Source organism: Lycium barbarum, chromosome 2 (genome assembly GCF_019175385.1).
Source record: "Lycium barbarum isolate Lr01 chromosome 2, ASM1917538v2, whole genome shotgun sequence".
Lineage (NCBI taxonomy): Eukaryota > Viridiplantae > Streptophyta > Magnoliopsida > Solanales > Solanaceae > Lycium > Lycium barbarum.
In genome coordinates this window covers 131,007,955-131,068,902 of record NC_083338.1, presented here as the reverse complement: position 1 = coordinate 131,068,902, position 60,948 = coordinate 131,007,955, and the positions used below count along the sequence as shown (strand labels likewise).

At 36.3% G+C, this 60,948-nt stretch overlaps 1 long non-coding RNA gene and 1 other non-coding gene across 2 annotated transcripts; one reads left to right on the top strand and one right to left on the bottom strand.

Moving 5' to 3' along the window:
• The first annotated feature begins 18,425 nt into the window (after positions 1 to 18,425).
• Positions 18,426 to 20,871, top strand: LOC132622344 (uncharacterized). The gene is made up of 2 exons (XR_009575866.1): positions 18,426 to 18,653; positions 20,562 to 20,871. It is a non-coding gene; the product is annotated as an uncharacterized LOC132622344 (long non-coding RNA).
• Positions 20,872 to 53,752: 32,881 nt separating this feature from the next.
• On the bottom strand, positions 53,753 to 53,858 carry LOC132629535 (small nucleolar RNA R71). The gene has a single exon (XR_009578306.1). It is a non-coding gene; the product is annotated as a small nucleolar RNA R71 (small nucleolar RNA).
• Between the last annotated feature and the right edge of the window lie 7,090 nt (positions 53,859 to 60,948).

Genomic DNA, 60,948 nt, shown 5'->3' with positions numbered 1-60,948 from the left:
ATAAGCTTGTTCTGTCTTAGTTCATATAGTGTCATTTGCTTATTTTCAGTTTAGTAGCATGAGTAGTATTTTCGTGTTAACTGCTGAACATTGGCATCTTTCTCTTTTCTACTAAGTTCAAAATGTATCAGCAGATTAAAGGAAACTGTGTGTAAGGTTAAAATAATGTTGTTTCCTTCTTCCTTTATGCTTTAAGTATTTACAAGCATGTTCATTTCAGTATATTGTTATCATTATCAGTATATTATGATGTGAATTAACATACTATAAGACGGTTCTTAAATATTTGAAATAGGTTCTGTTGGGTTTAGAAAAAAAAAAATAGGTTCAAAACTTATATGTTAATCACTTTAGTTTAAGACTGGATGAGGTCGATTATTCATCTTTTCTTGTGGTTTTAAATGTTCATTTTTGGTTTAAGAAAAATCTGAATGGTTCCCTAACTTGTGGCAATCTTTTCATAACTAAGTGTGAAGCCTCAGTTCATTTCTACCAATAAGTCTAAAGCTTGTTTATTTGGTACCATGTTAACTGGAAAAGATGTTCAATGAAGCAAAAGGTGTCCATAAGAACTCTTAGTAAGGGTCTGCTATCGTTCTATTTTGTGCTAGTTAAAAGGAGAAGTAGCATTAACTTGTTATGTCCTTTTGTTGGTTTTTTCAGCATCTTTACAAACTCTGTGTAGGACCATAATACTCCTCACCCTTTAATTTAGTTCATAATGATACTTTGAGAGAGTTTTTGGTTGCTGGTTGTGCTCATAAATCTTGTAACTGACTAAGTGTGGAAATGATCACTGTGAGTTATGTCCAAAGAGCTCAGTCCACTCTCCGTTAGTCTTTTGTTTTGACAAGTTAACTCATGAACTATGTGGTCATATGACAGAAGGTTTGATTAGTTATGCTTAAATCCAGGAATAAGGTTTGGGGGTTGTACCCTAAGAAATCAAAACTTCTTTGTGCAATTGAGTCTTTTGTGTGTTAAGTTTTACACCAAAATTAGTCTAATTCCTGCTTTTATTAAATATCTAAAACACTGGTCCTATAACTGTTTAATAAGCCAAATGATTGCTCTTATTCTAAAATATTGAGGGGAATAATCCGGTAAAAACTAGGTTTCAACTTGATCGAGTTTTAAGGGGATTGCCTGTGAATGTTTTTGCTACTGGCTAACTCAGTTTTCTTTGAGTTCAACAGTGTCTCTTTTCAGGCTCCTTTTCTTGACTTATCTTAAGAAAAACAAATGATGGTTGATTTGGTTGTTGAAGGTTTTCATTCTTTGTTTGAGGCTTGGTTTCTCCTAAAGTTCTGGGCTGATCAGTTTAGGGCAGAGTTGGTCCTCTCTTATTTATTTATAGATGACATATGACATGTTGAGAAACTCGTGCATGATTTGGTTTAGTTCACTTCTTTTCTTCCAGATTCCGCTGTGGTTATTTTGTTCCTTGCTAAAGGTTCGATTAGTGACTAAATAAGCCATGTGAAAATCTACATCCTATTTCTCTAAGTGTATTACGCATGTAAGGTGTCCAGGACTTGTTTTGCCTGTAGCTGGGGTATCTTCTGAACTGTAGCATTTTGGTTTTAAGACTCCTCTGTGGCTGTCACATTTTGGGATAAACTTGTTGCTTCCTTGTCTGCCATTTTGTTGATGTTGTTTGCAGTCAAACATGTTGATCACTCTTAAAGTATTCTTAATGGATTAGCTGTTGGTTTAAACCAACAGGCTCTATACTTAATGAGTCTGTCTCTGAGATAACTGCTGGTGTCTGAGGTTCGAAGCATTACTTATGGTTGTCTGCACTTTTGAAGCATATTGATGCTATGAGCTGAGTCTCACATTCTCGTGATTAAGCTGCAGCCCTGTTTGCTACCTTAATTGGTGTTTAAAATGAGTATATATGCTACATTTGATGTAATAGTTGCTAATATAACTTTGCTGCCTTCTTAGAAGAAACAGATTACTATACTTTGGTGAAATGCATAGTCTATATTGTCATTTGGTGTTGTTTAAATTTGTGCGTCGTTGCAAGTATATTTCAGTTGATTATGTATATTTGCGCATATTATTGGTATACCTCTATTTAAAACAGCTATGAATGTGTGCACATGAAGTATATTTAAATATACGTAGTATATACACAATCTGCTGATTTATTTTTGAGTTTATATTTCATACGTTTAACATTATTCATTGATCATATACTGATCCTTCTCCTTTCATTTTATGCATGACCATCACTTGCGAGTCCGAGGAACTCGTTCTTCTCCTGCATTCGCTGTTGGGCTAAAAGTCCAACGAAATCCTCTCGAGTCATTTCCCATCAGATATATAAAATGATTCTGGGCCGAGGCCCTGACAGCAGCAACAGCCACAACAGTCTAAAAATATAATTGGGCCAAAGTCCAACAGTAACGGGTTTGCAGCTGTCCAAAGAATGGGCTCAACCCATTCAATTTGATTTATTCCTCTATTTTATTGTTTACGCATTTAATTTGTATTGCATGACTAACATTTATTTTGTTAATTTAGATAAACCTTAGTGAAATTATTGGGTTTAGTTTTAATAGTGGGTAGTTAGGAAGATTAAAAATTAACTCCATAGGTTTTATTCTTTTTTTTTTATGTTGAAATTATTTATAATGTCTGGTATTTATTTTTATTGGGAATAATGGATTTGCAAAATGGCATGACTAGATATTTCAAGTAAAGGGGATAGCATTGTTAATACTCAAATATAAACTCTAGTATATTCATAAATAACTGTTCAAGTTTGAATCAATCATGCATTTAATTAAGCATAATCAATAAAAGATAATTAAAAGAGAAAGAAAACTCACTTCCTTTTGCTTCCCCTTTAAAAAATAGTCTAGATTTTTCTACATAGTCATATTCATATCATACTATCTTATTCAAAGTTCAAATTTGCGAAGTTTCCTATTAAAAACTATTACTCATATGCAATCTATCTTTTACAAGTTTTATTTTAAAAATAGTATTAGTATTTAAAATCATATCAACATATCTTTAAGTGTTATTTAGCATTTCAAATCTTCTTTTGCTAAACGGCATTCGAAATTTTCTTTCTATGTAAATTATCATATTTTCTATTAGTCTTATTCTAGCTAATATTTCTCATTTTAAGCCTTGGTAATATCTATAAGTATTATTTTAAATAGCATTAGTACATTTTTTCTTTTAAAACCTTAGCAATAATTTACAAATTATTTTCTTAATATTATATTTGCTCTGAATCAATTAATTATATTTGATCCCTAACCCCTTCCCTTTAGGATAATATAGAGCCCTTACCTAGAATCACATTGGTTAAGCAGACCATTAACGGAGGTTTAGTTTTAACTTTACCTTAGTTAATATTCAGGTGTCCTAATTCACCGTTAAATTAATTAGGTGGCGACTCCTTCAAACAAAATAAATAGGAATCACCAATACGTCATACTCCTAAATCGACCCGGTTAAAATGGGGTGTGACACAAACGAGTACGGAGATAATAGAAAAGGTGACCTGAAAATTGACAATGAAATCAAACGAGGGATGAACTGTTCGAGCTTGGCAATGATCTTGCAGTGGTACAAATTTGTCAGTGTGTTCTACCAAATAAAAAGCTCTGAATGGGCATCCTGAATCAATTACACCATAGATTATTTAATGAAACCTAAAATTCGCTCTTAATAAGAAAATGATGGACAAGTCGAAGCGCTATGGAGAGATAAAGAGAAGTAGGAGATGGGGAAGAGATAGAATGACCAGAAGATAGGGGGATAGGGTTGAAACAGATAGTAATAACCAAATGAAAAAGGGAAAAAAAAAAGAAATAGAGAGAGAAGTCAACCGTTGCAGTAGAAGTGTATTGCAACAGTTATGCAACCGTAACAACATAACCGTTGCAATTGACATCTAATTGAAACGGTTTCATAATCGTCGTGAAGTGCCTGTTGCAATAGACATCTATTGCAACGATTTCAAAATCGTTGCAGAATAACTGTTGCAATAAATAGTCTATTGCAACGGTTCAACAACCGTTGCGACAAAACCGTTGCTATAGTACCTATTTCTAGTAGTGACGATAAAAGATAAATCAAATTAAAAGAAAAGGCTAGCAAGGAGTTTTTACCTCTTGGGCAATTTTTTTTTTTTTTTTTTAATTTTGGAATTGGCAAAGAATAACTAACCTTGAAGGATTTATGGACTAGAAATAATTAACCTTGAAGAATTTATGGAGAAAAAGTAAATAGCAATAATGATGAGGTTACGGGGGAGAAGAAAGAGGTAACGTAAAAAAAAAAAAAAAAAAAAAAAAATTAGATACTTACTCTCTTAACCATTGCACAGATTGATTCAACAAAACCCAAAAAATTGGCTTTCACAGCTAAGTTAACTTCTTCCAATTACTGCAAAATAATCAAAAATAAACATTTAAAAGAAGCTACAATTGTGTTTCTATTACTGATACTGATGAATTCAAGAAATGACACTAAAAAACATTGGATTCCATATCAAAGCCTTCTCTATTTACAAATCCCTCCAAAATGGCCTCTTTCTAAATTTCATTGTCACAAAATGATCCCAAGATAAATAAGAGAATGTATGCCATATTTCTCCATTTCGACCATGGTGGATAAATTTTGTTTGAAGAGAACTTGTGGGTGCCATTTATATTTGCTATGAGTCTGTAACTTTAGAATGCCTATAAAAATAGGTAACCAAAGCTTAAAAACTGAAACTTTAATGTAACCATTTATGGATATCATGTTAAATTTGACACAGTAATGGGATTTAATATAGGAGTAGGGACGTGGGTATGGCATAACATTGTGGGTACGACTTACATTTGATGAAGTAAGCCTTTTCCTTTTAATTGAGCAATGAATGTGGATAATTATAGATTTATTGATAGAGTAATTTTAATTTTTTTTAATTTTCTGCAAATTTTTAAGATTAAAAAATAGGGTAAAAATGCCAAAAAAAAAAGAGATAAAAGATAAATAGCAATGAAAGCCATAGAAAGGTGTCACATCACCTTATTTATGCCTAGCTTTATATTATATATAAATTGTGATGTTTGCTGCTTATGAGAGAATATCATCTAGGTTTGCTGTTTTAATTGGAAAAAGGGTCAAAAATGCCCCTCAACTATTGAAAAATGGATCAATTTTACCCTTCGTTTGCAAATGGGGTCAAGTATACCCCCGGCGTCAATGAAATGGGTCATATATACCTTTTAGGCCATCTCCAACCTTGCATCATTTTTTGCACCAAATGCTATTTTGGTGTAAAAAATGGTGTTCTGGAGCTCCAACCTTACACCATTTCTTACACCATTTTGGTGTGTGAATAGTGTTGCACCAAACCATTAGCAGTCATTAATATTTTATTATTATTATTATTATTATTATTATTATTTTATTATATAACACTTTGAATTTAACATATTATAAATTTTAATTTTTCATTTAGGTCCCTAACATACCTAAATATTTTTTATGTAATATCTTCATAATATTAATTTTACATCTTAATTTTGGAGTGTAATTTTTATAAATTAATTTTCATATATATTGTTTTTATATAAAATTGTAAGTTAATGGTAGTAGATGAAAATTACCGATTTGAACAATTTTTAGCTCAACATAAAAAAATTAAGAACAAAGATGCTCATTTTGCACTCCGTAATGCATTAATAGAGCATTTATGGGAGCAACATACTAATCGTGAAAGTTGAATATTTATGTAGAAATTAAAATAAATTTTACCATAATGTAATATTTATTTAATTATATTTTATCAATGATTTCACTTTTATTTGAATTATCCATTAATATGTATAACGTATAATATTTGCTTACAATTTATATTATTTAAAAATTTATGGTATAAAATAATTTTATACTAAATGGTTATGTAACAAAGGAATCAATTACATGAGATAAATATGTAAACAAGAAAAAAAGAAAGGATTTGTTTTATGAAATAAAAAAATAAAATTTAAATGAAAGAAAATAATATAATATAGAAGAGAGAGAAGAATATAAAAGGAATATTCTTTTTTTGGTGTAAAAAATAGTGTAATGGGTTGGAGTTAATTTACATCATTTTGGTGTAAAAAATGGTGCACAAGGTTAGAGATGTTGGGATATATACTATTAACCATGTGTTTGGATATAGTATTTATTCAATTTTAATAAAGAGTTAAATAGATCATGTACTAGTATGTGTGTCCTTTACTTATATAGTAGTTGATTTAGTGTATAAAGTTTAGCTTATACACGTAAGATTAAATCATCGGTTCTTGTAAGTATAAAGTTTATGTTCATAGTCTAAGATAGAATTTGGACAAAGCCATCGGTATGATTGTAACACAAGATTAATACAATGTATCTTCATTATGGGAACGGTATAGTTCCATCTTCTTATGCTAGTACATTTTGTATGTATTGAACGGACCAAGCAGAGATAAGTGTTTTTGTGCTGAATATATAAAATAAAATCTCTAATTCATTAAATGTACTTATACTCTTAATCTTGATATAATTATTATGATCAATGTGATTTGTTCATTATTTTGATTTATTAAAAGGTACGATTCAATTGCGAGTCTATGTAATCCTGGTAAATTGGATAATGGCAAAATTCATTTGTGAAATAGTAATTAGTTGATAGAATCCATGTCTCGACTTTGAGATTGATGATACCCCTTTATGAATGCTTATAAGTCTCATGTGAAAACCCTGCAGGTAGATTTTGTATCCGTCACATGATATAAGTTAAGCGGAAATATAAAGGATTCAATTAGTCAATGAATTAAATTATCAGTAATTTAATTTAATTGATTGGTATCTGTAATCTTAAAATGGGGAGTTAAATAAGATTTAATGAAATATTTCGAAATTGAACTGAGGAGTGTAGTTACAAATTTTTAGTGGAATAATTCGTAATTTATTATGATAGGATTAATTCAGATATTTCGAATTAATTCCATAATAGGAAGCCTCGTTAATTAAAATCTGTTGTCCCTGCTGTGCCCGAAAATAATAAAGAATTAAATGGAATATTATTTCTTGATGGAAAATAAAGACCTAGTAGGTTTTGGAAGAGGGTGAAAACCTAAAACCTGTAGTTATAAAATAGGGGTCTTATTCCATAAGGAGGCTAAGAGTTTTACAAGTTTCTACACTTTTTTCATAGAAATTCGCAGATTCTGGTATTATTCGGGTTACACAGCAGAAGACTGTGGAACTGAAGGATGAACGTGTGGACAATTTTTGCTCGTGCTTGAAGGCTAGATCTATTTTATGTTTGATTAATATCTTGATTTTGTGTTGTCTATATTACATGCAAGTTCGATCCGAGCTATTTGATTCCGTTGTTTATGCCTGTATTCCATCAATTGGCATCAAGAGCCTGCTTGCATTTAAATAGATAACCTAGATGACATGTATACGTTTAATTATACACGTGTTCATAATTTATAGACTTGTCGAAAATCATGTGTAAAGCTTAATAACATGCTGTTAGACTATGGCGTTGTCGAAAACTTTGAACTCTACTGTTTTACTGATAACGTCCAAATACACTCCTCAAAGAGAAAGTGTACACGGTCGTATGCAATATATTTACCCAACTATGAGTCGGGGTCGATCCCACAGGGAATAATATGCTAGGCGATTAAGAAAGTAAGAAACTTTCACCAACTACGCTAAAGCCAAACGATGGATAATATTTTGGGTTTTTGAGAGAATTATAACTAATGCGGAAATGTAAACTAACCTAGAAAGCGAGTAAAATGATCAATGGCCACAAGCATGGATAATAGGAGATTACACTCAAGTAACGATCCAACGTATTTTACGATTTTACAACTAAGAGCGGGTTTGTGTTGATAGATAATGATATCTAAAATCTCATTGAAAGTCTTCCAACCAAATCAATGAATTTCACTCTAAGCTTTTCCAAGCCTTAGAGTGTAATATTAGGTACAATCAATTTAACCTCAAGTAACTATCATTTTCCGAGCTCAAGTTATTAGATGAGTTTAATGACCCAAATTCTTGTTAATTAATCTTTCCCAACCTAGATTTCCTCTTCCGAGCTCAATCTAAGTAAATGGGTGAGTCCTAGGGTTAGCTAATTGTCACGACTCATCCCCGTAGGCCGTGACTAGTGCCCGAGCTGGGCACCCCTACGCGCTCATTTACCAGATTTAGCATACAAACGGCTCGTACATAAATGAATATCAGACGTGGCTCCATACTGGTGCCTACAAACATATGTACCGCATAGAAGCGGGCAAGACTGTCATACTATACATAACGTACCAAAGCATACATACACGCGACCGATAGGGCTGCCACGGCGGATGGGCCGCCCAAACACAATTCACACAACGCGTTCAAACAAAACTGTACATTACCCACGTCTATGTCTACAGAACTCTAATACGGAACAACAGAATCAGATGGCGGGACAGGGCCCCGCCGTACCATGAATAAACATAAGCATATACATCGGAAGAATATGTACCCAAAATGTCGGCTCCGGAACAAAGGGAGAACACCGAACCGCAGAATGGAAATCCTACGCCAGTGGGTCACCAAAACGTGAGTCTGTACCTGCGGGCATGAAACGCAGCCCCCGAAGAAAGGGGGTCAGTACGAAAGATGTACTGAGTATGCAAAGCATGAAGTACAGAAAACGAAGTCATAACCGAAGTACAATGTACTGAAGGTGAGCACAATAACCAGAATACCAAAGTGTTGCATCTGACGTACAAATCATACATAAGAGGTTTCGGAAGACAAATACGGCAATCAGAATGCTAAAATGCTTTGCTTTCTTTTGAAAAACATTTCTTTCTCATACACATAGAAAATCAAACACACAATTGCCGCAGCCAAAAATCCAGTGGTCACTCTCACACATACCGCGGCCAAGTACCCAGCGGTTAACATCCCAAACCCGACATACCGCGGTCAGGAGTCCAGCGGTCAATGTCGCAAATACCGCGGTCAGGAGTCCAGCGGTCAGTGTCACAAATCCTGCATACCGCGGTCAGGAGTCCAGCGGTCAATGTCGCACATACCGCGGTTAGGGGTCCAGCGGTCAATATCACATAGTGCGCACAATAATATAACCGGCCCGGGACTTAGCGAAAGAGGTAATAACAGAATACACGAGCGAAATCATAAATAACCATATGTATACAAATCTCTTACCACAACCCAACAGGATAATCATATCAAATAAAGCAATATAGGGAGATATCAAAATTCGTGGGCCCACCTCGGTCAAGTGGAGGCGGCGTACCTAATTTGTGGTCATTAGGCTTTATGGGGTCATGTACGAAAGATTCAAGGCCATCCAATTCCGTTTGGGCAGGTATTAGATGTCTACACAATTGTTTCAGTAAAACATTAAGTATCTAATTCAATTCTATTGAATGAAAAAGGGCCAAATTCGAGCTCGGGTTTCTAGGAGTAGAGTCGTATCTAAGGCTCACGTCGAAGCCTATTGTGTTTAGAACATGCCAAAGAATGAAGGGAAAGACTTTACATACCTTATGTGCGTCTTACGCTCGCTTAAGCTCAAGTCCCGTTTACTCCAGAATCTACAAATGGTCACCATTACCAAATGTAAATCATAAGCTTTAGTGATTCAATCTTAAGTCATACTTGTCTACAAAAATTTGAGCAGCACCTCCCCTGTTTATATGCCTAGCCCAGAATTACAATTCAGCAACCAACACATCAACAACAATACCAAATATATTAACATCATTTCCAACACCAGCATATGCCGTAAAACAGCCCGCACATTATTTTTCAAATTTTCCCAACCAACCAATTCGCGATATAACTATTTAATAATTTTATTTCCGCAAAGAGGTGAAAATTAACACTAACAACATCCTACGCATTCTACAAGTTAAATACATTTGTTTTCCTCCAAAATTTTCTTCAAACCCCATTCTACAATTCAACCATACCAACAAACGAATTTATCACGCTATTTTCTTCGTTCTAATCCGTTAAAACTCTAAATAAACTTGCTAACAATGAAAAATAGCCTTATTCATACCTTAAGTGCACAGCCACCACGTCCACCCTCTTATTTTTAGTTGATTTTTAGCTCAAATCGAAGGCAACGCGACGTAGAACACTTTTCTCTTCATGGGCTTCGGGATTCGAGGCTCCGATTTTGGTCAAAAACTGGTTTTCTCTCTAGGCTCTCCCCTCTCTTTTTCTCTAGAGTTTTCCAGGTCCTCTTAGTCTGAAAATGAGGGAGAGAAACCGAATTTTTCTATTAAAAACGTGGGTAATGGGCCTGACCCGAATTGGATTCGGGTTGGGCCGGATTTACTGTTCAACTCGACCCTCCTGCCTTAAAACGTTCATATCACCTTATCCCGATGTCACCTATAGGCCCACGACCTACCGTTGGAAAGATATTTCAATTATCTAAAACTTTTATTTCTGGGCGTTTTGCCAAATTCCAAACTTATAATGCCGTTTTGGCCCCTCCAAGTCAGGTCATCAGAAAACGTTTTCTCAAATCGTCATTTTGGAGGGCTTACACTCATTTTTGGCTTATGGGTCCTTCTTATGACTTTCTCAACTTCAAATGTACTACCGATATATCTATTCATATGTCTTTTATAAGGTCCCGATGTGTGGGCCCCACCTTAACTTACTGTAACGAGGGTTTTTCGTTAAATAACTTATGAACCAATTCACACTATATTGTCTCCAAATGTCGTATGTGTATATATTCTTAGATTTAGATCACCCAATATTCATCCTTAATCCTTATTTGACCTAACTCCTTTTCGAGCTCGTACCACGCCGTCTATGATTTTGTAGCGCGAAATTTTTCGGGGGTGTAACATTGACATATCCGAATGTACAAAATACGGGATATAACACTAATCCCTTTAGAAACATTCAAGAACGAGATTAATTAAATCAACAAAGACCCACTTCAATAGCAATAAGAATCATTCAATACATAAGCATAATAAGAGTTTCAAACCAAACCTTAATCAAGAATACTTTCATAAACGAGATTCAAGTTATGGAAATAAATACTTCACACTTAGATATACAATACAAAGCAAGGGATTGAAGAAATGAATTAAAGGTTTAAGAAATACTCAACCAAATCTTCAAATCTTTAACCCCAAAGTGTGGTGTAAAAACTAGTCTCCAAACTTGATGAAAACCTGCCAAAGATAATCTATTACAAACCCTAAAAGAGTATTTATATTATTCCAAAAACGGGAACAAAATCTGGACCATAATACCTTCTTGCACAACATGCTGCACAACATGCTATTCGCATGTTCAACATGCTATTCGCATGTTCAACATGCTAATTCCATGTTGTGCCAAAACCATAGCATCTGGTGACAATTTCTCTGTCACCACATGCTGCACAACATGCTGCTCGCATGTTGCCCATGCTGCGCCATATGCTACTCGCATATGGTGCCACTTTCACTGGCAGCACATGCTAATAGCATGTGGTGCCAGAAACGTTGATTTGTTCTATTTTTGCTCTATTTTGGTCCGTTTTGCTCCGTTATGCTCTCCGGGCATCTTTTCCTACAAAACAACATAAAAACACAAAAAGTAACAACAAAAGTGCTTAAAGAGTCACAAAAACTTAAGGAATTAGCATCGAATATCGTGCAACTTCACGACTCATCAACACTCCCAACTTAAAGTCTTTGCTTGTCCTTAAGCAAATCAAAACAAAAATCTCAGTGAGGATCCACTTTAAGCACAAAATCATGACTTTGGTTGGTACCAATAATTAGGCTACAAGCATGTGAAGCTTCAACCAAATAACTTGTTACATCCCGTATTTTTGAACGTCGGATTAATTGTAAGTTGAGGTGGGGCCCACACGTCAAGATTTTTTTTTGGGACATGTGACAAATTATATGAATCACATATGTGAAGTTAAACACAACTCAAGAAGGACCCTTGGGCCAAATCAAAGTGGAAGTCCTCCAAACGAATATTTTTAAGAAAACGTTTTCGGGTGACCTGACTTTGGAGGGCAAAAACGGTATTATAAGTTTGGAATTTGGAAAAATACCAAGAAATAGAAGTTGTAGATAATTGAATTAGCTTTCCATCCATAGGTCGTGGGTTCCCAGGTGACGTCGGTACAAGGAGATATGGACGTTTTAAGGTCGAAAGGTCAGTGGGCTAGGCCCAACTCGGGACCAACCGGGTTGGCCCAAAAAAATGAAAAGAAACATTTAGGCCCAAGGTGAAAGGGTGGCCGGCCATACCTGGTCCAAGCCCACCAAATTAGATAATTTCCATGTGGTAATTAATATAAGGGGCCATATATGCATCATTTATCCATTAGAAACTTCAAGAACTAAAACAAAACAAGAAGAGCAAAAAAAATGAAGAGCAATTTCGGCCATAGCTAGGGGAATTTCACCTCTCAAAATCTTCCTCCAAAAATTATTTTCTTGTGGTATTCCTATTAATTTAAGGGTCCTTTACAACTTGGTGTAATTATTTTGGAAGATAAGGAGCTTGGTTCCTCAATTTGACAACTTGTTCAAGTGAAGAAGATAGGAGAAAAAGGTAAGAATTTATCCCTTTTTATTATGCTATGAAGGTTTGTTTGTGTTGTAGTATGTGGAAATGAGTAGAAATTATGGAAATATGAAAGTTTGCAAAGTGGGTGTGTGAGAGTGCATGTGGCCGTGTGTGTATATATGTTGTATACATATATGAGTTGAATTTTATGTTGTATTCTAGTTGTGGTTATGGTGAAAATTATATTGGGAATGAAAGTTGAATGAATTTTGGTTGAAGTTGGAATGTAGAAGATTATGTCACTTTAGAATGATTTTGTGATATTATGGAAATGAAGTTGTTAAGATGTGAATTATGATTATGGTTGATGAAATTGGAAGATGGAAATATGTTATGGATATGTAGGTTGAATATTAGAAGTTTTGGATGAATTATGACTTTGGTGGAAAGTTTGTATATTTTGTATATTTTGTGAATATTTTGTGGAAATGATATGAAATGCTTCCGAATTGTGTTGTAATGATCTTGATTAGTGATGAATACGAGAATGTTGATATTGATTTGGAAAATATGAAGTTGGAATGAAGGTTATGACATTATGTGGGAAAGATGACTAGTTATGTTATATTGTGTTATAGTGATTATTGTTGTTGTTGGTGTTGTTGTTGATTGTTTTAGCCGAGTTGAATTCTCGGGGATGCTATATGTATAGGGGAAATGCTGCCCAAATTTCTGTAGAAAAGTGTTGATTCAAGATTTAAGTCCTAAAGTCTTATGGCTAACATTTGGTAAATGTGACCATTTATAGATTTTGGGCGAAACGGGAATTGAATTTGGAAAGGCGTAAAGAGCATATAAGGTATGTAAGGTTATCCCGATTCTTCTTTTGGCATGTCCTAGGTGTACTAGGATCGGATTTGAGCCTCGGAAAGTATTCTGCTAATCGGAATCTGCATTTGAAAATACCCCTTTTTCATTCAATGGAATTGAACCTTATAAGTATGCTTTATTGAAAGAATTGTGCAAACTTCCAAAAATTGTCTAGAAAATTATGGAATGTCCCCAGAACCTCCGTAGGTGACTTTATAAGCTTAAAATACGTAATTTGAGCCCACCGCTTCGTTTGTCCCGAGGTGGGCCCACTATTTCCGATTTTACCCTTTTGTGTTTATGACTTGTCTTCGAGCATTTTTTTTAAGAAATATTCTAACTACTCTTTTAACTACTAAATAAAAAATTGTTTTAATATTTCATTAAGCCTTATGAATTATTTTGAAACCTGGGAACGATCTCAGAAAGATTATGCTTCCGTAACCCATTTTGACATTCGAATTTCACTTACTATGACTCCGTTCGATTTCATTGATTTGATCTGTCATTCGATATGCTTCATTGAGTCTCTGGAAATATATATGGTATTTTTATTGCATTTAGTTTCTCACTACTCCATTCGTGGATGCCTCAATGTTTTCCCACACTGAGCCCGGGCCAGGATATATTGTCAAGCGTATTCCTCTGCATTGTTCGTTGTGCCTCGATGTGAGGGGGCAGGTATGCATGTACATGGGTTGTGGAGTATGTTGTGCCATGTACACATATTCTGATATGATACGCTACGTTACGGGGTTATACCCCTATTCTGATCCTTCTGTATTGTGGTACCAGCGTCGGGAGGGTGGCCACGTTTTGTCTGCCGAGTCCCTTGGCAGTAGGCCTGTGCACGAATCGGTTCGGTTCAATTTTGGCCATCATCGAGTTGAAATTTTGAATTTCGACTTTCTAAAATTCTCAACCAAACTCGATCCATTCTAGGTTCAATTCGATTCGTTTTTTATTATTTCGGTTCGGTTACACAAATCGATTTGTTCGGTTTATTTGAAATTTAAAAAGTAACTATTTCATTTCAGTTTTAGAGTAAACATAACAAAAAATAATAAGATCCTAAACTTGCAGTCTTATAACCAAGAAAAAACCATAAACTTGCAAGCATAATAACAAAACAAGAGCTTGACAACTTGTGCAAGCATACAAATCCGCCAACACCACATTACATATACCAAATTAGTCATATTAGTCACCAGTGGCATATAAATTCGGTTTGTTCGGATCGGTTCGGTTGATAATTGAAGCCAACCGTATCCGAACCGTTAAATCGTAATATTTTATAATTGCATTTGTAAATCGAAATCGAATTGTATTATCCAAATTGAATTATCCGAATTGTTTCGAATCGGTTTGAAAATTCGGATTGAACCGATTTGTGCACAGGCCTACTTGGCAGGGGCCGGATATGATATGACATATGTTTCTGTATACACTCTGTATGTTTTGAAATTATGCATTTGATACTTTGGATTTTACACTCACTTTTCTGTACGTTCAGTACCGGTTACGATTTTGATTCTGTGATTCAGGCTTTACATATTCAGTACATATTTCGTACTGACCCCCTTTCTTCGGGGGCTGCGTTTTCATGCCGTGCAGGTACAGACGAAAGGTTTGCTGATCCGCCCGCTTAGGACTTTATTCTGCTATTTTGGAGCGCTCCTTTATCCGGAGCCTATATTTTGGTACAGTCTTCTGCTATCGTATATATGTACATTATTCAGGGGTACGACGGGGCCCTGTCCCGTCTTATGATTCTGTTATGTTCTGTAGAGGTCTGTAGACATACTTGTGTGGGTTCTGTATATGTTTTGGGTTGTTATGATCGGTGATGGCCTTATCGGCCTCTACGTGCAAAATCTGTTCATCTGTGATATTTAGTAGCACCAACTAACCTTTATATTAATATATTTTGATAATATGCTGGTTTGGGGTATCGGGTACGTTTGGGTGTCCAGTACGGACACTAGTCACGGCCTACGGGGTTGGGTCGTGACATAACTCCCCCATTTCAAAATACAATTTCAAGAATGCAATAGAGATTTAAAACCATCAAGCAACAACACTCAAGCCTCATTAAGTGACTCAAAACCACTAGCTTACTAGATATGCTCAGTTGACTCAACTTTGGATTTTTCAACATCACCAATCTATCGTAATCCATATGCCCTCACAAGAAAGAAAGTCCCAAAATCACTATATTCACAACAACAACACAAGGGACAAATACACAAAGTCACTCACACTCAACAAAAAAAATTCTAGTGCTAACAAATATCACACCATAAGCTTGCCCTTATTTTCAATCATCACTAACTCAAGAACATTCAGTTGGAGATCACATAGGGACTTTTTAAGCTTGTAATGTAGGCTTAGGGAAGGGTAGGATAAGTATTTGGGATACAAGTGACTACGCCCTCCTTGAACACTACACATATTTTTTGTCCACTTTCCTCTTCATTTCATAACATCATTCCTTCCTTTGCATACTAGTTTCCCCAATTATTCAATTTTTTATTATTATTATTTATTTATTTATTTATTTTGCACAAAAAGTTTGCAACATTTTTGTATTTTTCAAATTTTCTTCCTTTCTTTTGACTTTTCCACAACACCAACCTTCACCACTCTCAACCAACACTAACACCCCCAACTTAGGCTTTTGGCCTCAAATTCACAATTTCATGTTCACGGAGGGAAATGTTCAAAAGAGAGACTCTTCATCAAAAAGGGTAAAGGCTTGTAATGTGGCAACAAAAGAAAAGGTCGTAGGCTCAAATGGGGTTACTAGTGATATTATTTATGCAATGGTAGGCTAGAAAGGCTAAAGAGGCTTTTTTCAAAAATCACAAAGATAGCCCAAGGTCATCTCTCCAACCAACATAATCAGAATTAGCATTGAACGACTAACCGGGCAAGTTCTAGATGATAAAAGTAAACACAAGATTTATTCAACAAACACTCACCACATATGGCATATGAACCAGCCTAGATGGATCAACTAGTGTAATATCTCATAATCCAAAGTAAACACAACTAGTAGGTAAAGAGTCACCAAATGAGCCAAAAAGTTGTCACAAAGATCATACTTTCCTATGCACCTTGCTTTTTAGCATTCACAAAACAATTTGGAGGGGTATTCGCATTTCAATTTCACATGCAAGAGACTAACTCTATTAGTACCAAACAAGCCAAGAGTTTTCACATTTTTCCTCAAAGAAAATAAAATAATAAAAGTAACTAATCCACAACATGTCAAAAGAACAAAATTTTCAAAAATTTTGGGCAAGTTTCAAAATATAATGTGCTAGCACGTGCCACCCCCAACTGTAAACATTGCAGCGTCCTCGCTGCACATAATAAAAACAAAACATAAAAATAGAAAGGAGAAATAAAAAAGATTTTTTTTTTATTCTCGGTCACCACATGCGACACGACATGCGATTCGCATGTATGACATGCGAGTCGCATGTGATGTCACCCGTTTTTTTTACTCGCATGTATGACATGCGAATCGCATGGTATGACACCAGAAAACATTTTTTCGCAGCTTTTACTGGTTTTGGGGACTGTCCGGATATCCGATATGCTCAAAATAACTCCAAAAATTCTGAAACTTTGCAGATTAGTCAAAACTCATAAACTAAACTATTCTAAAAAATAAAATTTCAAAAACAATTTAAAACTTTTAAAACGATGGGTTGCCTCCCTGCAAGCGCTTAAGTTAACGTCGCGGCACGACGGCTACCTTTACCACTTTTCCTTCCATTTGGAAGATATGAATTTGCGCCCCAACTTTGAATCAAGATTCCGGTGATGCTCGTGAGGCGGTGGTAGGAAAGGAAAGAGGCCAACTCTCGAGTGTCGCATTTTGCACTTCTTGGCCCGTAAGTGAGGCATGTCATTTTGTCTTCTTGGCATAGCAAACTTCAAAATGAAAACGCTTTGATCTTCATCTCCAAAATTCTCCATAGGCTCGGTTAGTTCAACTTCCATTTCACTAACCAAGCATAATGTTGAAAAATGGTTGGAATGAGGTCCAACGCGCTCAAATTCCAAATTTGCATGAGTTTTGACATCCTCACCCAAAAATGAACTAGAGTCTTCAAAAACCATTTCATGAACTTTTTTATGCAACTCTAGTATCATTTCTTCAATCTTGGCATCATTCACTATTTTTGGGTTGGTAGGTTGGAAATTCGCCATTAGCTCATCAAAATCAATCTTGACCTCATTGGAAACCAACTCAAAATTATAATCCATGGCCCTTTGATATTAAGCATTACATGCCTCAATCTTTGCATTCAATTCGGCCTCCAATTTTTGGATAGTAATTTCAAGTAGCTCCACTTCTTGACTTTGCTCAACATGTATTTTTAGAAATTTTTCCATCATCCATGAAATGCCTTCACGGTGATTTCCATAGGCTTCAAGTTGTTGAGCTTGATTCATTAGCCAATCCTGGCTCAAAATTTCCATTTTGTCAAGATTTTCTTCATTGTGAGAGTCGTCCAACTCTTGTAAAAATCCGTCCATGGTGAGATATACCTTTTGGATAGTTTCATCATCTCCATGTTGAACTTCTTCCCACAATTTGGTCAAGACTTGCCCATATTGTTCATTCCTCCCCATTATGCTTTTCAAAATTTCCTCAACTTCTTCTTTTTGAGAATTCACTACAAGAAATCTCACTTTTAACGACCACTTCCTAACAACGGGTCATAAATCCAGTCGTTATAACTGTATATATAACGACAAGATATTTTTCCGGTCATTGAAATCAATTTCTAAATTAGAAACAATGAAAGGATAAATTCCAGTCTATGAAAGTACTGATATCGGTCGTTAAAACTAAGATAAAAGAGCGCCAGTTATATTTATTTTTGCTATTCTAACAAATTCTTTTATTATTTGGCTAGACTTTGTTTTTGAACTTTTTTTTGTTTAATTGGAATCTCCTACTCGTGGAAACCCCCATTCCTTCTCTTCCAAATCAGAATTTGTCTAAGAGCCCTAATCTCCAATACCGCCTACATCTTGGTCATGCGAAATCGGGTGATCAGTCTACCTCTCGATTCTTGTATGTGATATAATTACATTATGAAACTGGACAACACCGAGGGTTTCAAATTGGTCATCAACAAAATGCCCATGTCTCTGACACCACAAGTAACAATTCACTTTTCCAGGTCTCTCTCTAGCCCTAATTCACATACACACACATATATATATTAGGGTGTCGCTAGTTTATATGCAAGATTGTGATAATTGGTTATCAATTTCTTTTCCGTAAGCGCGAATAACTTTTTAGTTTTTCCTTGGTTCTTTTAACTGAAGAATCGTCTGATGATTTTGAAGAATGCTAGAGTTAAACGAAGTAAGCCTCTTGGAGGCAATTCATCTACTGCTGCTTTTATAAATCCAAATATAAATGGGTATATCTTGATTATTGGTGATTTATGATGATCTGGATTCTGAGATCTATAGTTCTAGGCTTCTTCTAGTTTGCATACTATTTTGTAGAGTTTTTTTTTTTTCAAATTTAAAGTTCTAGGTTAATTTTTAATTTGAGACAAATTAGTGTAGCACTTCTCAATCACATGGAAAGGGTGAGAGGAAATTGTGGTCTTCTAGTTTAATTAATATTATGTTTACTGATGATTTTCCATTCTACTTTAGATTTTCATAAAAGTAAAAGTGAATTGATATAGTATTATATTGTCGAAACAACTAGCGTGTCCTACTTCATTTGGTGTTTCTACTCAATCAGTGACATCCCAAGTAGAAGGGAAGCTTGTGTATCATTAAAAAAAAATGTTGTTGAACCCCCAATTTCCTAGTGGTGAGAAAACGAACATGTATTGTATACTCTATGTCTAAAGATAAATTGAACTATCAACTTCTGCAAGAATGTCGAGGTTTTCTCGCTTTTGTTTCTTCTTTATGATTTTCTTATATCAAAACACGTAGGTGAGATGTGTATCTAGATTTTAGATGCTTTTGACAATTGAAGATCAACAGGAAAACTTGATTGCAACTGTATCCATATTCAGTCGTATTAATTATGTGGTATTAGTTACTAGTTTTTTTTACATTGCTGGATCTTTTAGTTGTTTCCATATTTTTTTAGTTTTGGTCATATGCATGTCGACCTATTCAGGAAAATGTTGAGAAATTTCTTACACCATAATATAGTATCAAGTGGTGCTTCTACTCGAAGAGGTTGCTGGTGCCCACTTGATATTTGATTGGGATCTCAAACTTCTTGGTCTTATCTTGTGAACTCGCATTATTTGACATAATCATTTTGACTGTCCAGAGTGTCTTCGAAGTATTATGGATTCATGGGTTTAGATATAGCTCATCTGATCCGTGGATGGATACTCTTGTGCTTTCTTTTATATGTGACTTACAATAATAAGTTAATCATTATTTTTATGTTTAACTGGATTTTATGTGTCTTACCTGGACTTGATTTTTGCTAAGATTTCTTGTATTTACCTTTAATTCATCCGTTGAATGGAATCATCATTTTCTATTTCTTATTTAATTCATAAATGAACTCTCATGCTATTTACGGGCAGAAATGCTTTCAGGATTTATTTGATAGACTAGAAATCATGACTCTAGGAAGTTTGTTCTATTTAAGAGATGCATATTGCCTTCTTGTATGATACTTCATTGCTTCAGGGCATGTTTAGACATTAGAAATCGTATGCTTATGTTTTCTGGGGAATTTTTAAAACCCATAAGTAATAGAGAATAATTTGTATGTCCATCCTGTATATCGGTGTTGTTAGAAATCATTTTTAGTTGTATTTGCATTCTGACTATTTGGCTGTGCGAAGAACGTATAGGCTCTATTGTGTCACACCTTACATTAGCTTGTTATGTACTTTGAAAACTAGTGAGTGTGCTACATTTACCATACTTGGCTGCTTATATACATATATGTTTCGAACTCTCTCCAAGTTAATTCATGACTCGTGGGAAGTTAAGGACTATGGCTCAAGTCCTTAAACCAACATGAAACTTTATTTTTTCTGAATGACTAGCCGATTTTTATTTTAAACTCTTACATTAAGGTACTCTTCCAGTTGCTACTCTTTTTGTGGAAGATTATGTTAAAAAATTGCAAAGTGAGGTGTTCAAGTCATGCCATATGGATTCTGTTAAGAGAAATCATCACCGGAATCTGCTGGACAGTAAGTTATCTAAATCTTTGAAATAATATGTGGTTGATTTATATTTGCTAAGTTTAAAAATGTATTAGACATTTGGGTTTGTCTTCTAAGGGCTTGTTGTTAACAATCCGAGCTACGCTATGCTAGTGTCGATATATCTTAATCCTCTGTAATCCTAGCTCATTTTCTATTAAGAAATATTGTATCTCATTTTTATTTTGTTTCATTTTTTCCATTGTATGATGAATGCATGCTTGATTTACTCTATGTTTCTAATGGACCCATTATCTAACGCAAAAGGTATGCTTCTTAATAAATATAATTTAGGATCCCAATATAGAGATTTTGATCTCTGACTCACAATCCTTCATTGTGTTTATGCATAAATATATTATGTATTCTTGTTGGAGGACTGTTTGTCCTTTTCAGGAAAAGAATGAGATTATTTTTTAGTCTATACATCGATGAATAGGAGTATACTGCCAAGCATTGATTTTTTTTAAAAAAAATTGTTTCACTAATCTCTCTCTCTCTTTCTCTCCCTATTTATTATTTCTCTATTTTACACGAATGGAGCAAAACATGGAGTTTTGTGCGAGACTCTTGAGAACCATGGAGCTGCGGCAGTTCCTTTTATTATTATGTTTTATTCTCAGCTAATGGTTTCCTCATGTCACTTTCTAGACACTGACAGGTAATTCTTTTCCTTGGTCAATTTATGTTGGCCGTATTTCCTGTTTGTTTGAACACTTGAGTATTATCATTTTCCATTCTTGTAGCAGGCAAGAGAAGTTTATATACAAATAAGTTGAGGCTTTATCTGATCCGTGAGTTACTCATGAGACCTGCAGTATTTAGATTTCATTGGTCACAGGAGTTCTTTCGTTTATCATGCTTTTCTTGTCCCTCATTTATCCTATGAGTAGTAAGCATATACAAAAGTATTTGGCATAAATGTACATCTGTTGGTTAAAATATAGGCTCGTCTTAGTGTAAAGCTCATAATATAAAGGTGATAATAGTTGGTAAATATTTCAAGTTGTGATGACGTAGTAGTCCAAGAAAACATCCTTTTGATTTAATATTAAGTATAGTTTTGTTATTATATTTTGTTCCAAATAAAGTTCAATATGTCATGTTAACTGTGACAATGTTGTAACATGAATAACTATAGTGTGTTTGCTTTCTGTTGATAGTTCTCTCGTCAAATAAATCTATTTGGACAGTTCCTAGAAGTTATTTTGGCTTCTCTTTTTGTGTGGTTACTCTTGATTTCGGGTTTTTCTTCTCATTCTTTGTTGATTGTTGTTGGTGTTCTCTTTCTGAATAAGTTGTGTTTGCTTTCTTTGGATAGTTCCAATCAATTTAGTTTTCTTGTGGAATGAATTTATTTGGACAATTCATTAAAGTTTTGTTTGCTTTATTTGTCATTAACCTGTTCTGGAAAAGAAAAGGAGAAAAATTAAGTAATATCCATTAACCTGTTCTGGAAAAGAAAAGGAGAAAAATTATGTAATAGCCATTGAGAGTTTTGTTACTATACTTACATGAACTTATTCTTTTAACAGATAAAGAATTTTTGAACACCGGAGCTTGTCGATGAAGAAAGTGTGAAGCAAGTATAAGCAACAAAACATGCTAAAGAATAAGTTGGAGACAAAGAAATTTTTTCCTATGAGGCTTTTAGAGATGTTCCATTGTATATGCTACACATATTCTTCTTTCTTAAGAGTTGACAAATACAATGTCATATTCTGTATATTTTTTGTAATATGATGATTAGCTCTGGTTAATAACGATGAACTTTTATATGGATATTATTTGGTATGTTTTGGTTACTTTTATATATTCTTTGAATTCATAATTATTTAATGATGCATTTTTGGTTGTTGAAAGTTAACATAAAATTAGTGCAGGGAGAATTCGGTCGCTAAAGGCACTTATAACGACCGAATAAGTCATCGTAATTAAAGGTTCTTATTGATTGGAGTGACAATCAGTGAAGGGAAATTTGGTCGTTAAAGAAGGTATAACGACTGGATTTTTTGTCGTCGCTAAAGGTTAACGACCGGATCATGATCCCGTCGTTAACCTTTAACGACGAAGCTTTTAATGACCGGTGATGACCGGATTTAATCCAGTCGTTATTGACTAATTGCGACCGGATTAGGACTTTTGGCGACCAAATTTCCCCTCGTTAAAGGCCTTATTTCTTGTAGTGATTGGAGATTTCTTCTTCAAGATTATGCTTTTCTTCTTCAAGTTGAACCATTTCTTCAATTTCACAACTTTCGTCGTGGTCACAAGAATTTTCGGGTTCATCTTGTAAACTTGAAATCTCTTCTTCAACCATTTCATTTTGAGGAGTCGACACTTCCATGACAATTGCGGAATTGGCATTCTCAAATGAATCATTCATTCTTTTCATGGCTTCTCCATGTTCTAAAACGGATTGTTGGAGGAGCTTTCGCTCTTCCTCCATTTTAGCTTCTCGATCTAAGTATGTTTGGAGCATTGCCATGATGCTTTCATATCCGGCACTTTGTCCTTCACTTGTCAAGTTGTTGTCCCTGTCAAACTCAAAAGCACAGCTAGCATTTTCGTTAGAACAACTTGGGGGAGGGGAAGCGAAATAATTGGGACAATCACCCCAATGTCCACCTTGGCCACCACATATATTACAAATACTCTCATCATAGGATTGAGATGGTGCACACATCTCTCTCCCGGGAGCATATTCACAATCTTGCCAAAAGTGGGATCCTTCACAATATGGACATGGGTCATCAAAATATGGATTGCAACCATAAAACCCATTTTCATTTTCATTCCACGATGCCATGTTTTTTTTTAAGATAAAATAAAGCAATGAAAGTTTGAACCAAAGCAAGTTAGCTTAAATTCCAAACTAACTCAAATACGCCAAATTGTTCCCCGGCAACGGCGCCATTTTTGATAACGTCCAAATACACTCCTCAAAGAGAAAGTGTACACGGTCGTATGCAATATATTTACCCAACTATGAGTCGGGGTCGATCCCACAGGGAACAATATGCTAGGCGATTAAGAAAGTAAGTAACTTTCACCAACTACGCTAAAGCCAAACGATGGATAATATTTTGGGTTTTTGAGAGAATTATAACTAATGCAGAAATGTAAACTAACCTAGAAAGCGAGTAAAATGATCAATGGCCACAAGCATGGATAATAGGAGATTACACTCAAGTAACGATCCAACGTATTTTACGATTTTACAACTAAGAGCGGGTTTGTGTTGATAGATAATGATATCTAAAATCTCATTGAAAGTCTTCCAACCAAATCAATGAATTTCACTCTAAGATTTCCAAGCCTTAGAGTGTGATATTAGGTACAATAAATTTAACCTCAAGTAACTATCCTTTTCCGAGCTCAAGTTATCAGATGAGTTTAATGACCCATATTCTTGTTAATTAATCGTTCCCAACCTAGATTTCCTCTTCCGAGCTCAATCTAAGTAAATGGGTGAGTCGTAGGGTTAGCTAATCCCTTTGGAAGCATTCAAGAACGAGATTAATTAAATCAACAAAGACTCACTTCAATAGCAATAAGAATCATTCAATACATAAGCATAACAAGAGTTTCAAACCAAACTTTAATCAAGAATACTTTCATAAACGAGATTCAAGTTATGGAAATAAATACTACACACTTAGATATACAATACAAAGCAAGGGATTGAAGAAATGAATTAAAGGTTTAAGAAATACTCAACCAAATCTTCAAATCTTTAACCCCAAAGTGTGGTGTAAAAACTAGTCTCCAAACTTGATGAAAAATTGCCAAAGATAATCTATTACAAACCCTGAAAGAGTATTTATATTATTCCAAAAACGGGAACAAAATCTGGACCATAATACCCTCTTGCACAACATGCTGCACAACATGCTATTCGCATGTTCAACATGCTAATCGCATGTTGTGCCAAAACCGTAGCATCTGGTGACAATTTCTCTGTCACCACATGCTGTACAACATGCTGCTCGCATGTTGCACATGCTGCGCCATATGCTACTCGCATATGGTGCCACTTTCACTGGCAGCACATGCTGCACCACATGCTATTAGCATGTGGTGCCAGAAACGTTGATTTGTTCTATTTTTGCTCTATTTTGGTCCGTTTTGCTCCGTTATGCTCTCCGGGCATCTTTTCCTATAAAACAACATAAAAACACAAAAAGTAACAACAAAAGTGCTTAAAGAGTCACAAAAATTTAAGGAATTAGCATTGAATATCGCGTAATTTCACGACTCATCATTTACTCACCACTTTAGAAAAGGTTTACATGCCTTGCAAAGAGGGTTCAACCTGGGTTTCTAATCAACGTCTCAGTGGCTGTTAGGTCTCTTTTAGCCGAGGATATATATATATATATATTTTTTTTTTTTATTTTTATTTTTTTTTTTTTGACAAGTTAAATTCCTTGTTCATGTCTTGGTTTACTTTGTCAATTTTTTTATTATAAAATATACTATAAGGGATGGTGGTGTTAATTGAAATCTGTAAGTGGCAATAGCCACAGTAGTATTCAATGAATAGCATAGCAAGGGTTTGGAGTTTTAAGTGGCGGCAGTGAAAGCCTGAATCTTATAAAAGGGTCTGATTTTTGTTTTTCAAAGTATTAGTTGCCGTATTGTTTTAAATCAAACACCTCTGGGGATATTGATTGGTCCATAACAAAAGGTTGTAACTACATGAGCAATTTTTCTTATTTTCTCACATATGAGTTATGTATATAAATATTATATATATTAAGAATTTTATGATTAATGAATAGTTGCTATCAGCGTGGTCTATCTATTCGAAGTCATTGATAATTCTTAAAGTTTATCAATGTGAGATTACATCAATACATGAATTGAGAATTATGTTTAATAATAGGATCTACTAAGGTGATCTATTTAATTGAGTCATTAGAATATGCTCAATATATCATGTATTAATTGTCCTTGATAAGTGTACACTGGTGTTGAAGGTTTATTTACTTGAAAGGAGATTTACCTTTAGATACTAGTGATGTTTAATTAATTCATGAGAAGAGATATCGAGTTTTTTCACCCAATAGGAGGAAACGTAATATCTTGGATTCTCAGGTGTATTAATCGGAAGGACAATTAGTTGAACGGAGATGTTGTGTGTCTTACCCAGAAGAAGGGACACAATTATGCCTTGAGCTCTTGGGGTAATTATAAAAGGAGAATAGAAACCTGAATCAGATTATTTAATTCTTAGTTATGCCTAAAACGATTATTTTGACAAATTTGGAGTTGTGGAGATCAAGAATTTCACGAACTCTTATTGACCTAAAATTTGGTGTGTTCATTGGAAATGCCCGGTAAGAAATAAGCTTTGAGATTGTTTAGATGCGTTTTAGGCTGTTCTTTCGGATTAAAACGTGTTTTAAGTATGAAAAACTACTCTTTATGTCAGTTTTATTTATGTTAAATCTAGAACATGATTACACATGATGATTCAACATGAAATTGATATATGATAAGGATATAGATCGGATTATGTTTTACTTAAATCGCCTGAATCGGTTATTTTTCGGATTTGGTCATAGTTTTGGAGATCAAGAAATTTACGAACTCCGATTGACCTGAACTTCAGTAGGTTCTTCGAAAACAACCCAGTAAGCAATTAATTTCGGTGATTCGGGGTTGTTTGGATGGTGTTTTGGGTAATTTTCGTTTTCTGAAAAATTAATGTTTTAGGAAATATTACTTGGCTATGATCTAATGGTGATAGAGATTCTTCCTTATGGTTTCCATGACTAAATACTAGTGAAATAATAAATTTATGTGTTAACTTTAGGTCTTCCTCCCCATCGGATAGATTTATTATGGGTTCTCACTAGGTATAATCACTAGTTATTAATAACTTGTATTATCTCTCCATCTGAGTTACATATTGGATCAATGGAACTAGAGATATGATAATGATATTCATTTCGCTTAAATTAGCAGCATACTCTTCGTTTGAGTTAGCTCTGGTTTTAAATTTATAGAGTGAATATCTAGCATCACATATATATGTCGCATGAATTGTTCTTTTATATTGAAATTTGTTATTCAAGATGCATGGATATCTATGTGGTGTGTTTTGAATTTTATATTCAATGATTACATAAACATGCTAATTTCCAGAAAGCAACACTGAGATTATGTAAACATATTTTATGCTAGTTGCTCGTTGTTCTTGATTCATGTATTAATATGCTAATGATGATATATGATAAGAACTACTAAACAAATGTATATGTTTTTTAAATTCTATTTTCGCTGAAAAATAGTTTTTTTTTTCGAATTGGTCATGGCTTCAGAATTCTAATTTTTGATGAACTCCGATTGACTCGAAATTTGGTAGGTTCATCGGAAATGACCCATTGAGCAATACTCACAAGCTCATGAACTGGGCCATTTTGGCCATCCGAGGTCGTTTAGATGGGTTTTTTTGGTTGTTTTTCTGTTTTCTGGAAATTTTTTGTTAAATAAAAAAAATCACTTCTTCAAACAGTGGTGGTAGGGTCATTCTCTATGGTATCCATTGTATATAACAGTGATGTAATGAGTTTATATGTTGACGTAGGTCTTCTTCCCCATCGGATAGATACATTATGGTAAATTACTGTGCTTCAGTCTCTAGTTAATTGATAGCTTGTCTTGACTCTCCAACTGAGTTATCAATGGAACTAGGGTTTATTAAAAGTGATATTTACCTAACTTAAATTAGCAGTTTACTCTCCATCTAAGTTGGTCCTGTTTTAATTTATGGGGTGAATTATCTGATATGACTCATATAGTTTGCATGAATAGTTAAGTTTCCCTATCGAATCTAGCTATTCAGTATGCATGGTTGTATGTGTGATGTGTGTTTTGAATTTTATTATTCTTACTACATGACTAATGATCTATTTAATGATTATAGCTCAAATTCTCAATAGACTTTATCCAGCCCACTTACTACTAGTCAGGAATTTCTTCTGATAGAGATAAGACATTAATTAAAGAATGCATTATATGTAACTTCTGTTAGAAAGAATTTATTCTCAGTTTCTAACCAAATAAGAGATGGATAGTTAGTTTATTTTTCTTGTGGCTCTTGTGTCATTGAGTTTGATAGATATTTTATCTCTTGTGGTACATTGATGCGTAGACACTTTAAATTAATCTCTTCTGAATTGAATAATGTTAATCTGTCCCATAAAAGACTTTTTTTTCGAGAATTGAATGAGTTTATCTGTGGCACTTGTGTCTAGGTCATTTTAATCTGTAGAGGAGTCTGAAGTTGATCAAAGGATGAACTTTTAATGTTCATTGACAGTGGAGGCACTACCAACTTGTGAGTCCTATTTAGAAGGAAAAATGACTAAGAGATCTTTTCTCTTAAAAGGAAATAAAGTTAATGATAAGTTAAGCCTATCCATTCTGATTTGTGTGGTATAACGAACTTCAAGGCAAGAGGTGATTTTGAGTACTCTGTGACATTCATAGAAGGTTACTCATGATATGAATATATTTATTTGATGCTCTGTAAGTCCTAATACTTTGAAAATTTCAAGGTATTTAAGGCGAAAATGAAAAGCGTCAACAAAAATATATTAAGTCATTGCGATTTGATCGTAATGGCGAGTACCTCTTTGCGGAGTTCATTAGTTGCTAATCAGATAGAGGGATTGCATTTCAATTGTCTACACCAAGTATTCTACAATAGATTCGTGTAGAAGAGAAAAGACATATGACTCTTATGAAGGTGGTAAGATTAATGATTGACTTATTCATATTTGTTTTTTCATTTTAAGATATGTCTTAAACACTGCGAGTTACATTCTTAATTTAATTCATTCTAAGTTAGTACCTTTGATACCTATAGAACAGTGGATTGGATGTAAGCCAAATCTGCAACATGTTCGGATATGAGGTTGTCTAGCACATCTGTTCAAAGGGAAAACATATAAGTTGGAATCAAGAACGGATGTACGCATGTTTATTAGATATCCAAAGGGAACGAAAGGAGGTTTATTTACTGTCCTAAAAGAAAATAAGGTAATTGCTAATACAAATGCCAGATTTTTAGAAAGGACTATTTAATAAACCAAGCTTCTAGAAGTAAACTAGTTTTATAGGAACTGAGCAAAGAAATAGCAAATGAGTCATTTAAAAATTCAGAAGTTCAAGAACATCTAACTGACAGGTCAGGGTTGATGTTCCATTGCATTTAAGTAGTGGAAGAAACGTTAATAAGCGTAAGGAAATTCACTACTTTTAAGTAGTGGGAGTAATGTTGAGCAAATAACACTATATGAAGTCGTTAATATTTCAATATAGAAAGGCAATGGAGATAATATTAAGATTCTGGAATATGATAGTGTGACTATAATAGTAGTAGTACTTAGTCGTAGTAGGAGAACAATAATCAAGATCGGTTCAGTGTATACTCTTGGGATAGTTTCATGATAGGATCCCGAAAAGAAATGTCACGACCCAACCCCGTAGGCCGTGACTAGTGTCCGTGCTGGACACCCAAACGTACCCAATAATCCAAACCAGCAGACTAGCAGATTATATAAATATAAAAGTCAGTCGACATTACTAGTGTCACAGAGGAACATATATAGCACATGGAAGCCGATAAGGCTATCACAAATCATAGCAACCCAAAACATATACAAAACCCACATATATGTCTACAGACCTCTACAGAACATAACAGAAACATAAGACAGGACAGGGCCCCGTCGTACCCCTGAATAGCGTACATATATCCAACAGCAGCAGATTGTACCAGAGTATAGGCTCTGGACAAAAGAGCGCTCCAGAATAGCAGAATAGGTGTCCTAGGCAGGTGGGTCAGCAAATCTGTAGTCTATACCTACGCGGCATGAAAACGCAGCCCCCGAAGAAAGGGGGTCAGTACGAAATATGTACTGAGTATGTAAAGCATGGAACGTAGTAAACAAAGTCATAATCGGAACAGGAGGTACAGAAAAATGAACGGAATATCCAGATTAGCAAAATGCTGATCATAAAGCATAAATAGTACTTACAGGAAATGTACGTCATACCTGGTCCCATTACGGAACAAAATCATAACCGGAACAGAACGTACAGAAATGTGAGTGAGATGTCCAGAGTATCAAATGCATATTTTCAAAACATGAAGAGTATGTACAGAAACATATGCCATATCATATCCGGCCCCTGCCAAGGGACTCGACAGACAGAACGTGGTCACCCCCCGACACTGGTGCCACAACACATAAGGATCAGAAAAGGGGAATAACCCCGTAACATAGCATATCATATCAGATGGCCATATCATATCATATCATATCATATCAGAATAGTGTACATGGCATAGCATACTCCACAACCCATGTACATGTATACCTGCCCCCTCACATCGAGGCACGGCGAACAATGCAGTAGAAGTCGCTTGAGAACATATCCTGGCCCGGGCTCAGTAGGGGAAACATTGAGGCATCCACGAGTGGAGTAGTGAGAAACTAAATGCAGTATAAAATATCATATATTTCCAGAGACTCAATGAAGCATATCGAATAACAAATCGAAATGATGAAACTGGACAGAACTATAGTAAGCATATTTCGGATGTCATAATGGATTACGGATGCATAATCTTTCTGAAATCATTTCCAAGTTCCAAAACAAATTACAAGACTTAACGGAATATTTTAAACAATTTTTAATTAATAGCTAGAGGAGTAGTTAAAACATTTCCTTTAAAGCAGCTCGTAGACAAGTCATAAACATAAAAGGGTAAAATCGGAAATAGTGGGCCCGCCTCGGGGCAAACGAAGCGGTGGGCTCAAATTATGTATTTTAAGCTTATAAAGTCATCTACGGGGGTTCTGGGGACATTTCATAATTTTCTAGACAATTTACGGAAGTTTGCACAATTCTTTCAATAAAGCATACTTATAGGGTTCAATTCCATTGAATGAAAAAGGGGTAATTTCAAATGCGGATTCCGATGAGCAGAACACTTTCCGAGGCTCAAATCCGGTCCTAGTACACCTAGGGCATGCCAAAAGAAGAATCGGGATAGCTTTACATACCTTGTATGCTCTTTACGCCTTTCCAAATTCAATTCCCGTTTCGCCCAAGATCTGCAATTGGTCACATTTACCAATTCTCAATTTCCAATCTTTAAGTATTCAATATTTATCCATAATTGCCTATAGAAATTTGGGCAGCATCTCCCCTATACATATAGCATCCCCGAGAATTTAACTCGGCCAAAACAATCAACAACAACCCAACAACAACACCAACAACACCAACAACAACAATAATCACTACAAAACACAATATAACATAATTATTCATCTTTCCAACATAACGCCATAGCCTTCATTCCAACTTCGTATTTTCAAATCAATATCAACATTCTCGTATTCATTACTAATCAAGATCATTACAACATAATTCGGAAGCATTTCATATCATTTTCACAAAATATTCATAAGATATACAAAATATACAAACTTTCCACCAAAGTCATAATTCATCCAAAATGTCACGACCCAACCCCGTAGGCCGTGACTAGTGCCCGGTCTGGGCACTCAATCACATTCTAGTATATAGCAGAAGCCGACAAGGCTTTAGTTCCAATTTAGATACTCTCCAGAAAAATTTCGGCAGAGTTTCCTTTGTTTTACGGACTATCCCATATACCCTGCACGCAGAAAATACCAACAAAGGCCACACAGGGCCAACAGAGTAACATTTAAATATATGCGGACCGGCCGCCGCGGCGAATGGGATCGCCCAAACACAACATATACACACAGCTGTACAGAAAGATCCCAACCCACAAACATGTCCACAGACCTCTAACAGACCGACAGAATCATATGACGGAACAGGGCCCCGCCGTACCCATGAACGAGAATATACATATATAGAAGTGACAGACTATACCAAAAGATGGCTCTGAATAAAAGAGCGCTCCAAAAATAGCAGAATGAGATCCTAAGCGGACGGATCAGCAAACCTGCCGTCGGTACCTGCGCGGCATGAAAACGCAGCCCCCGAGGAAAGGGGGTCAGTACGAAATATGTACTGAATATGTAAAGCCTGAGTTGCAGAAACAAAATCATAACTGGTATAGAACGTACAGAAAGTAAACAGAAAATACAAAGTATCAGATATATATTTTCAAAACATGCGGAGTGTGTACAGAAACATATGTCATATCAAATCCGGCCCCTGCCAAGGGACTCGGCAGACAGAACGTGGCCACCCTCCCGACGCTGGTGCCACAACACAGAAGAATCAGAATAGGGGCATAACCCCGTAACATAATATGTCATATCAGATGGCCATAGTAAATCATATCAGAACAAGCGTACATGGCACATCATACTCCACAAACCCATGTACGCGTATACCTGCCCCCTCACATCAAGGCACGGCGAACAATGCAAAGGATCACGCTTGACAACATATCCTGGCCCGGGCTCAGTGTGGGAAACATTAGGGCATCCACGAATGGAGTAGTGAGAGACTAATGCAATTAAAATATCATGGTTGTTTCCATAGACTCGATGAGGCATATCAAAGACAAACCGATCCAATGAAGTCGGAAGGAATCATAGTAAATGAGTTTCGAGTATCAAAACAATTTATCAGACTTAATGGAATATTTAAAACAACGTTTGTTAGGTAATTAGAATGGTAGTCAAAACGTTTCTTTTAAGAACTATTCGAAAAGAAGACTTAAGTACATTAAGGGCAAAACCGGGAATAGTGGGCCCGCCTAGGAACAAACAAGGCGGCGGACTCAAATTATGCCCTCTAAGCTTATGGTATCACCTAAAAGGGTTCTATAGACATTCTATGACTGTCCAAGTAATTTAGAACAAAATTGCATAATTTCAAGAAAAGTGTACCAAAGTAGTTCAATTCTACTGAAGGAAAAATTGAAATTTTCTCTTGCGGATTCCGAGGGCCAAGAAGTCTTTCGAGGCCCGGATCCGACCCTAACACACTAAGGGCATGCCAAGGGAAGAATTGGGGTTGCTTTACATACCTTTCAAGCTCTTTACGCCTTTCCAAACTCACTTCCCGTTTCGTCGAAAAACTGCAATTGGTCAAGTTTACCAATTGTAAGCTATGAATACCAAAGTTTCAACTTAATGCATATTTGTCTACCGAAATTTCGGCAGCACTTCCCCTATACATATAGCACCCCGAGAATTCAACTCGGCTGGAAATCATCAACAACAACCCAAACGACAACATCAATATCAACAACGAACATTAAAAACACAAATATCCTTCAACTAATCATTTTTCTAACAAGTTGACATAACCTTCATTTCAACCCAACTTTCAACTACTATTAATAATTTCACATTCATCAACAATCAAGATCATCACCATATAGTTCTAGAAGCATTTCATATCGTTTTCCTCAAGTTATACACTCGATATACACAATATACAACTTTCCGTCAAAGTCATAACTTATGCAGAACATCAAATCTTTGGCATACAACTTCATTTCCTTAATGTCGGAAAATCATACTAAAACGACATAAGTTTCTACATTCCAATTCAATACAAACCTATATCATTCTAACTTCATTTACATTACAAACATCACAACAACACTTTAACACACTAAACAAACTTAACCCATTCCATTCCAAACCACTCCATACCACACGGCCAAATGCTATTTTCATCAATTCAATCAAATTTATTCCACTTTCATTCTCAACATAAATTCCATCACATTCACAACTAGAATACAACATGAATTCAACACATCGTGGCTATATAATTAGGACATACCCACGGCTACACACTCACCACACACACCCACTTTGCAAACTTCCATTTCTTCATACAATCAACACATTTCTATATACTACAACACAATCAAAACTTCATAACACAATAAAAAGGTAGAAATTCTTACCTTTTCCTCAAGTCTTCTTCACTTGGAGATATGATCCCTTTGGTGATTCTAATGCTTCCCACTCCAAAACAACTATACCAAGTCACAAAGGAACCTTGACTTAGTAAGAATTCAACAAGAAATAATTTTTTAGAACAAGATTTGTGGGAGTGAAATCTTCACCACCAAACCCGAAACCCTCCTTGCTCTCTCTTTTTTTTTGCTCTTGTTTGATCTTGCTTCATTCTTATCACAATTATTCTATGTATATAGTTGAAGTGCTTGGTCACATGACCAAGCACATGACCAACTAAAATGGGCTTGGATCAAGGCCTTAAGTGGTCGGCCATGACACCCCTTTTGGGCTTTACTTCCAATTAAATTTTTGAGCCCAATAGCTTGTGAATCATATGTTGTAATTCCCGAAACTAATTTCCAAAATTCCAAAATTGCCCTTAGCCTTGTCCCACACTTTCATGACTCTATTCTTTCATGCATAACTCCTATGTTCAACAAAATATCAAATTTGACCTTATATCTCAAAAATCCAATATATGACAAGTTTTTCCAAACGTGTGAAAACACGGGATATAACACAAAACTTCTAAGATTCAACCTACATATCCATAACATATTTCCATCTTCCAATTTCATCAACCATAATCATAATTCACATCTTAACAACTTCATTTTCATAATATCACAAAATCATTCTAAAGTGACATAATCTTCTACATTCCAATTCAATGCCAACTTAAGCCATTTAACCTTCATTTACATCATAAGGTTCACCACAACACAACTAACACATTAAACAAAATTAATCCATTTCCATTCTACTTCTATACACCACATGGCTATATTCCACATTTCCAACCTCAACCAAAGTCATTCAACTTCCATTTCCAATATGAATTCCACCATAACCACAACTAGAATACAACATAAAATTCAACCCATATTATCTAAACAACAATATACATATATACACACCCACTTTGCAAACTTCCATATTTTCATAAATTCTACTCATTTCTACATACTACAACACAAACAAACCTTCATAACATAAGAAAAAGGAATTGATTCTTACCTTGTTTTTATGAAAGTAGCAAATTCTTCAACATCTTATTGTTCCCATGCTCCTCTAACTCCAAACAAAATTATATTCGTGATTATGCGTTGCCCGGACTTCGATTAGTACTTCGTAGCTTGAAATTTCACTCACAATCCTCACTTTTATGTGAGATTTAGGCCCCTTTTTGTTGCTGAATTTTCTGGAAAATTTGAGAAGTTTTTAGATGATAAAAATGGGGGTTTGCCCCTTTTTATAAGGGCTGAAACGGCGTCACTGTAGCTACAGTACTGTAGCAGTGCTGTAGCGGTACTGTAGCAGTGTTGTAGCAGTGCTGTTTCTGCGCGACAGTTCAGTTTGTAGCGTCTATAATTCTCTACTCCGACGTCCTATCGATGAGTGGTTTGTTGCATCATAAACTAGACTTGAAGAACTTCATTTTAGGCTTTTGAAACGCCTTAAAACTCCAAATATACATAGAGATATACCCCTCCAAAGTGGACTAAAAATCTGTCCAGCATTTCTCAAATTTTCGTCGAACTTATTTTCTTCAACTTGCTCGATCTCGAAATATTCCGAAACCCTCCATACATGATATTTATCATTTATTATACATGATAATGACCATATTCTTGTGTTTTAAAATACTCTTTCCCGATTACGACTTACAAGATCATAATCATCCATTATTTAAACAATATACTTAATAATGCCTCATTCCTCATACTCCAAAGTTGTTTTACCTAGTCGTAACTCGACATTCTTACATTCAAATTTAACAGTGTTTCTCCGAAGTACGGGGTGTAACAAGAAATACACTTAAGGGAGAGTTTCATGATAGGATCCTGAAAAGAAATACGCTTTTCGGAGAGTTTCATGATAAGATCCCTGAAGATCTTATTACAGAACCGGTCAGTTACGACGAAGCACTACTAGACGAAGTTGCATCACGAAACAACTTCGCAAGTTTTTTTTTTTTGCAAAGAGCTTATTGGCTAAGACTTTTGGTAGTTGTGCAAGAGGAATACATGTGAAATATGTAAATGCATGGTTAAAAGTCTAAGTGGGAGATTGTTGGGGTATATACCATTAACCATGCGTTTAGATATGATATATTCTAACAATTGTCATGGTTAAAAGTCTAAGTTATATACTATTAACCATGTGTTTGGATATAGTATTTATTCAATTTTTAATAAATAGTTAAATAGATCATGTACTAGTATGTGTGTCTTTTACTTATATAGTAGATGATTTATTGTATAGAGTTTAGCTTATACACGGAAGATTAAATCATCAGTTCTTATAAGTATAAAGTTTATGTTCACAATCTAAGATGAAATTTGGACAAAGTCATCGGTATCATTGTAGCACAAGATTAATATAACGTATCTGCATTATGGGAACGATATAGTTCTGTCTTCTTGTGTTAGTAAATTTTGTATGTATTGAACGGACCAAGTAGAGATCAGTGTTTTTGTACTAAATATATAAAACAAAATCTCTAGTTCATTAAATGTACTTATACTCTTAATCTTGATATAATTATTATGATTAATGTGATTTGTTCATTATTTTGATTTATTAAAAGGTACGACTCAATTGCGGGCCAATATAATCCTGGTAAATTGGATAATGGCAATATTCATTTGTGAAATAGTAATTAGTTGATAGAATCCATGTCTCGACTTTGAGATTGATGATATCCCTTTATGAATGCTTATAAGTTTCATGTGAAAGCCCTGCATGTGGATTTTGTATCTGTCGCATGATATAAGTTAAGCGGAAATATAAAGGATTCAATTAGTCAATGAATTAAATTATCAATAATTTAATTTAATTGATTGGTATATGTAATCTTAACATGGGGTGTTAAATAAGATTTAATGAAATATTTCAAAATTGAACTGAGGAGTGCAGTTACGATTTTTTAGTGGAATAATTCGTAATTTATTATGGTAGGATTAATTTAGATATTTTGAATTAATTCCATAAAATAGGAAGCCTCGTTAATTAAATTATGTGGTCCCTGCTGTGCCCGAAAATAATAAAGAATTACATGGAATATTATTATTGATAGAAAATAAAGACCCAGCAGGTTTTGAAAAAGGGTGAAAACCCTAAAACCTGTAATTATAAAATAAAGGTCTTATTCTGTAAGGAGGATAAGGGTTTTACAAGTTTCTATACTTTTTCCATGGAAATTCGCCCACACGAATTTCGCAGATTCTGGTATTATTCGAGTTACACACCAGAAGACTGTGGAACTGAAGGATGAACGCGTGGATAGCTTTTGCTCGTGCTTGAAGGCTAGATTCGAGGTTACATTTACGCTTCAAGAGATAAGTATCAATTTTATGTTTGAATAATATCTTGATTATGTGTTGTCTATTACATGCAAGTTCGATCCTGGCTATTTGCTTCCGCTGCTTATGCCTGTATTCCATCAGGCGATGCCCGTAAAACTAACAGATCTCCATGTCATAATTTTACCCACTTTTAATTTTTTTACTAGTGTGTTTGCCCTCGCTATGCGCGGCTATAAAATAGATATAAATATGAATAGATATTAATGTTCAATATTTTTTAATGAAACATCGTTTCATGATTCTTTAAATAATCGAATTTGAAACTCATTTAATGTCAACTTGAATGGAAGTTAGAAAAAGTAATGAAAAACTGTAAGGCAAGCCTAAGAAATAATCTGATTTATTTAATTCTCAGTAAACGACGTAATACATGTTTAAAATATAAAATAAGAAAATGTTTTCATTCATATGTGTATGTGTATACACAAACTACTTAAACTTATAAAGGTGCTAACATTAACATATAGAATATTTAAAAAGGTGGATTTGCCTCGATTATTTGTTAACACATGGGCTGAAGCATTTTAATTATGCTTTAAACTTGAGCTCTTTAATAGTACAACTTTTTCTTTAGTAGAAACTTTTGAAATTTATCAAAAATAAAATAAAATGGCAACATCCATTTGTTGGACTTTACTAATGAAAGCAAACAGTTGATATATCAGTGAATTTGAATTTGAAATGACTGTTAGTTCCCAATAATGAATTTTTATATAAACTTTTTTTTTATGATAAAAAAAGGGCCGACTTCCGTTTAATGTTGAACTATTAGCTAATTCATGCACTGTGTTATTTGAAGCATATACTTTTATGTAAAATACAACTTAATATACTTTACCAATAAAAGTTATGTAACTTTTGTATAAGTTTTAAAGAGTACTAAAAAAGGTAAAATTATAACTAAAATTTTGAAGAATTCGTTTTATAGCTATAATAGCCATACAGATAAAAATATTCAATTCAGTTTCAGTAGTATATTCTGAAATGGAATTTAATTTTATGGTCAGGATATGTTAATACTAAAACCAAACCATTTAGCATGCAAAAATAATGACAATCAGAGAAATAACCAACTAATTTCTATAGACAATTCTAACGGTCGTATTATTTGACAGTTATCACATCTCCAATAATCACCTACTAAAATAATGAAAAACAAACAAAGAAAGAGGAATTAGTTACGGAGCGAAAACAATGAACAAATAAAAAATTAGTATGAATAAAATTAAGTCATCTAACTATTCAGATTATAAGAAAATTACATACCTTGCATGTGGTCCAAAAGAGATGTGAAATAATTTTTTTCGCAAAGTCAAATATGAAGAACACTACTTGTGGATATTGTCACCCCATAGTCATTTTCTAGTCTTCTTTTTCATTTGTCCACCATTTGGTCTTCTCCTCCTCCCTCCTCTTCTTTATCCCTACAAGAAAATACATCACAAAAATCGATAGACTATGAATAAGAATTGTAAAGAAATACTAAAAATTAATTTACTGAATGAGAATTACGACAAATAAAATCATCCACAATTTTTTTTTAAATAGTCCTAATGCACAGCCAAAAATGAACAACACAAGGGGAATAACTTACCCAAAAAGAGAAGAAAAATACGAAGATATATAGGTCACGAAATAGAGTATCAAAAGGCAGAGGAATGAAATTTATTGTAATTATCAGTTTCTAATTAATTATCAAGAAAAAAACGGCTTTACGTTGATTATTATGAGTAAATATTGTTGTTATGTGGATCAACAGAGGGTTACTTAGGAATTGGGATTAATTAGTTGTACGTGGGATCATAGAGGATTAAACGGCTAAGCTTATTTAAGGCTTTTGTTAATTCAATAGCTTATTTAGGGCTTTTCTTAATTCAATTATTTAGTAAATTATGTAGAGAAATGAAGGCAAAATTGTCAAAAAAAAAAAAAAAGAGAAAAAAGATAAATGTCAATAGAGGTCATAAAGAGGTGTCACATAGAATTATTTATACCTAGCTTTATATTATATATAGATTTGCCGACATGGGCTGCCATTGTGTAATAAAACATACCCCACCTTTTTCTGAACTTAAATCTTTTTCTCATCTTTGAAAAATTCTTATCTTTCAATGATTAGATTTCAGCCTTACTGGGAAACTTCTGTGCACCACAATAATGTCGTAGATCCATTGAACGGAATACCGGGACGAGAGCCAGAGAGAAATTCAAGGAAACAATTTTATATTGAAGTGTATATATGTGTGAAAATCTTGATTTTGACGGAAAAATTATTTTAGGATCATTCGCTTCCATATTGAAATAGAAATGATATATACATTAGATTAGAAATGAAATGAGGATGAGTGACATAAGCAGGTGGGTGAGTGTTAGGAGTAAAGCAAAGCAATATAGTATGCTAGAGAGAGAAAGTTGTTAACTTGACCTAGATGAGCTTGGAGTCTAAGACTTATTTTTGTTGAAAATGGATTATTCATGTTTTGTCAATTTCATTATATTTGTTTATAGTTTTATGTTTGCAGTTTATTTTTTTTCCTCTGAATGAGGTGAAAATTTGATTCTCGGTTAAAAAACAAAAAGAGTTCAGTTTGATAATGTGTTCGTCAAGTTGGAGTAATGTCGATCAATCCATAAATAATATTGGAAGTAAGAAAATTTGGTGGTGAAATTCCAATTAAAGAAATGCTCATTACTTCCTGGACAAAAAAGGTGGACGGAAGCGGAGTGAGAATAGATTGAAGGACCCAGCAAAGAATTCTTAAAGATGAAGAAAACGATTTAAGTTTAGGAAAAAAAAGGCGGGGTATCTTTTATTACACAGTGGTAGCCCGTGTCAGCAAATAAATAAATTAAAAATGGGTAAAATTATATTAGTTTTAAAGGGTGTATATGAACCATTTCATTAAGGGCATGGGTATATTTGACCCCATTTGTAAACGAAGGGTAAAATTGAGCCATTTTCAATAGTTGAGGGGCATTTTTGACCATTTTCCCTTTTTAATTTACCATAGCCAAGTGTTTTCTCTTTCTCTTTTCATGTGTACTTATCTTATTGCACAATTAAGTATCTTATCATAGTTTCTTTTCGGATTGGTTTCTCTCCATTTTCCTTCTCTCCATTTTCTTTAAGTTCTATCTAAGATTAGAAACACGTGGCATGTGTTAGAATTAATGGCTAAGATTTAATTGACTAAACCAAAGGTCTAACCATGATTTACTTAATTAATAACTTATCCATAATACATAATTAATAACTTATCCATAAATATATTAGAATATTTTCTCTCTCTTCCTATTTTAATATTCCATTTTTTTCCAATTATGGCAACTCTTTAATGATGATATTTTCAGATTATAAACAACTTTTTCAGAAATATACAATTACAAATTGAATAATGGGGTCAATATTATGTGAATTATCAAGCATCATAATTGAAAAAAATGAAAAAATATCACAAATTGAATAATAGGGTCTATTTCTGGGTAGGAAAAAAAACTAAGTGGCAAAAAATGATCGGGTAAATCAGAAATGATATTCTACTGCATAGGAAAACTAAAATAGGAAGAGAGAGAAAATATTATAATATATTTATGGATAAGTTATTAATTATGTAAATCATGGTTAGACCTTTGATTTAGTCAATTAAATCTTAGCCATTAATTCTAACACATGTCACGTGTCTCTAATCTAAGGTATAACTTGGGGAAAATAGAGAGAAGGAAAATGGAGAGGAGCCCAATTCTTTGTTTTCTACTTAAATTGTTGTGCTTATTTATTCTGAATCAGTGGCTACCGAGGAAGAATGTCTTATAATGTTATTTGGGAACACGGGATATTTGGCTGGAAACAAATTAAGGATGTTGCAGATGGTTGCCGATAACGCCCGGTTAGTCTATATGTCTTTTCGGTAGTAGACAAGAGCCTTCTTAACCAAATATATGTTATTATTTTTTTTTTCCTTTTTCTGAAATCGAGGGCCTTGGTTTAGGTTTAGGGCTTTACAAATTTATTAAAATTGCAATAAATAGTAGATATGAACCCATAACTAATGAGTTCAATTAAAAATCCTGAAAGATTAAATCCCTAAAATTTAAATTTTGAATCCCCCTCTATATATATGAATTAGACTTTAATGAATACTTTTTTCCGGGTCTGAATTATTGTGTCTGGTATGAATGTTGTTAGATTGATTTTCTAGTACTTAAAATATATATATATATATATATATATATATATATATATATATATTTTAATTAATTCTTCTCTATTTTAACATGTGTTGTGTGAAGCTTGTATCTTAACATTTACTATTTATACACTAACTTAAGTAACTTGATCAATTTTGCCAGTTCAGATGATGTCCAATTATTTTGGATTCAAGTATTATGGTAATTTAGTAACATTAATTTTCAGCATTTAAATAATTGTTAGCTTTTTTTCACATCAATTACCTTACGACAATTCTATCTTCCTTTATATGTGTCACGCCCTAATCTTGATAGGGCATGACGGGCACCCGACTCTCATCAGAGTTGAGCGAACCCTTAGATATTCGCTCTGCCAAAACCTGTCATTTCAAAAACTTTTAAAAACATGAAACTTTTCCAAATAGAGATCATTATCTTTATAACGATTATGAAAACTTTCAATCAAATAAGTACTTTAACCCCATTGAAATCATCTAAAATACATGCTCTTTTAACGTACACCAATGGTTCAGCTGACATCATTCTGTCGACATCTCGACAAACGTACCACAGGACACTGTCTGCAAAGTCTCTAATATAGACGAAATACCATAATGTAAGCACTCAGACTCGGCAACACTCCAGGAGGAAATGGAGCTCGCCAATCCCGTTGGAACATCTTCTAGCAATGTCTTCTACTCATCTGGGTGTACCTGCGCGGCATGAAACGCAGCCCCCGAAGAAAGGGGGTCAATACGGAATATGTACCGAGCATGTAAAGCAACACTGAATCACAACACAAGGTTTAGAAATCAAACTGTAAGTAACCTGAAATAGCATTTTGAACCAAGCCATGTGGCCTTTACCCAAATTCTAGCGTACACAAAATAAATACAGCATATACAAGTTCTGGAATACACAATATAAATATAGTACCACAATAGTCCCTTCGGACGGCCGCTTCCGGCTAACAACATAATAGTCCCTTCGGACAGCCGCTTCCGGCATAGTAATAATGATGGCCCCTTCGGGCATGCCGCTTCCGGCATAATAATAATGTTGCCCCCTTCGGGCATGCCACTTCCGGCATAATAATAATGATGGCCCCTTCGGGCAGCCGCTTCCGGCTTAATAATAATGATGACCCCTTCGGGCAGCCGCTTCTGGCTTAATAATAATGATGGTGTGCGTGTATGTAAGTATGAAAATGCATGAAAATCTTTGAAAACCATCGAAAGACTCCCTTCGGAGCAACTTTAGTTTCAAAACGGGAACTTCTTCCCTTTCTCTTAAAAATGGGGACTTCTTCCCCTTTTTTCTCAAAACTATCATGTATAACTTTGAATGATCTATAACATAAACTGAGGCCATATGTTATATAGCACGCTCAGACATAAGCTGAGGCCATAGAACACTTAGACATAAGCTGAGGCCATAGCACACTCAGGCGTAAGCCGAGGCCATATGTTATATAGCACACTCAGTCGCGTCATGAAATCATCTAGTAGCTTAGGCTTGAAAATCTCGCACCCCCTTCGGAGTGGTTTTGAAAGTCTAACTTTATGTTTCCTTTAATATAAAACTAATTTCCTCGAAATCATTAGTAAAACCATATGCATATAAATCAATTTTTAGGACTCAACAGATAAGTACACTAATCGACACTTGAAGGATCATAAACACATTTCAAGTCAATCCGAGTTAGCACAAGAAAGTTATGGACGCTATTCAATTTAGAAACCTTTATGAACATATCAAAGCGATCCGAGACCTCTTATGAAAGTTAGGGACATTAATTCTTATAGAACCTTTTTAGGAACAGGAACTCTTTATGCTTTGCTCGCTATTCAATCATACAATAAGCGCGACTATATTAAGCATGCTCACATCAAGAAGCGAATAAGAATCATAAACAAACTCGGAATTAAAGAATAGAGTTACCCCAAGATGCGCATCATACCTTACTTAGCTCTAGGACATGCCAAAAGAAAGAAAGGATAAGTCTTACATACTTGCTCCACGTCCTACTAGCTACGCTTACTTTTCCAAGCTCGCTATCGCTAGTCTACGTTCAGGAAGATTTACACAATCATTAAACACATCGTCACACACTTGTCTTAGTTTTTCAAATAAATTCATTTATAATCTGCCGAAATTTCGGCAGCATTTCCCCTGTAAATTCAACAACCCCGAGAATTCAACTCGGCCAAATCATCAGCAACAATACCAACAACCATATTAACGACATCAACAATTAATTCAAAGCACATTCTATATTAGCAACTCCCTTTTACATAATTCGACGACATTCCATTTACATTCACTTCAACTACATACGATCAAGCTAATCCCAATGCTCGCACACTCAAATACTAATCCGAAACCATTCAAACAATATTCAAGAACACTTCAAACAATCCGCATAATATTCAAGATAATCTAACCAATACTCCACTCCACCCGAAACCTTCCAAATTCAACAAGAACAATAACAACACATTTCCTTCTTTTAAATTCATGAACTACACCAACAATTCACACACTAACAACATTATTTTCCATAAATACAAGAGACTATAGTCAAATCACATTGGCTTATAAAACAACCCACAACAATTTCAACTTCAACTTGAATCATTAAGCTCTCATTTTCACCATACAACCCGCAACAACAACAACAACCAAAGTACTAAGTAAAAATTGATTCATCATTCCTACACAACACAACACATACACGGCCAAAACATAACATCCATATTTCATGATTTTCATTCATTTCCACACACTACAACATATATAAAACATTCATAACATATGAAAAAGAGGATTAAACCTTACCTTTCTTCACTACACTTCTCAACTTGGCTAGGGTGGTAATAGTGCACAAATAAGTGTTTTGCTTGCTCCAACAACTACTCCACGTTAAAGAGGACCTTTCAATTGGTTGAATTACTAGAAGAAAATAATTTTTTGATCAAGATTCAAGGGGTCAATTTTTGCTTGCTATGGCCGAATGGCCTTCTTTTTATTTCTTCAAGTTTCTTGAATTTTCTCAAGTGTGGAAGATGATAAATGTGCTCTATTAGTCATCTTTAATCAACTTATATTATGCATCCATGTGGGCCATGGCCCACAACACATTACATGGACACTTGGCCCATTTTATTTCATGAATTAATAACTTTCCATAATTCACTTTCAACCCCAATTTTTCCTTAATATTTCCATGAGCCCTCCTTGTGAATTTCCCTTTTTACCCCTAGCCTTTCTTAATATTTCCACATCAAAATTTTTCATAAGCAACTTGTGCATTAAACAAGATCAAAATATAGCCTTGCCCTTAACTTCTCGCAATTATCTTGAAATATCCGAATGTACGAAATACGGGATATAACATCCTCCCCCCCCCCTTTAGAACATTCGTCCTCGAATGTTCGACTGGCCTCATGGGGTATTATAATCTTTCGGGAGGGTCTCTCTTATAGTTATCCTTTTCTTCTTGTCCATTCCTTATCTTCCACCCTATTTTCTTTATAATCGAACTCCTCGGTCTTCACATGAATCCTCATTCCATGTTATGGATTTTCTAATCAACTGCGCCAACTCATTATCCTTGTCCTTCCCTTGGCGAGTAATCGGTTTCCTATCGCCAACTTGTTAATGTATCCTTCGTACTCCCATATGTTTTTCCTATTTTCACCCTTAACCTTCCTTGGGTCTATTCCTCTTTGTGTCCCACACTACCATACTCTAATCCTTTTACAGACTTATCCTTCGAATTTCTACTCAAATAGTTTCATGCTTTGCCCGTCGTCTCTCTCTTAGAGGCTTTATACACCCATACTCCTTTCCTTTGACATTTCTGACACTTCGAAGTTCTTTACCCTCCACGTACTCACTTTCTTTCTGTTCCCGAATATCGTTGTATTAAGACTTTCCAGCCTTAACCAGTAGTGGAACCAGTATCATTTTACCTTGTGATATCTATACCACATTTTTCATTTTGTCTCTTGAACTCCGTTCAATTAATGTCTTTCATACATCGCAACACCGGTTGCTGGGATTCACCTACCGATTGATACAGTTATAAAGGGGATATCATATGCATACATATATATTCACCGCCCTCTCGTTTACAGAATATTTTCAAGCGCTATTCAAACTTACCCTAATCCCAGGGCTGTGTTGCACTTTCTTCCTCTTCATCAGTTTAGTCCACCTTGGCCTACGCGGCCTCTTTAAGGTTTCTAACCACTCTGCATACTCTAATTTCCTTTAGGTTATCCTAACTTCCTATTTGTCTCTTATATCTATATTTATGGGATTTTCAGTACACTTCCCAGGGGGTCACCCATTGTAATATTTCTCTCACCTTAGCACGCTTAACCCTGAAACTTCGATGAAGTCCAGTGCGTTAATGCCGATATAATCGCATCCACCTCTCCGCATGAACTTCATCACATGATCTGGAACAAATCGAAGTCTTACAAATTCCGAGACATGCTCGTAACACGTCTTTCTCCTTAACAATTACTAATTTAGCCTTTTTAATTCCCAATATTCACCTTCACTTTCATCCCCCAACTTTACATTTCAACCATATTTCAATATTCTTACCTTATCTAACATGCCTCTTCCGCACCGTTATTTACCACTGTACATTGTAATTGCTAATGTCATCGGTCGCTTCCTTCTATTGAGGTCGTCCTTTAGCTGAAATTAAAGGTTAGTACAAGGGACTTCATTTCCTACGACTGGCTCTATCGCACGATCTTAGATATGAAAGAAAGAATGACACCCTATTAATGTCTCGTAGCCTCCTGTTTATAGATGTGGTGCACAACACACCAATAAACAAGACTCTACTAGACACGACTTTGCAGACAACCCCTAGGACAACCTGCTCTGATACCACTTTGTCACGCCCTAATCTTGATTGGGCATGACGGGCACCCGACTCTTATCAGAGTCGAGCGAACCCTTAGATATTCGCTCTGTCAAAACCTGTCATTTCAAAAACTTTTAAAAACATGAAACTTTTCCAAATAGAGATCATTAACTTTATAACGATTATGAAAACTTTCAATCAAATAAGTACTTTAACCCCCATTGAAATCATCTAAAATACATGCTCTTTTAACGTACACCAATGGTTCAGCTGACATTATTCTGTCGACATCTCGACAAACGTACCACAGGACACTGTCTGCAAAGTCTCTAATATAGACTAAATACCATAACGTAAGTACTCAGACTCGGCAACACTCCGGGAGGAAATGGAGCTCGCCAATCTCGCTGGAACATCTTCTAGCAGTGTCTTATACTCATCTGGGTGTACCTGCGCGACATGAAACGCAGCCTCCGAAGAAAGGGGTCAGTACGGAATATGTACCGAGCATATAAAGCAACACTGAATCACAGCACAAGGTTTAGAAATCAAACTGTAAGTAACCTGAAATAGCATTTTGAACCAAGCCCTGTGGCCTTTACCCAAATTCTAGCGTACACAATATAAATACAGCATATACAAGTTCTGGAATACACAATATAAATATAGTACTACAATAGTCCCTTCGGACGGCCGCTTCCGGCTAACAACAAAATAGTCCCTTCGGACAGCCGCTTCCGGCATAGTAATAATGATGGCCCCTTCGGGCATGCCGCTTCCGGCATAATAATAATGATGTCCCTTTCGGGCATGCCGATTCCGACATAATAATAATGATGGCCACTTCGGGCAACCGCTCCCGGCTTAATAATAATGATGGCGTGCGTGTATATAAGTATGCAAATGCATGAAAATCTTTGAAAACCATCGAAAGACTCCCTTCGGAGCAACTTTAGTTTCAAAACGGGAACTTCTTCCCTTTCTCTTAAAAATGGGGACTTCTTCTCATTTTTTTCTCAAAACTATCATGTATGACTTTGAATGATCAATAACATAAACTGAGGCCATATGTTATATAGCACGCTCAGACATAAGCTGAGGCCATAGCACACTCAGACATAAGTCGGGGCCATATGTTATATAGCACGCTCAGTCGCGTCATGAAATCATCTAGTAGCTTAGGCTTGAAAATCTCGCACCCCCTTCGGAGTGGTTTTGAAAGCCTAACTTTATCTTTCCTTTAGTATATAACTAATTTCCTCGAAATCATTAGTAAAACCATATGCATATAAATCAATTTTTAGGACTCAACAGATAAGTACACTAATCGACACTTGAAGGATCATGAAAACGTTTCGAGTCAATCCAAGTTAGCACAAGAAAGTTATGGACGCTATTCATTTCAGAAACCTTTATGAACATATCAAAGCGATCCGAGACCTCTTATGAAAGTTAGGGACATTAATCCTTATAGAACCTTTTTAGGAACAGGAACTCTTTATGCTTTGCTCGCTATTCAATCATACAATAAGCTCGACTATATTAAGCATGCTCACATCAAGAAGCGAATAAGAATCATAAACAAACTCGGAATTAAAGAATAGAGTTACCCCAAGATGCGCATCATACCTTACTTAGCTCTAGGACATGCCAAAAGAAAGAAAGGGTAAGCCTTACATACCTGCTCCACGTCCTACTAGCTACGCTTACTTGTCCAAGCTCGCTATCACTAGTCTACATTCAGGAAGATTACACAATCATTAAACACATTGTCACACACTTGTCTTAGTTTTTCAAATAAATTCATTTATAATCTGCCGAAATTTCGGCAGCATTTCCCCTGTAAATTCAACAACCCCAAGAATTCAACTCGGCCAAATCATCAACAACAATACCAACAACCATATTAACGACATCAACAATTAATTCAAAGCACATTCTAGTATTAGCAACTCCCTTTTACATAATTCGACGGCATTCCATTTACATTCACTTCAACTACATACGATCAAGCTAACCCCAATGCTCGCACACTCAAATACTAATCCGAAACCATTCAAACAATATTCAAGAACACTTCAAATAATCCGCATTATATTCAAGATAATCTAACCAATACTCCACTCCACCCGAAACTTTCCAAATTCAACAAGAACAATAACAACACAATTCCTTCTTTCAAATTCATGAACTACACTAACAATTCACACACTAACAACATTATTTTTCATAAATACAAGAGATTATATTCAAATCACATTGGCTTCTAAAACAGCCCACAACAATTTTAACTTCAACTTGAATCGTTAAGCTCTCATTTTCACCATAGAACCCACAACAACAACAACCAAAGTACTAAGTAAAAATTGATTCATCATTCCTACACAATACAACACATACACGGCCAAAACATAACATCCATATTTCACGATTTTCATTCATTTCCACACACTACAACATATACAAAACATTCATAACATATGAAAAAGAGGATTAAACCTTACCTTTCTTCACTACACTTCTCAACTTGGCTAGGGTGGTAATAGTGCACAAATAAGTGTTTTGCTTGCTCCAACAACTACTCCACGTTAAAGAGGACCTTTCAATTGGTTGAATTACTAGAAGAAAATAATTTTTTGATGAAGATTCAAGGGGTAAATTTTTGCTTGCTACGGCCGAATGGCTTTCTTTTTATTTCTTCAAGTTTCTTGAATTTTCTCAAGTGTGGAAGATGATAAATGTGCTCTATTAGTCATCTTTAATCAACTTATATTATGCATCCATGTGGGTCATGGCCCACACCACATTACATGGCCACTTGGCCCATTTTTTCATGAATTAATAACTTTCCATAATTCACTTTCAACCCCAAATTTTCCTTAATATTTCCATGAGCCCTCCTTGTGAATTTCCCTTTTTACCCCTAGCCTTTCTTAATATTTCCACATCAAAAAATTTCATAAGCAACTAGTGCAATTAAACAAGATCTAAATATAGCCTTGCCCTTAACTTCTCGCAATTATTTTCAAATATCCGAATGTACAAAATACGGGATATAACAATATGTATAATTTCTCATTACATAAATTTGTTGATACTTTGCATAAATGATTGACTTAACATTTAATATTTAAACATTTATCATTTAAGTATTATATCGACTGAAGATCTACGTTGTTACACCCCATATCTTAGAACTAAGGTTATACCAGTAACGTTAGAGTTTTAGCGAAAATTTTAAAAGTTGTACGTATTACGAAAATGGTTGACAGGCCTATTTCGGTCACCCTTTCCTCCTTGATTCGTTGAGAATTTGGAAAAGGTTCCTTAATAAAAGTTGTAGTACGTGGAAATACCTTTCCATCCATATAAGAGGGAGCTTAAACAGAGCTTTGTGCTAAGAGTTATGCCCATTTTACTGAACACTTTTGACGAGCGGAAAAATGTGAAATTTTGACCAAGTGTAAAATGGACAGGGGAGCTCATTGAGCTCGCCCCAAAGCAAGGCAAGGATTGGACATAGACCGCGCTCAGAGATAGGTGTCCAAAAAGTGAAAAAAATGAGAAAAATTGTCTAAGTCCAAAATGTCAGGGGAGCTCGCTGAGCTAGCCCCAAAGCGAGGCAAGGGCTCACCTTAGACCGCGCTCGGCGAGCCTGAGGGAACAAAATTCCCATGCTATAAATTCAACACTTAACTCAAAATTTCATTTATCAGACATTCGAACTTTGTTCTAGAGCCCTAAGCAGTCGTTTTCCTCCTCTCCTCATCCTCCCACGCCAAGGATCGCTCTAACAATTCCTAAGTAATTCTAACATTAATTCATGATTAGTAACATGATTCTTTAACCAAAACATAAGTTTTCCAAGGTAAATCCTTCTCAAGCGATTCAAAGCTAGAGTTTTGGTGTTCTTCATCAGAGAAGCAGTTTAGTTCGTTGGATTGGAGTGATTAAGGTATGTAGGGTTTCTATCTACGTGTGGGAACATCATTATTATTCCTCACGTCATGTTCTTCCACGATTATACGAAATTTCACCAAAATTAGGGTTTCCATCCATGTTCATGATAACCCTAAGTACATGTACCATGACATACCATGTTGTATTAATAATTTATTATTGTGTTCTTAATATTTCATTTTGATTATTGAGAATCTATCCGTAATCCATGAAAACCCTGTCATGACCCAAATAGCCGTGAGTGGCACCCACACTAAGTCTCCTAGTGGGCGACCATCCCCTTACCTAATTGTCAAACCATTTAAACAATTATAACTCAATAACCAGAATTACATCATAAATCCGTCTAGTCATGCCACCAATAAATAAAAGTGCGGAAATCTAACTATTATAACCCAAAATCCCGAAAGTCATCATACAAGGACTTTAAAACATAACTGTCTAAAGAACAAACAACTGTTTACAAATGTAAATAATAACTGGAATGAAAGTAGACATCAAATAAGAAAGATGTCCAGGCGGTATGGCATGGACAGGAGCTCACCCTCGGATCTCTGGTGCTCATACTTAACCTGCTGACAATTTAAACACTGTGAAACAAACTCAATAATATCACGCTTCATCCTAGCCCACCAATAATGTTGCCTCAAATCCGGATACATCTTCGTAGAGACATGATGAATAGAATATTTAGAACTGTGAGCCTCATCTAAAATCGTCCAAATCAAGTCATCAGCACGAAGGACAAAAACACGCCCCTTGATCCTTAGAATGCCCTCATTATCAATCATGACCTCTTTGGCCTCACCACTCAAAACCTTGTCGCGAATCTTGTACAAACTTGCATCCTTGAACTGCATTGCCTTAATCTACTCCAGAAATGATGATCTTGCCTCAACACAAGACAACACTCTACCTGAATCAGACATATCAAGCCTTGTGAAACTATTATCTAGAGGTAGTCCCGCCCCGACAGCCTCTCAGACCGCCGAGACGGTCGGCCCTCAAATGCATTAGGCAGCCACAACGACTCTTCCCACCGCTATGGTAGAAATAGTGCAGCCAAAGCGGACACTAGCACAGATTTTCCCAAAAATAATCTCAATCTCAATCTGAAATCCCAACTAATACCCGAGGCCATTTGCTCACAAACCACAGGGGATGTATCAAGTCCTGGAGGAGATGTACCAAGATGGGCAACAACATTATGAAGATGCTAATTATGTCAACAACTCGCAAGGGGGTTATCAAAGGCAAAATTATCAAGGTCCGAGCCATCACCCATGGCAAAAGCCTCAACACTAATTTCAAGAGAACAATTATAGCAGAAATGATCAGGGAAATCCAAATCAAGGGAATTGCAATAGCAATAATTATGGCAACAAGAGCTCGAACCCCTACATTCCACCAAGGGGGCAAGCATCAAGTTCCCAACAATGGAGAGACAATTTAGCCAGCAAATCTGCTAGCAATGTTGCTAATGATTATGTGGAGCTGAAAAGTATGATGCAGAAAATGCTAATGAATCAGGACAGAACTGAGAGCACAATAAAAAGAATGTCTCAGGTTCAACTATCTCATTCAGCTTACATTCAGAAGCTTGAATCGTAATTCAGAGACCTTTCCAGAGAAGTGCATACTCCTCAATGTAGACAACTACCAAGTGATACAGTCCCAAATCCGAAAGGTAATGGGGTAAACTCTGTGAAGCATGTAGCTTGATGTGCCGCGGATTTGTGGCACACTCGACGCCTTTTTACTATGAATCTTGGTTGTTTTCAATAAATCTGGTTTTCGATAATATGTTTTGTTGTGTTTTAGGAAAAACAATGGCCCAAAAGCAAAAAGCAAAGAACAACAGAAAAAGTTTCCAGAAATGAGAATCGACGGTCCGTCGATCAATCGACGAACCATCCTTCGAATCGTCGATAAGCCTAATTTTCCAGTAATGACAAAGTTAAAGACGACGAAGGACGAAGACATCGACGAAGCGTCAAACTGATTGACGTTTCGTCATTGGTGTCGTCAAGAAGGATATCTCAGCAGAGAAGAAAAACACGGGATACTCAACGGTGCGTCGAACTGGTCGATGGCACCGTTGAACGGTACACAGGGCTGAAGTTACAAAAGATGAAAAAATCGACGGATCGTCGAACGATCGACGGTCCGTCGATCTTGCTATCGGGGGCAATTTGGTCAGGTTTTGTTGTGCTTTTTTGGAGCCTATTTAAAGAACATTTTAGGTTTTACTTTGCATTCAGATTTTATTTTTGTACTCAACTAAAAAGTCCTATTGGTGGGTGAGCATTGAATACTCCCCTTTTGGAGCTTAGTGAAGACAACAAGATTCTATATTCCATCATCTTTATTACCTTTGTAAGCTTTATGTCTCATTTATTGCTTACTACTTTTGAGACCATAATGTGTGAGTAGTCTCTTTAATCAAAGTTGTGAACCCAAAATGATGGGTGCTATGTAATAGGTATCTAACATTGTATATAATGGGTTGTGATGTATTTTATTATTTCTCGTATTCATTGTTCTATAAGTGGTTGCAAACACTTGTTCATGCACAAACCCTAGTTTATTTAGAAAGATGAACTAGGGTGTGATTTGAAATAATATAACAAGGACTCGGGGCGCTAACCCTCGTTTAATGAACTCGCTTAGGAATAAGATGAGTTCTACTTGGCATAATTAATAAACCTTATTTATAACTTTTCTGCATTTGGGAAAATCATGAAAATAAACACTTTCTAACTATTAGAAAATATTAGGAAGTGTATTAGAGATTAAGTGCATGCATAATCGTGACCCATTAGAAATATATCATATTGACACCCATAGCATAACATCTAATCATTGCGGGGACACAACTTTGGTTCTCTAAATCCAAACAAATTTCAAACATTTCAAAATAGCAAATACAAACCAAATCTCCTTTTTAAAATACTCAGAATAGGATTAAAGCCTTTAAAGATTAGTATCACATACAATTAGTACCCTTTTCTCTCTATATTCCCTGTGCGATTCGACCCCAACCTTGTTTGGGTTACTATATTTGACAACGTCCGCTTTGCGCCATTAATAGGTGTAATTTGAACGTATCACATTTTGACGCCGTTGCCGGGGAATACAGTTTAGAAATCACTGATTGTTGTGTACTCTTCTTTAAAACTTTTTCTATTCCATCACACCTCGTTTGGTTTTGTGATGAACCAGGTGAACATGGCAGGAAGACCGAATCGGAATCAAGAAAACCAAAGTGGACTCCAAGTGAACCCACCTACACCAGAAGAGGATGACGATAAAAATATATTTGTTGAATTCATCAATGAAGCTGATTATGCTTCTGCTGTGGAAATGCTACCTTCAAAATTGATAGTTCTATCTATCAGTTGCTGAAACTTGAAGGTTATTTTCGAAATTCTTCGGAGGATTGTCCACTTCGACATTTGAAGAACTTCTTACATGTATGTTCTCAACAATCCCAAGGTGATGTTTCTGCCGATGCACTTCGATTACGGGTCTTTAAATATTCCTTGGCTGGTCAAGCCAGGGAATGGTATGAAAAGCTCCCCAGCAATTCTATTCATACCTGGAATGAGTTAGCCAATACATTTTTGAAGAAATGGTTCCCTCCAAGCAAAAAGGCTGAGCTTCGGGATAAGATCTTTGAGTTCAAACAACTTCCGGGGGAACAATTATATTCAGCATGGGAGCGTTTCAAGTATTATATAGCTTAATCTCCTACTCACGGATTTCCGGATGCTATTCTCGCGAAAAAAATTCTATAAGGGCTTAGATACAATGAATCAGAATGCTGTCAATACTGCTGCAGGAGGATGCTTCATGGACAAGTCATTTATCGTTATCACCCGTTTGCTTGATAAGCTCACCACCCACAATCAGGCTTGGCACTCGAGTGATAGTGAAGTCCTATCATATAGTAGTCCCTCTGATGCCGCAGTGGCCAAAGAAAATCATGAGTGAGATCATGATTTTGCTCAATTGCAAACCAACGTGGATCTGTTGTCGAAGAGGCTTACAGAGAAAGAAGCTAAAAGTGTGAATGTTGTCGAAGAGATGCCACATCATACTCCAGCAATGTACCAAGTCTCGAAAGAAGCATATCTAGAGGGTCAGCCACAACGTGAGGATGCTAATTATATTGATCACTCTCAAGGGAGTTACCCAAAGCAATGGAGACCCCAACAACAAAGCAATCAATATGGCCGAAATGAATATGGTGGTTCAGACATGAGGGATTACAACAACAACAATTATAGTAATCGGAATTCCAATGCCTATGTTCCACCAAAGGGTCGTACTTCTAACTCTCAAAATTGGCGAGAAGGCCCTTCCATTGATCAAGGGACCTCTCGGATGGAATCTATGCTTGAAAAGATATTGGACAAGCAGCATAAGTGTGACAAGAAGATGGAAAATTTGACCGAAGTGGTAGGCTTTCACACCGCTTCGATTCATAAACTTGAGTCACAAATGCGAGATCTCTCTCGTGAGCAACATCCGCCGCAAAAAGGGGGCCTTTCTAGCGACACAGTTCTGAACCCAAGGGTTAGTAGAGGCGATAACATTGCCTCATGCAAAGCTATTTCCACTAGAAGCGGAAAGATCCTAAACGCGATAAATTAGAAGGTGGTTGAACCTATTAATGTCGAGCCGATCATTAATGAGGTTGTTGAAGAAGAGGTTGAAGAAGAAATAGAGGCACCAATTGAAGTGCCTATTATTTTTAAAAAAGAGAAAGAAGCTCACCCTATTATTCAAAAGGGTGACGAGGAGCCAAGTGTTGAAAAAGCTACCGGTGAGAGCTTTCAAAAGAACAAGGTCATGGGGGCAATTAAATCCTTGACTCAAATATATAAGTCTCCTCTCCCATTCTCATAAAGATTGATGAAAATAACGGAAGATGCCAAGTGCCAACGATTCTATGACCAATTGAAAGGGTTGTCAATGAATATCCCATTTCTAGATGCATTCCAAGAAATGTCGGGATTTGCTAAATACTTGAAAGATTTATTGATGAATAAAAGGCCAATCAAGCATGATACAGTTGGAGTCACCCACCGTGTGAGCTCTATTATTTCGTCATCAAAGGTTGAAAAGAAGGGAGATCCCGGGGCGTTCACTATCCCTTGCACCATCAGTCATCATGATTTTGCTCATGCTTTATGTGACAATGGAGCCAGTATTAATTTGATTCCACTGGCCATATATAAGCAAGCTGGTTTGGGAACACCTAGACCAACAAGCATGCGCCTCCAAATGGCCGATAGAACCATTAAAAGACCGGTAGGGGTTGTTGATGATATCCTTGTTAAAGTAGGAAAATTCTTATTACCGGTATATTTTGTCATCCTTGATTGTGCGGTTGACAAAGAAGTCCCAATTATCTTGGGAAGGTCATTTCTTGCCACCGGGAGAGCCCTAATGGACTCGAAAAGAAATAAAATAAAATTTCGGGTCAATGATGAAAAAGTAACCTTCCAAGCTAGCAAGGGGTTAAAGTTGCCTAGTGCTTATGAGAGCATTTCGGTCATTGATTCTTTCGATGTAATAGACGAAGCGGTGGAGCATCAGTTAGAAGAGAAGCACTTTGACGAGACACTTTCGGCTATTTTGGTGAACTTCGAGGCGGAAAACATGCAGGGGTATATTGAAACAGTTAATTCTCTCATTGGCTAGGATTCATAATCTTATGAGCCGGAGAAACTATCTCTTGATCTTGACAACAGAACAACTCCCCCGGCTAAGCCTTCGATTATTGAGCCTCCAAAACTTGAGCTCAAGCTACTTCCTTCTCATTTGAAGTATTCTTTTCTTGGCCCAGATAATACTTTACCGGTTATTCTCTCATCTTTGTTGAGTGAGGAACAAACTCAAAAGGTGCTTGAAGTGTTGCGGGCTTATCAAAGATCTATTGGGTGGACTATTGCGGATATTAGGGGAATTCCCTCCGGTATTTGTGAGCATAGAATCGAGCTTGAGGAGGATAGTTCATCAAGTGTGGAGCATCAAAGGAAGCTAAACCCTCCTATACAAGAAGTGGTCAAGAAAGAGATAATCAAATGGTTGGATGCGGGTGTTGTATATCCAATTGCAAATAGTCCATGGGTTAGTCCGGTGCAATGTGTGCCAAAGAAGGGAGGCATCACTGTTGTCCCTAACTCCAAGAATGAGCTGATTCCTATAAGGACGGTCAACGGATGGAGAGTGTGTATGGACTACCGGAAGCTGAACACCGCAACTTGTAAAGACCACTTCCCTATGCCTTTTATTGATCAAATGCTTGATTGGCTAGCTGGAAGAGCTTATTATTGCTTTTTGGATGGGTACTCGGGGTACAACCAAATTAACATTGCATAGAGGACCAGGAGAAGACCACTTTCACTTGTCCTTATGGCACTTTTGCTTTCAGGCGCATGTCTTTCGGCTTATGCAATGCCCCGGCTACTTTCCAATGGTGTATGATGTCTATTTTCTCAGATATGGTGGAAGATTTCTTGGAAGTCTTCATGGATGATTTTTCTGTTGTTGGTGATTCCTTTGACGAATGTCTTGCCAATCTCGGCAAGGTATTGAAGCGGTGTGAGGAAACCAACCTTGTACTTAATTGGGAGAAATGTCATTTCATGGTGACAGAAGGGATTGTCCTGGGCCATAAGATTTCCGAGAAGGGCATTGAGGTAGATCGAGCAAAAGTTGATGTCATAACCAAGCTCCCTCCACCAATCTCTATAAAAGGGGTTCGCAGTTTCTTGGGACATGCCGGTTTCTATCGGCGATTCATCAAAGATTTCTCCAAGATCACCAACCCGATATGTAAAGAAGGTAAGTTTGCATTTGATGAGAAATGCCTTAAGGCATTTAATAAGTTGAAGGAAATGCTCATCTCTACTCCAATTATTGTATCTCCAGATTGGTCAATGCCATTTGAGCTCATGTGTGACGCAAGCGGATTTTCTACTGCTGCGGTGCTTGGGCAAAGGCACAACAAAATCATGCACCCTATTTATTATGCTATCAAGACCCTCAATGGAGCTCAAATTAATTATACCGTCACCGAGCAAGAGCTTCTAGCCATTGTCTAAACATTTGAGAAGTTCTGGGCCTATCTACTTGGATCCAAAGTGGTTGTTCATACGGATCATGCGGCCTTGAGATACTTGATGACAAAGAAAGATACAAAGCCAAGGTTGATTCGTTGGGTCTTGTTGTTGCAAGAGTTTGACTTTGAGGTCAAAGATCGAAGAGTTTATGAAAACCAAGTCGTGGATCATCTATCTAGACTTGAGGAAGCTAGGAGACCAAGTGGAAATCTTGAGTTGGATGATGTTTTCCTGATGAGATACTCTTGGCTGTATCTTGTGATGTTGCCCCTTGGTAAGCAGATATCGTCAACTTTTTGGTGACAGGTCTTATCCCCGATGATATCAAGGCTTACCAAAAGAAGAAATTCTTGAGAGATAGTTGTCAATACTATTGGGATGAGCCCTATTTATTCCGCACTTGTGCCGACAACATCATTCGGCAATGTGTGGCTGAATCTGAGGCCACGAAAATCTTGAAAGCTTGCCATGACCCTCCCGTGGGGGGTCATCACAGTGGGAACCACACAGCAGCTAAAGTGTTTGAATGTGGCTATTATTCGCCTACCATTTATCCTGATGCAAATTTGATGGTGAAATCTCGTGACCAATGTCAACATCAAGGATCAATTGGGAAGAAGCACGAAATGCCAATGAATTTTGTCATGGAGGTTGAACTATTCGATGTGTGGGGCATCGACTATATGGGCCCCTTTGTAAGTTCTCGTGGCATGCGATACATCCTTGTTGTGGTTGACTATGTGTCCAAGTGGGTTAAGGCTATAGCATTGCCCAACAATGATGGCAAGAGTGTCACCAAATTTCTCAAAAGAAACATATTCACAAGGTTTGGCACTCCAAGGGCAATCATTAGCGATGGTGGCACTCACTTTTGCAACAAGCAATTCGCTAATCTCTTAGAGAAATATGGAGTGCAGCACAGGGTGGCAACTCCTTACCACCCCCAAACTAGTGGGCAAGTCGAAGTCTCCAATCAGGCGATAAAGAGTATTTTAGCAAAGATGGTTAATGCAAACCAAACTGATTGGTCATCTCAGCTTGATGACGCTCTTCGGGCTTATAGAACAGCGTTCAAGACACCCATTAGTACTTCTCCTTATCGGTTGTTATTCGGTAAAGCTTGTCATTTTCCTGTTGAACTCGAACACAAGGCTTTGTGGGCATTAAAAAAATTGAACATGAATTGGGACGAAGCAACCAAGCTGCGGTTGTTTTAAATGAATGAAATGGATGAGTTTCGGTATCATGCCTATGAGAGTGCGAGTTTGTACAAAGAAAGGATGAAACACTATCATGATGTCAAACTTCTGAAGCGAGATTTTTAACCGGGTGATTCGGTGTTGCTGTTCAATTTAAGATTGAAGCTCTTTCCGGGCAAGTTGAAATCCAAGTGGTCCGGCCCTTTTACTTTGGTGAGTGTGTCACCCAATGGGTCAATGCGTACTTTCAGAGTCAATGGACATCGGGTAAAGCACTACCATTGGATGGTTGATGGTGACAAGATTGTCGATGCTCATCGATTAAAACATGGCACCGGACCTTAGCATCCAAAGTGGTATCACGTCGTGCCGCAACGTTATATTGTGCGCTTCTTGGGAGGTAACCCACGTGCATTTTTCGCAATATATATTTTTTTCTTTCATTCCGTTGATTTTTGTTGTTGTGTTGTTTTATATGTTTGTTGATATGTTACAGAACCTAAGTGTTGAAACCCAGAAAATTGCCAGGACAACAGTTACCCGACACATTCGACGGACCGTCGATTCGATCGACGAAACGTCGAATGCACCGTCGAGTGGATCACAGGAAAGATTGGTCACTGGAAATTATGGCAAATCGACGACAGGTTCGACGCTCCGTCAAACTGATCGACGGGCGTTCTCCTGCTCTTTGTTTACAAAAAAATGGGAGGAGAGACACGGAGGGTTGTATCAAAAAGACAGAACGTCGATTGATCGACGCTCCGTCGATTGAACACTCCCTCCGGCGTTTTAACCCGACGATTCAAGGACGTGGGTTTATAACCCACGTCTGTTACCCCTCCCATTTTTCATATGAAACGTCTCCCTCTCCTAATTCTCTCTCTTTTGCTACCACTTCTCCCCATTTGCCTTAACTGCTTCCCCAACCCTACCCTCTTTTCCTCCCCAGCCCTACCGCCACTCCCGCCCCTCCCTTTCCTACTACATTATCCCTCATTGTGTGTGATTTTTCGTGTAGTTTTCCGTCTCTAGCAAGTTGCACTCATCTTCCAGGTATTTGCCTTACTGGATTAGTTTCCCTTGCAATTGTTTGTTTTTGCATTCTAGGGCTTATGTGCTTATTTTTGGCTGCTTTCCTTGTTTTGTTTGCATCGTGTTATTTTCGCCTGGTATGCTCGTATTTTTTGCTGGGGTGGTTGGTTGAATTGTCTGTGGTTGTTGGGTGATTGATTTTTAGCCAAGTTGGAGGGCATTACGACCTTCGTGTTGTTTTGCCCGCCAAATGTTTTCCCTAGTCTAACCCAAGCCAACATGGGGTGAAGTCTGAGTAACCACAAAATATGTGACGATTGGCACATCGGCCAAAGAATGTATAGGATTTGTTGTCTAGCATGCGAAACACATTCGACGCTCAATTCGACGGCCAGTCGATTCAATCGACGGATCGTCCTATTTAACGTCGAATGAGACTATCTAATATTTTTTCCAAACACAGCATCGACGGTGGATTCAACAAACCGTCGAATCAATCGACGGGGCGTCTTTCCCACCGTCGTTTAGTTTAAATTTCTAGTGGCAAATTTGGTGATAAAATGAGATCGACGATGAGATCGACGGTCCGTCGAATTGATCGACGGGGCATTTTCTCACCGTCTTTTGCTCGATATTTTCAGTGGCTTACCTGCGATCGACGATGCAATCGATGGCGCGTCGAACAGTTCGACTGGAACTTCGACGCTCCGTCGATCTATTCGATGATTCTTTAGCACATTGACGGACCACTAACAACTTTAACAATGATCGCATGTCTTGTACTTTAAACTGATTCTTTTATGTTTTTATGGTTATCTTAACTATTAAGTGTATTCTTTTCTCAGGAATGCCTCAAAAGAAGCAAGTAAAGCGGGGTGGTGGTCCCAGACAAGGCCGAGGTCGGGGTCAATCGGCCCTTACTCTTTGGGACGAATCCTCTAACTCTGACAATCAAGCGGCAGCCCCAACGACTCGATCGAGGGCTCAGACCACCACGCCCCAAGAAGAATCACCCACTTTGGTCTCCTCTCAGTCTACCGGGGGGACTTCATTCTCCATATCCGCTGATTCTAGTGATGTAGCGACAGACCTGCCAGCCGCTCCTGAGCAAAATTCAGATGAGGAGCACGAGCGGCTGCGGCTGCAAAAGATGGAGATAGCGGCAGTCCGCTTCCCCTATGAAGGGTGCCGAAAGTACTATGTCAGAGGGGCCGATACGGACGACGCGGGTCATCCAAGGAGAAATATTCAAGAGGAAGAACAGATCGGTATGAGCGGCTTAGAGAGCTATCCTCGGATCACCGATCTCATCAGGCACTATCATCTTGAGGTATTCACCCAACCTCCAGGGGATTATTGCCCGACCATGGTTCGGGAGTTCTATACTACATACAGGGTAATGCTCGAGCAGCGCCATAAGAACAAGAGAGCCATGAAAGCCGCCCCTCCATTGGACACGGTGTATATTCGGGGTGTCCATGTTGAC